This window comes from Patiria miniata, unplaced genomic scaffold, assembly GCF_015706575.1.
Source record: "Patiria miniata isolate m_02_andy unplaced genomic scaffold, ASM1570657v1 HiC_scaffold_21, whole genome shotgun sequence".
NCBI classification, from domain to species: domain Eukaryota; kingdom Metazoa; phylum Echinodermata; class Asteroidea; order Valvatida; family Asterinidae; genus Patiria; species Patiria miniata.
The window spans coordinates 3,207,548-3,279,636 of record NW_024037060.1 but is presented as its reverse complement, the minus strand read 5'-3'; the positions used below and the strand labels follow the sequence as shown (position 1 = coordinate 3,279,636).

The 72,089-nt window shown below is 39.8% G+C and overlaps 2 protein-coding genes across 2 annotated transcripts; both read right to left on the bottom strand.

The window, feature by feature from the left end:
- Positions 1-9,698: 9,698 nt before the first annotated feature.
- Positions 9,699-24,661, bottom strand: LOC119729472. The gene is made up of 3 exons (XM_038202038.1): positions 24,536-24,661; positions 23,186-23,419; positions 9,699-12,915 (listed from the first exon to the last, which is right to left on the bottom strand). Exons 1-3 carry the CDS (start codon positions 24,546-24,548, stop codon positions 12,818-12,820), a joined length of 345 nt encoding a protein of 114 aa, XP_038057966.1. The 5' UTR covers positions 24,549-24,661; the 3' UTR covers positions 9,699-12,817.
- Positions 24,662-39,819: 15,158 nt separating this feature from the next.
- Positions 39,820-62,389, bottom strand: LOC119729460. Its single transcript, XM_038202024.1, has 7 exons — positions 62,033-62,389; positions 58,104-58,206; positions 53,372-53,417; positions 47,078-47,179; positions 44,076-44,207; positions 43,078-43,173; positions 39,820-42,404 (listed from the first exon to the last, which is right to left on the bottom strand). The coding sequence occupies exons 2-7, from the start codon at positions 58,188-58,190 to the stop codon at positions 42,343-42,345; spliced, it is 525 nt and encodes a 174-aa protein (XP_038057952.1). The 5' UTR covers positions 58,191-58,206; positions 62,033-62,389; the 3' UTR covers positions 39,820-42,342.
- Between the last annotated feature and the right edge of the window lie 9,700 nt (positions 62,390-72,089).

Sequence of the window (72,089 nt, the reverse complement as noted above, 5' to 3'; positions counted from 1 at the left end):
CAAAATACCCCCCCCCCCAAAAAAAAGGGAAAAAAAGAAGACTTAACTCAATTAAGGAAATGTTAAATATGGCTTACATTAATCATGCCTGTCTCTGGGATAAAATCTTCAGGTAATTACTGGTTCATCGCGATGATTGAACGATCCTTATCCAATTAGTTTGCTACGAATCTTTGTTGTTTGTAATCAGGGTTGTGTATGGAATGGGGTCGGACTTCTCTGAGCTAAAACACTGACTTAATCTCATTACATGTACCGTTAGATAAAATGATTGAAAGGGGAAAAATATAACTTTGCGGCTTTTTGTTCTGCATGATCCCAGTCGACCCCAGCCTTTAATGACAAAGTCAAAGATAAATTGTTAATGAGTTATCAAGCTAAACGAGACTCGGGCAATGGCTGAATGTAATTGACGGTTGTAATCAGTCTACACCCACAGATGCATACAGTTATATTTTGTTTGCAAGTATATGCAACAAGCATAAACATAGTTAGGATACTTGCAATATTTCCTAATTTTTGTACGAACGAAGGCGCTGTATAATGACACACTTTTCAGGGTTCACACTAAAACAAACTCATGTTTTATTGTATAGCAATTCAGTATCTTTTCTTCAATCTAATTATTAAAACGGTAAAACTGAAAATAATATTTCAAATTGTAGCAACATGTCAATTAACACTGGATTTACGTCTGTTTATATACCCACAAAATTGTGTCCTTAAAGCGCCCTCTTACGCTTGTAAGTAGAACTTATCAGGTCCGTGGGAGAGAATCATAGAGGGCGCAGTAGCCATATCGGGAACAACAGTCACAAAATTATTTTCTCCCAAGTGTCCCCGCTGTCGTTCCTGATACTGCTTTGTTGAAGCTGCAAGAGGGCGCTTACATGCAGTAACACGATACCCGTTTGGCTTTGGGAAACCCTTTTCTCCACTGAAGGTTTCTTGATGGCGCTATATTATTCAGTCGGCGCGGTTTCTTCATCACAAAAGTCGTTACGGTGACGAAAGGAGTTATTATTCTGTCTAACCTTGCTCTTGCGGTTAAAACCATTTCATGCGCGATGAAGCTTTTTCAGTTTTGTTGTCATTGAAAGTTGTTTAACCAATAAAAAAAATATCATAAAGTACGTGTCATAAATTTAACAGTGCTAATTCTGTGTTGCTGTATGGTACTAAATTACAAGAACATTTAAATATCATATATATGCCAAATCCTTTTGGCTAGTCACGTGAGTCTCCAGCCAGCAATCTACTCTGATAAAAAAAAACACTGATTGGCCTTTTCCATCTGCAGGCGCGGATCCGGGGAGGGGGGTGGGGGGGGGGAGGGTGGGGGGTAGAAACCCCCCCCCCCCCACCCCACCCCAGGTCTGTCAAAAAAAATCACCCCCCCCCCGCTCTGACACCCAAAACAATTTTACTGATATTAATATACGCCTGTGCCCAAAATACGGACAGATCCTGCTGGGTTTCGGGGGTGTTGTACGTTATCCTGTACTTTAGTGTTAATAATCGTCGGATTTGAACAGCGCCCCCATTGAAGGTAGGGTACGCCCCCCCCCCCACCTTTTGATTTTGCGGAGCCAAGTGTCTGGACAAAAACAACTTTTCTACATCTCAACATTGATTTGCTGATGACACCCCCCCCCTGCAAAAATTCCTGGATCCGCCCCTGATCTGCATATCACTGCATTTTTTTCAAATGTTGACCAACGACAATTAAGACCTTTTATCAAGTACAGTTTGTATTATCTGTGTATACGATCTGTCTGGTGAAAGCATGGCAGTTTGTCTGTAATTGGCGGAAAATGCGATGTGTGTAGAGTCACCGGCATGTCCAACAACAAGCTTGTAGTGACTATAAAAAGGTCATCGACCGAAGAGTTTATGCACATGAAAAGGTTGTTCGCTCCTAGATTTGGAATTGAGACAATATCATCATCATTTTAAAAAGTGGTATAGGAAAAGGAACAAAAGCTAACAAATACCAAGTTTGATTTAATTGTTGCTTTTATTTCTTGTTTCGTGCATTTTTTTTTAATGCAATTTACATTTAAAATAAACAGCTAAGGACATAGATCTCAGTGCTTTAAGAAATTCCTCATCTGTGAACTTTTAAGGTAAACACAACACTAACAATTGGGAGAATATCATCACAAATACTATAGATATAAGTACATCATAAGAGTAATGAACATTGAACCAACCCATCAACCACGAAAATGTCCCAAACTGGCCCGTTGCTGGGGGGGGGGGGGGCGTGGCAAGCAATTCCCCTCCTCGCTCTGCGAAATCCATAAGCATCGAAATTACATGTATTTGTGTGTTCTTGTGGTGTGCCTCCTAGCTGCTACTGTGGCCCCCTAATACCCGGAGCCGGCCACGGGTTTGTCCCTGATCTGAAAATGTCAAAGAGCGACTGATCATTTCACATCAAGGGTAACCTTTTATGAATTTTTAAGTCACGTTAATAGATGACTTCTCAGCTGTATTTTGTAATGTCTTAGCAGATAAAAAAAAAAAGGTGTCATTTCTCCCTTGAGTTCACTTTCTTTCACTTGTTGAAGCTGGGTCGTTTGAATGTAACTTTACCCTATGATGAACTTTGAACATGAAACCACATTAGCTGTGGCCCGGCGGGATGAATTGTTCGAAAATACAAAAAACGCCCTCATTCGGCGGTGGGCGTACAATAGGACACTTGGCATCGCTATTGAATACATTATCTAATTAGAAACATTATCCTGGCGGGACGGTGTCCGGTTGCAAATGTCCCGACGGTCAGGTAATTCACAACCAGACAGCAAACAATAAAACTCTCGCATCCGGAAAAGGTGTCCTTTTGGCGAGTAATAATAAATACGGATGGATTTCAATCATTTCATGTTTGAAACTGCACGCCACGCCAGGCACGCCATGCGCGTAATTACCTGCATTCATCGGAGGAATATCCGTGGACGAAAGTCAAATGAAAAAATAATATTATTTGGATATGAGAGAAACTAATATCTGACAACGGCCAGAAGGAGATGAAAAATACCGGATTACTTAAAACCCGTGTTGACCAAAACTACAGAGACAAATAGAGAATTCATAGCGAAAATTGATGTAAATTAACAATTAAAGAAACATTATTTCCTCACTGTTTTGTAATCACTCGAATCATTCTGTGGTAAACCCAAGATGAAACAAGGGCGCCCTCTCCCATATAATACCCTTCAGCTCTAGAAATAACAATACGCCCAGTTCTTTTTGTTTAACTTAAGATTGTTTGAATAATATCCAATGAGTTATCATTTGAAAGCTTTCTGTCAAGTAAAACAATCAATTTCCAAGCTCAAGTTTTTCACTAGCCCGATAAAAAAGGCACGTAATGTGTCGCAGCTCAGAAAAGCGTACAGAGCATGCGTTTAACTCAATGCTTGGTCATGGACACAAAACGGAAAAGTCGAAACAAAAATGCACTCTCACGAACTGTAGATAAACTGAATCCAGGGATTTGACATTTTCGAACTTTGGCGAGGGTTCTTGCACGTCCCCCGCACAGCGTAACTGTATACGAGGTCTGATCGATGCGAACAAAAGAAGTGATTTGCAAAACTTGCGGGTAAGAGAAAAAGACGTCTTTTTTTTCTGTGACCCGTGAAGATTGACAATCAATGTGGTCATCATGAATCGATTCGTCGCCGAGGCTCGGTTACTCCACAATAGAACGATTATAACAATTACGACTAGACAAGTCTGGTTCCAGACCGATTGGTCAATGGGTGTATAGGTAAGTCATCTGAGTATCAATTTGGGCCAAGTCGAGGCTTAAGCAAGCCTTATTAACAAGTGGCAGTGAGTCACACAGTCAGTCGGTCAATCAGCATGTCATATCATGTCTGTGTGACAGGTAAATTTCGCAAATTTCAAAAAAGCCCAGTCCCCTTTTTTTATCGACATTTTAAATAATTAGATTGTCTCCCACTTATCCAAATGTACTCATAACTACTTCAGTGTGTGTATATATAAAGGCATTTATCGTTCTTATCGTTTTTGTCTTAAAGGTTTTAATATCCACTGTTTTATTTAATATATTCGCATTTTTTTTAATATAATGTTCATTGCATTTTTTGTTTATTGCATGTACCACACTTTAATTTGGCCTCAGGGCCACGATTGGTGTGAAAATAACTAAATCTAAATCTAAATCTAAAGAGTCTACACTCTGTGACAATTAAGTAAAACGCCGCATTGCATGATCCTATACATCTTCCTTAACACATTTGACGTTTTCGTAGCCATCGTCAACATAAGTAACATGTGACAGTCATGTGAGTCAGAACGTCAATCAGTCAAACATGTGGTCTATGGCAGTCATCTCAGTAAAAAGTTTTAGGCCAAGTCGAGGTTTAGCATATTTGACATTTTTGCAACCATTCTCATCGGGTGACTCGCTTCGTCGAGCAAAAAAAAACCCCAAAAAACAAACAAACCACACTTCCTTCGGCATGAAAAGTTATCAAAAGTTATCATTTTAGGGGCTGCGATTAATTTCAATTCTTTTGTGTTTCTTTGACTGTTATTTACATGACTGTCCGTCAGTGAGCAATCGTAACGTACAGTAACGCTGAGTTCCCCTTAAAATCTTATAATTTGCACAGAAAAAAAATTGTGGATGCCTAAACAACACTCACAGTGTTCCCTGTGCGTCACAAAATTACATCTAGATTGGAAACACAACCACCATGGTGAACTTTTCAAAGATAAGGCGGCAGAGATGACCCTCTTACATACATAAACACACTGGAATGGTGTCTAACAATTTAAACAATGCACCTTGTCCATTGAAGTTGTTTGTTTTTTGTGGTTTTCACATTCAAAATAACTAAATAACTATAAACGCAACTGCAATATTTGCTCGAAGTTTCCTGCTTAATGCGCGAGTTTCTTTTTGAGTGGTAAACGCAAATCAAGTTCATTCACCACTCAATCTTGGGCAGCTACCCCTATGCTTCGGCAACCATTGGGCAATACTATAGTGTGCTACGATTACGAACCAGCGATATACGATACCCCTTCCCTGCTTTGTTCAATATTGATTCACGCCACATACAATTATCTATGCTTAAAGCCAAGGCTATCATGTTATACTGCATTGTGACGACTCTTGTGAGGTTGGGTCGTGCCGCTGTCTCGGGTTTTGGCTGTTCTTTTGAACATTCGGAAGGAAACGATTTTTTTTAGACATGGACGCGCGGATTCTGCGGAACACGCAGTTTGAGTGTGAAAAGTCTAGGAAAAGTGATGAATGGTTTTGACCGGATTTGAAATGTGTTCAGCTTTTGCGAAAATGTACAGTTCCGTATACGTATTGTCCATAGACTCTTTATACACAACTTTACCTTCCGATGGTAAGAGTACAAGCCAGGATATTTTTGTGTGTGGAACATTGTAAGTGTAATTTTGAGATCAAGCGCCCTCCTCTGGCGTCACATATCACCAATGCCTTGATTTTGGAACCAAGGTAATACAAATATGCAGCCCCTGTTTTTTGGAGGGAAATTTCTTCCAGTCGGGAGATAAAAACACTAAGAAAAGTATCAAATATCATTGAAGATCCTCCGATTCGGAGCTCATGCGATACCATCACAAAATCCTGACAACATTTGTACCAAAGGATGTCAACATCTAACTATTTCTTAGTTTAAAAGGTAGTCAACTTTAAAAAAAAAAAAAAAAAAAAACCCAAAAAAAACCCCCAGTTGACTAAGGGAATAAATTGTGTGTTTCGGAGGTTTTAAACAATATGTTTAAGACCGGTTGGAGTCTGGATGCTGATAATTACCCAAGTCGAAGGTCAAAAAAAATATCAAAACCTTTCGGTCCAAAAGTCAAAACAAGTCAAAAATTATAAATGTTCACCAATTTTGATCAACAAAACACCCCGCTAGCTATACAATGGTAAGGCCCTCTATTAAATTAAACAACTCCTAATATGCAGATTGACGAGTAAGACAGACAACTGAAACAAAAACAACGTACCAAAAAATCTGGCTAGAAATAATGAGATTCGGAATCCCCCTGGATCAGGAGGGGTAAATGTTGTATGACGCCACTACAGGCAGAATCCCCTCAGAGTAATCGGAGACAACCCGGAGGCTAAATCTAGACAGGAGCATGAGCAAGATTTACGAGAGATATACCAAGTTGGACTTGGAGGCGAGGCAACTCTCACGAACCGACCGACACTACGAGGGAAAATAGGGTTCGACAATCCTAATTCCTGACCTGGTACATCTAGCTAGAAGCCCTTAAAGAAATCTTCAGAGGGGCAAGGATAGTGCAGTCGTTGACTGGAAAACCTTTTCCTCTTGGGCCGACAACGCAGGCGCCAGTTGAATCGGCTTTCGTGGGGAGATTAGGCTGATTTCCAAAGATGGCGAGATGTATTCTAATTCTGTGCGGTCTGCTCTCTTTTTCACTGGTTCCACGGTGCATTTAACGCAAAGCCATTTGCAGGCTACCAGGCAATTGACAAAGGTCCAACGCGTACACCGACTGATCTACTGTAGGTTAAATCTACCAGATTTTGATATCGCTTACTCTGTTGTTGTTTGTCTCCGTCTTATATAAATAAGAGAATATGACCGCGTCCGAATTACTTGGCTGTGCGGCCGGCGATAACACACACGTCTTTGTAGTAGTTAGCCGACTCTACGTACAGTCGCAAGTTTAAACAAGCCCTATGGGCCTTATGTACGAGTCAGCCATATTGAATTCAAAGTGAGGTAAAATCTTCATTTTTGGAACTTGCGAAGAGAAATGAAAGCAAGTAAATTACTAATTAATTCAAGTCTGCTTCGAGGAATAATTTAAATTTTGTAATGAAACGTTCCCTCATGTTTTGAGCCTGATTAAAAAAAATGACAGTAAAAAAGGCTGCATAAATAGTCTGGCGCCATCCCATTCAACAATTAACAACTATGAAATACATTCAGGGAACTCGACAAAAATGGCTAACTCGTGCATAAGGCCCATAGCAGTCTACAGCGCGTCCCAAAATACCCGCAACTTTTTGCGAGGCTCTAGCGTCGGCGCGAAAACACGTACCGCCATTATTTTTATACCATTTCAAAGCTTGGAATCTGAACTTTATCTCTGGCGAGTATTGGTTTGATATTTAAAAGAGTTTTAAAATTATTTGTGTTGAAATAAAGGCATCGAAAATCGATGATACATGCGGCACATCAGATGCAAACTCAAGTCACACTTTGAGCGCGCTTTTTGAATAGGTACATACTTGCACGTGAATTTCAAAATTGAACTTGAAACAAAGAACAATATTGTGAATTCATTTCAGGTGTATTCTACATGGATCGAAAAGAATAGAAAACACAGAGAGCAAAAAGCAACGAGATCGTCACATCATGAACATGATGAACCATTTCCACATTAGAAAAAATACGCAAGATTGATTTTCCTTGAAATCGGTTGAGTTTGTTTTTGACATGCCTTTTTTGAACACGAATTGTTTCCAAACCCTTTTGAAAATCAAACAATACTTAGCAGCGATAAAGTTAAGATGTCAAGCTTTAAATTGATATAAATATATTGGCGGTACGTGTTTCCGCAGCGACGCTAGAGCCTCGCGAAAAATGTTGCGGGTATTTTGAGATGCGCCTACATCGGACATTAGTCTGAATCAGGGAATATATTGTTTTCCTGGCGCTTTTCTTGCGTTTGTTGTATCAGAAACCACAGTCGTAAAACGAAATACATTTTCTGAAGGATGTGATCACGTTGAAAACATCTACAGTGACCGCGAGGATTCCAGCAATCAGAGAATACATTTCAGGGGGAGGGAAAAGCGTGGCTTGAAACAGCTAAACTTATTTCATTTACTCCGTTATAGTGTCCTTGATTGATTGGTAGATGGTATTGACTTTCCGCGTCCCAATCGGCGTGTTTCCCGCCATCTCGTAATCGAGCCCCCAGACGTGCTCTTGCTGATGTTTTGACGCTTTCCACACTCTTCCCGGACTAAAAAACAGACGCCCCAGCCCTGGTTGCGGTTCGGATGTGATGACGTCCCTAGCAGCTGATGTTATTGCAATGGTTCACGGCATGAACAGAACAAGGAGCGTGTTTTCTTATTTCCCTCCCCTTCACCGTCCTCCCCTAATCTCGGCATTGATTGCTCTTAATCCCACCAGGCGACGTGTAACACGACTCGTCTTTCTGCTGGGCGTATGTGTGTTGCTTGGTATGATCTGACTGATCACAGTTTAGACCAACTGTTGACACAATGTTTTTCGTAACGGGGCTACATTTTGATGTCTCCTTCATCCAATCCAATTTTGTTTGTAATCGGTGGGCTTTCTTTGCTTCCAAGTCTAAGCCTGTGTGCCATTTTTTTGCTGAAGGTTTAACGTATAGTGCAGGAACATGGAAGGGTCCGAAGGGATCACCTTTTTTTGCATGTGAACTACATCCGCTGCAAGAATAGGAAATAAGATGATCTGCCACCATAGTTGACTACCCGATTTGCGAAGGGGCTTTGTATTTCTGTCTTTGCTCTTCAGATACGTTTTTGACAATGTTTTCAGTTTTTATAGTTATATTTCAGTACATCACTATCAGTCTTACACTAAAGAAATTGCTGCAATTTTCTTTAAAGTTTCATGAAAAGGTGGAGAATCTTTACGTCAAAAATATTTCAATAAATCTGCTAATGCAAGTTGAACAAGGCTCGTTTGCGATATTGTCTCCAAACGTTTTATAGCCCATTGATATGTAAATCTCAGTGGTTGAATAACTTTAACAGCCACCCAATGGTCTACCACAGGTATACCTGTGTTTAAACGACAGACTGCAGGATGGCAGTTACTGCTTGTTTGCTTACGTTCATTTGCATATTTCTTATGCGCGTTTGTACCAACACGCAACAGTATCAACATCTTAAGACGAGCTAAGAACGTGACTGGTGGTAATACTGAATAATAAACTTATTTGGATTGCAAATAGTTGTTTACAAAAATGGCCAAAGTGCATGGTTGCATTTTCCAATTACGGAAATGCCTGAGGGCATGATAGCGATTGAAGAACCGGATGCAAAATACCTGAAAGAAAATCCACAGCGAGTAATTCTAGACCAGAAAACATTCAGCTTTTAATGAAACAACTACATTGAATACGCACAGGAATTTCCACCATAATACTGAACGGGTAAGTTCGGATACTGGACGTCAAATCAGCCGTTTCCGCCGCGCGAACGGCACAAATTGAAGGTCAGGAACGAGACCAATGCCACTGACGAAAATCTCATGACAGGCTGGTCGATGCGACTAGTACGCCCAAGGCGTTAGGAAATTGATTTGGTGGCGTCATTTGCATCATTTTGGTTAGGAGATGCGAAGTGATAGATTCGGTGATTCGATTTCGTCATACCGAAGCTGTTAGACATTCAGGGTGGAAAATTTATCACCCAAGTCCTGCGATTCTCCTCATCCCCCCCCAAAAAACCACGGGCTGTACAAAATGATTAGCTTGTCAATGCCATTCGCGATTTACAATGGCACTGCAAGTGATCGGGATGAATGATAAGTTATTTAAAACTGATGCCTCTTCTCTCCAATGGGAACATCGACAAATAAGACAGTTACACGTGGGCAATGAAGACGTATATTTGTTAAAACAGAATTGATTTATTACTCGAGCTAAAAACATCGGGTTTTCTCTTGAGAATATTTGTTAGCACTGAAGCAAGGAATGGCGTAAAGGAAAGTTTGTAATAATTTACAATTAACATTAATTTTGCACTTTTTTGTCTTCGTTGCTAAATTGTAAGCATCCAATTCAAGTAACTGGTAACAAAGTTTGATTAGTTTAAAAGGGACATGATGTAACTGTTATATTTAACCTAGTTCACAATGCTACTCTAAAATCTTAGTATAATTTACACAATTATTCTTGCACGCATAACAAACCCTGTCATCCATCGCATTAGATTATTTCACCAGAGCTACAGGCAATCAAGTAATTTCTGTTAGCACCTGTTGCTGTCTTTACTTGTTTGTATCTGGACTATGCTATAATTATCGTTAACTGTCGACAGGAATTGCTCATGAATTTTCAAACAAAATTGTAATATCCAAAAGAAGGTTTGTCCCTTAAGCACCTCAGATGCATTGGATTTGGGTTCACTGTTTCCTGTGATAGTGACTGTTTGCCCTGTGCCATTTACAAGCACTATTGCCACACTATGCAATGTTGTCATTTTCGTGTAAATGTAAATCTTCAACATTCTTTTCAATTTTTTTTCCCAAGAGGCCAGTCGCCCAGTAAGCTTTCTCACCATGGGTGAAAGAGAGATGTCTCGCAGTACGAAATGAATTTAAATTGTGCATTTTCTTTACCCTTTGGCAATGCCAAACATCAGCAGGGGCATACATTATGGAAAACTGGCACTCTCGTAGATATTTCCATTTAAATACGAACGTATACCTCAATGCATGCTGACGCAAGTTTCTTTTGCTTTGTTTTTAATGAAACACCATGAAATTTCTATATTGGAGCTTATATGTACAATGGTTCAATAGTGAACCTAACGAGTTAATTTTAACATCGCGTCTATTTATTTTGGTAGGGTATATTAACGTCAAGTTAACCGCTGAGGCTTCACGGTATATCAATAATGGTACAGCGTACCATCGTTGTTTGTTTAGGTCGGAAGTCGGCGTCACCTGACTGCAATATAAACAAAATGTCACATCTTCGATATAGTTCAGCTTTTAAACAACGGAGGAAAGATGAGGGGTTCGCTATCAATCTAGAGCAATTTGCAATTTATTGAGTTATTGATCAATGACATTTCGACCATCAATATCAATCGTGTGTAAAATATTGGGTTAATTTCGTCAATCTGGGATCTTCATCTTGCTTATTTTCGTCGAGTGTAGCATTACTCGACATCTGATTGGCATATTGTCTTTTCGGGTAACTTCATCAATCATATTTGCGATAAGGATTAGCAGTGTGGTTGCGGCATTCATGAAAACTTTTTTTTGGGTAGGCGGGGGAGGGGAAACATGCAAATGAAAATGTGTCTTCTTTTTTTTTTATCGCAGAACACCCCTAGAGAGTGGTTTTCAACTTTAGATACTCTCATTCCGTTTTTGCAAAGTTTGCACTGTTGGCAAGATTTCCAGCCCCTTTGAGTTATACACGCACGTTTCGATTTGAAGTGGATATCGCGGATGGCCGTTCAATATTTCACTCTTACTTTGTGTGACTGCATCAGCGGCAGTTCACCGGTCAGTGTTAGCTAGAGGAAGTGCTCGACGTTCAGGGCCTCCCAGCAATGAATATAGAGGGTACATTTACACGTCCCGAAGTTTGCCCTTCCGTGGACTAACAAGGTTACCGAGTCCATATAGCCGCACGCGAGTAATAATTTATTCCTGTTAGGCTGGTCAACCATTGCCATTCCCCCCCCCCCCACATCAATCCATCTATTCAATGTGGTTGTAGCCGTCCTAGATTAGAGGTTACACTGAGTAAGTTTCTCTTCCCTTTGATGCACTGATCAAAATACTCAGATATTATGTCCAACATTGTCATCCACTTTTCAGAATGAAGCGTGAAGGTGCGTAGGGGGCTGGGGTTGGTTTTGGCTTACGTTTACTTATTCCTTGATTATGCATGCAAAAGACACTATACAGCAAAGGCGCAAAAGTACGCGTTTCAAAGAAATTATTTTAAAAAAAATCATCACATTTTAAGTCTTCTAAAGAACTGTGTATGGACAAGTATGTAAACTGACAGAGAACCAAGCTAAATCTATGTGGTACATGTTAGTCTCTTTATACAACTGAAAACAGAGAAGCCTAGTCCAAGTTGAACAGCTTAAGTGATAAAACGACCTTTGTGACAATTGTTGGTATCAAGAGAATGAGTTAAAGTTAAGTAGAAGGTACAAAAGAGGTCCCCACAAGAAATAAATTCACCAAATAATTACTTGATTGTGTAAACAAATCATCAGAAAAAAAGGTATCTAGTAATTTACATCATTACGCACGAAATTGAAAAAAACACCTCTCTACTTAAATTTAACATTTTGTTTACCTTCCGTCGAGAAGACGGTATGACACATAATATCACAATAAAACAAGTTATTTTTACATACTTTTGAGCTGTTTTCCTTGCGACAAGGTCAAATTCATTCGTATATCCAAACTACTGAATTGTAAAAAGATACACAGATATTAATTGTTTTTAAGCGTCTTTTGGCAGATTGTGCGTTTGTGGCGCTTTAATATGACTGAATCTTAAGATTTTAGATCAAAATAAACACAAAACAGCCAAAAATTCTCTGATATTTAAATTTGGACAAAATGACATTACCCAAGGAGTGTGTGATTTGTTTGGTTATAAGAAAGCTATTTAATTAATTCAAAATCAGTTTTCTGTTAAGGTACCGTGACAATTTAGATTAATATGATATCATTGCTCTTTTTTTCCCCAGTACATCAACTCGACAAGAAAGAGAGGGATTCAGTCGTTAAAAAAAAAAAATAAAAAAAAAAAAATGGCGCACCTTTAAAGTTACACAGAGTGTAAAACGAATTTTTGTCGTTTGCAAATATAAACTTAAAGAAAACATGTTCGTACTTGTGGCATATCATTTTCCTCGAATCTCATTTGGTATGAGCAACAGACTGAAAACATCATGTTGTCTGCAAAAAAATTTAGAGCAGTGGACTCGTTTTAAACTTAAATCTATACCTTTTCCATTCTATGTTTTCGGGGGGAAACTCAAATCTCATCATCAGTTCCGGGGAAACTTTGGTCTTGTCATTCGTTGCCTCTGCGACCTCCAGAGGGAAAACGGGTCGAAATCAAAAGGCGTCTCAAAAAATCCTTCGTCTGCAAAAGAGAAATGAAACAGGTGAGATAAACTTACTGAAACGATTGGTTTAAATACAAGAGTACAGCGCAAGATCATTTGAAAAGCCTTTTTGGGGGAGGGGGCACAATAACTACTTCAATAATCAAGAACACTGCACTATAACGTCAACCTGAAGATACTTGCTTACGCATCAAATCACCTCAAATTAACGATTTTACGTCCGGGGAGGATGATTGATGGTACAATCTGCTTTGTGCTCCGAGTGTGACTATTTCGCATTGACCCTCATTGGGGCTTACAAACCGGGTCGAAGTATAAATGGGTAATTTCAATAAATGAGGTCCGCGGAGAGGGTATTGAAATTATTGTATATGTAAATAAAAAATTTGACACGATCGAGCTAAGCGTGTGGAGATAATTGGATGTAATTAAGTTTGGGGAAATCAGAAATTATAGTCATTCGATCCTTGTTAAAACCTTGGTAATTACTTTTTCAGAAAATGAGTTAAATAGCATACTTCACTTGCACAACAAGCACGTACTGCGGCCAGAATTCGAGGCGAAGGCGTTTCTTGTTATTTTCCCTAACTATTCTTGGTGGCAGACAGTCAGACAACGACTAATTCGATCACATTGGCACTCAATAATTGTTATCGATTGAATCATACTTCAATCGCAAGTCAGGTCAGAAGCAGTGAAGGATTTACACTGAGGAAAAATACAGAGGAATGCCTTCGTTTCAGATCATAAGTTTGACTATACAGCTTGTCAGTTTACTTGAGACTTGCTGACTAGAGATTGACTCTACATGTATAGTAGTTGACTCATAGTAACTGACTTGCGATTGACTTGGTTGCAACTATGACGCACCTCATGACGTTAAGAGTGAGCATCTTGACCCCCGTTGAGGAGGCGTGAGGTTGGATGGCGAGGTGGTGAGGTGGGATGTCCTCACCTCCACCTCACCTCCACCTCACCTCCACCTCACCTCCACCTCACCTCAACCTCACCATCCCATCTCACACCTCACCTCGATGCCACCTCAACGGGGGTCAAGATGCTCACCCTAAACTAATCATATCATATCACAATTATCTATACATCATTTTGACCGTACATTTTCGGCTTAATAATAGTATTTACATATCCGAAAATGCTATGTAAAAACAATAACACTGCATGAGATTGACTGAATTTGTCGAATATTTTGGATTTTTAAGGTTGATTATTGTGGTTTAAATGGGCAAATTTGTGGTTTGAATTTTTCAATCGCTCCCAAGGACGTACATGATTGTAAATCACAATAACTTACTTTCAACATTTTTTTTCTGAAGGACGTTTTTGTCGGATGTACGTTTGGGAAGACCGAAGTTGATTTTTTTAACCTAATCATCATCCCCCCTCCCCCAAAAAAATCCCTTAAAACTCACACTCAAGGTGTATAATAGTGGTGAAAAGGTACAAAGTAGTATTTTTTATAGAAACTTTTTTAGCTGAGCATTATTTTGCAGACTTTAGTGATGTTCTGGAGACTACAATACTCTTACAAACTTGGTTCAGAAACGAAAGTTCATCGTATGCAATTTAATGGAATATGATGGAAAGAATGTTTTGATTAAGACGTTTTAAAAATATTTTCTTCAATAACCAAACACTCTCAGCATGATAAAAGTTATAACGCACATCTTTTGGCAAATAGCACTGGACGGAAGTGAGTGTGTTGTTTAGGATGCGTGTCGTGTCCAGGCAGGTGACCGGATCAACCGCTTGAGTGGAGTCTAAACAGACTCTAAAAATCCGGCTGGAAAGATGCCGCAAAATTAAGCCAATTTCTACTCTCAACGTCTTTTTAAATGCTGCCGCAATTGGTCCAGATTTCCCGCCGCCCAGCCCGTAAAGAAGGTCTAATTCGTGACTTTTTTTGAGGGAATCGTGCCTTCTTTTGGTACACCCTTTGGGAATTGTGTTGCTTGCCTGAATGCTTTCGTTCACGCCAGAATGACCCTGCTCACGCCTTACCAGTACATGTTCTGAGTGTTATTCCTTCGGCTCAGGCTGAATCGACACGCACTTTGAGCTCGAGTGGACCATTTCAAAACACTGCGGTGGTTGCACTTTTTTTCAACCGTCCTGAGATGAAGTTCAATTATGAGCTCTGATCGGTGCCTGCTTTTCTATTTATGGACCATATATATAGAAATTTCAATGTGGCACTTGTTCTTGCATAGTGGCGTCATACCTTAGAGTTTGTCAGACCAGATACGGCCAAATGTGGCACTGGACACTGTTGAAACAAGTTAATTACATTGTCCCTCGAAACACATTGATTTCTTTCCTTTTACAATTAAATTATTTAAATTATACTCTTCCTAGAATTTTTCTTCTTTTTGTTATCAGTGATGTTCTTGAGGTCTATTTACATTCATTTGCATCATCTGCTGATGCTGGGGAGTTTACATTGGGCCTTAAGTCAAACAAAATTAGTCAATTTAGTGCATTCATCAGCTTGTTATATGCAAACGAAAAAGCATAATAATGCCATCATTCACGAGCGAATTCAAGGCCCTTTAATGTAGGCTAATTGGTTTTTGTGTTATCCCGCCTTTCAGTTTTATCCGTAGCGAAGTCTTGTCCTTTTTATACTGTAAGTCTAGTCTGTTTTGACACCTATGACACCACTGTTGACGGAGGTGCGTTCACTAACATTGGTGTAAGCACTCAGGTGTCTTTTCGATACACTTGCGCTTTTCTTAAGCCTCGGGATTCTTGTGGCTTGGGCTGGATCTGAGGAAACAGCAGGATTTGAGCATGGCTCAAGAAGGCTCTATCAATTTCAAATCCATTTGATAAACGACACAAGAAGTATACACGGTTTATCAGGGGCGGATCCGGGGGGGGGGTTAAAAAAATACCCAGCTCTGTCAAAAAAAAATGTCAAAGAAATATCTTTAAAATACTCCACCTCCCCTACTGTGACACCCCCAACATATTATACTGGTAATAATGTCCGATTGTTCACAAAATACGGACAGAGCCAGCTTGGTTAGGGGGTATTTTTTACACTATTCAGTGTAATGTTAAAAATCGTCGGATTTGAACAGCGCCCAATTGAAAGTACGGTACGAGCCCCCTCACCCACCCCCCTATTATTTGTCGGAGGCCAAGTGTCTGGAGAAAAAAACCTGTCTACATTTCAAATTTGTTTGCTGATGAAAACTCCCCACCCCCCCCCCCCCCCCCACCCCCGCGAAAATACCTATACCCGCCCCTGTGTATAAACAGAGTTGGGTAATTACTGCTGGGCAAAGTGATATACCTAACAGTAGTCTGAAATTACTTTAATCGTTGCTTAGTCGGGTAAAAATTATCAAATTTGGGTACAAATTTGCCCCATAGTGTAGGGAGTTGTTTTATTGGGTAAAATTGGGCAAAATACCAACCCATTTGACAAATGGTGTTTTTAAAAACGTATTTGAATGAAAACCTCCAAAGGCCCATGCAATGTAATTCACAATGCACCTTTGTGTCCCATACATGTATTCAACCTGAAAAGTTTCAATTTTTATTTTGCCATTTCCAAGGGTATTTTGGCGCCTTTTTGGTTGGTATGTTTTCCGAATTTTCATATTCATGAGTAAAAGGGTGATGTCATTTTAGGTAGAAACCTCCGTGTTAAAGCTATTTCAGCACAAAAAGTTACCAGAATTTTGGATATTTTGCTGTTGTAAATTTCTTTGGTGATTCGTTGTTGTGTCAGTACATGGCAGTAAGCCAATGAGCAAACTTTTCTCACAAAATGTTTTCAATGAGCAGATTTGGATTCATCTATGAGCAAAAAACCCCTAAACTGAACAGTGTCTTCCTGAAATGACATCACAGCAACAGCACCCTCAGTTGTCCGGAAAGGCGTGGACAAGTTGCACAAAATGTGTTCTTAAGAAAAATTCACTTCATGGACACTTTAAAGGCAACATTCTTTTCAACTCCGTTAAGAATGACATATTTACTAAGGATTCCTCTTTTTTGGATTAACAAGTTGACATAAACAAATTGCCATTGTCTCCACAAAAATTCATTAAAATAATGGATTAAAATGCAATTTTGAAGTGGCATCATAACCTTACACAAAATAATTGTCCATTAAACCTCATTTTGTAGAACAGCGTTTAGTAAGGATTTGTCTTTTTGGGGGGAATAACATGACATAAACAAATCGCCATTGTCTCGACACAGGTTCATTAAAATAATGGATTAAAATGCAATCTTGAAGTTGCGTCACAACCTTACACAAAAGAATTGCCCTTTAAACCTCGTTTTGTAGTATCAATATCTATTGATTCGGAAATAAGATGTACCCCTTTGATGAACGGAGAAGAGGTAGAAACCTCGGCATACTCCGGAATGAGGATTAAGCACACAGCTGGTAATGGGTTTCTCTGTTTACAGAACAACTCGTTGGTAATTCTTTCATCAATGCCACGTCCGCGCTCAATTCCTTTTCTCTTAATATAGGCTCTTTTGGGAAGACTGGAAGGATTTAGCATAATTATTTGGAAGGCTGAAACAGATTTCAGATTCGAGAAAAACTGGCGATGAACAGTCCGTCTAGGGAATTTGAGAGAGTGAAGTAATTCCCTACGTAATGGGAATTACGTTGTTGGTAGTCTCTTTCCAATTGCAATTCCTAAGCTGAAGGGCGCATTGTAATTCACTCGTTGCATGATGTATCACTGTATTGAATCGCACTTGCAAAACAAAGTCTCTTTCACGTTGTAACTATGTAGGTAGTGCGATTTATCCTCATGCATAACATGAGGTCTGCACTTTACAAGAAGAAGATGGTTGCAAAGCTTTTAATTCAGAATCCAACCAAAGCTTGCTCCTTTTTTCACACTAGTTGTGTAAAGGGCCAATACTATTGGTTTCCCTGTCATTTAAAACAAACGAGGTAATTTTTTTTCGCAAGATGTGCCAAATAGTGAGGCATAACGGAGGCACAGTGCTTGATGCTTCTTGTCATGTCCAACGTTGGTGCTTTATGTCGCTTTCACAAGTGGTTCGCAGGGGAGACCATTTTGAAAGTGAACGTTTGATTTAAAAATATTTTATTTTACTTGATTGCTCTACTTACAATTTTTGAAGTAAGATCATTTATTAAACTAGCTAGCATGATGCTTTTTTTTTTAAAGAGGTTCAAGCTCGTTTCAACAGGAGATATGTCAGTTTGACTGCTGGCAACATTAATTACTGGCTGTAATGATATGAGAACAACGCAATCGTCGAGGTAACAGAGCTGATTTTTGTGTGTGTGGATAATTATTGATTAGGTGGACGAGTGCCCAAACAAGGCACGGACTACCGACTTCCGCAGGCGCATAAATTATAATAACAGTGGTGAAAGGGCGAAGAAGGGGCAATTCCAGTACTAATTCGTGCGACTGGTCATTGTGGCCAAATGGCGGGAACTAGGTTGCATTATTTGGCGCCAATTGCAGCTGTCCTAGTGTCCAAGTGATGAATTACGGGCTAATGGCTTGTATGATGGTTAACTCTCCAATTAGCGTTCAAACTTGAAGTTCACATGTTCTCGGACAGGAAGCTGTAACCACAGGACTGGAATCAACTATCAAACGGCCATTGCAAATCAAGTGTTATTCAAATGTTCATTATTCTAAGCATTATTTCATATAAAAATGTACTGCCATCTTCAGTGAAGCATTTGGGGTTTTTTTTAACGATTTTATTTGTAATTTAAGTGAGCGTCTTTAAACAGGGGCGGATCCAGCTATGCCTGGGGGAGGTAGCAGGCATTGCTACATTTTTCTACATGATGTTCCTTTTTCTTCTTCTTTTTTCTTTTGGCCCAAAAGAGGGGGGGGGGGGGTAAGCTTAGACTTCCTACCCCCAGATCCGTCACTAATAAAGAATTTTCGAGTAAAAGCGGCCATTGTACAAAATGCGATTGGTGTGATTTCAGATACCTTAAACTTTCAAAAGCTAAAAGTCACCATTATATTACACCACAAAACACAGTTTGTTTAAATATTATATTTAATACAATTTTAATTTTTTTTTTTAACTTAAATGAATGTGTCTGTACATGCATCTTATCGGCCTCAGGGGGAATGTCCATGCACACGCATTACACAAGATGTTGCAACATAGGCACATGTCTGCAGTGCCCTTATCTAATTTATATTTTATCACCCCAGGGTTTCATAATCAGCGTACAATTCAATAATAAACTTACAGGATATCACTTCCCGTAAGTGAACAATCGATTATTTCGTCGGCTGCTAGCATGCAAAGTCCTGTATTCGGGTATGCATTAATTTGATTTGACACAACATTTTAATGTTCATGCGTGTCATTCAAATAAAGTGCTATTCTATTGAATATCCGCTTACACACGAGCGTCTATGATAGTCGCGCAGACTCGGAAATTAATTATGCAAAACAAGATGATTCTGACCAATCAGCGGGCGCCTTCTATATACCTTATTCATGAGGAGGTCATTTTTGGTCGGGTGCCCAGAATCTAACATATAAATTGTAAACTGCTGAGATTGAGTGCATCTGTCGTGCCAGACTACATGTATTTTATGATCATAATGCGTGCCAAGCCTCACTTTCATTTTTTTTTAATGTGATGGCTTAAAACATTGGGGTATGTTTAATTGCAAATTTTAAACGATTCATCAGAGCAGACTAGTATTAATTTGTAATGAACTTTTATTTCATAGCTTTTTGTACTCCAAGTTCCAAACATGAAGAGTTTACTTCGCTTTCAATTTAATATGGCCGACTCGTTAATAAAGTCCGTTGGGTCTTCCGTAACCCGATGTTGTATTACAAAAAAAAACATGGCAGCCAAATTGACCAATCAATAGCTTAGTCCACATTTCTGATAGAAATGACGTCACAGTTCTGAAGTCAAATCTGATTGGCTGCACGCGTGGTCTCATAGATTTTGCATGCTGGGATATATCAGACGTTCGTTGTGTGGCTCTACACAAGTGAATGTATGTGATACTCAGACTAATAAAGTGCAGGCAGTCGTCGCAATGTTTTCTTACAGAGCAATGATGCAATGATTGTTTTAATGAGAAGAAACAATTATATGAATTAATTAAAAAGATATAAAGCTACGATAGCACCAAGAGTATTATCCTAGGAATGTGTCCACTTTATATGTACATATTTTTTACTTCCACAATCTTCGTTTGCTCTATGAGTTTTTTCCCACACAGACGACTCTAAGCTCAGCCCGTCCAGTTTTATTCACAGTTCCTATATAAATTACATGCTTTGGCTTGCATGCGTGCCAATGTTCTCGCTATGGCACTCATCGGAATTTAATTTCGAGGACCCAGTTGAATTATGGATACTTTTGACTGTTATTCTTAGCTAACATGATTGTTCACTCGAGTGGGTTCGGGAGAAAAAAACCTGGGAATCGCGTCTATAACGGTACCGTGCTTGGAGAAGCAGCTGCGGGCGTTCATTACCATTGAAGGTAAGTGGTCGAAGAAACGAAACATGATTCCAACTCGAGAAAATATCCACAGGGATGGACCAAATGTGACGAGGATTGGCCATTTGTGTAATGACGTTTCTATAACGGTTAAATCTGGCGGCGGGATCGTTGTTAACACGCAAGTGTTAAAATAACCAATCAATAGCCCGTGTATGGGCAATTACAACGAAGAAAAGGGGAACAAGAGCAACCGTCGTTTTGATGTTGGTTGTTCAGTGAGCTTCAGGACATTAAATCATCGAACCAAAATGTGTTTTTCGTCTCACGGGTTTTGCTGACATACTCGTGGCTCCTTAAAAATGCCTCCCCTGTGTCCCCTGTTAAATCATCTGAAATGTAGAGGCTACATAATTTTCTCTATATCTTAAATGTGGAATTTTCATTGCATTTCTGAGGATGTATGTGTATATAATTTTAAACAAATCTGATGTTTTGTTTACATTCGCTTTATAATGCTTCTAATACCTGCGTATTTTTACTTTCCTTTAATGTCTGATTTAATTTTTTTTTAAATTGTTTTCGACTCTGCAGCGCCACAATCATCAAAAATTCTACTTTAGTTTGGCAATTAATTCGTGTCTTTCCGCGCCACCACTGTCATATTTAAGTTATGGATGAGAACGTCGATGTACTTAACTTGAGACACGCTTCACTTTTATAGGTCAGAAAAACGTCATCTCTGCTTTATGGGACCCAGTTGGTAATGTCCATAGAAATGCCGGGTTTTGTTTTTGCTATTAAGGATAAAACTGCTTCCGTAGGTTTCTTCCACGCGTATGGTTATTATATTGTTAACAGGGAGCTATACGAACATCTGTCATTTCGATGTCCATATGACGTGGTTTGAGTTCCCGAGAGATTTCAATTAATTAGGGAGCCTACGTCATCTCTATTGTCTCCGTTTTGGGATATTTGCTATAGAAACGACGTTTATTGTGGAGAGCGACGGCACATGGAATACAATCAAGAAATGCTGAAAAGGGAAATTCAAAGAAGCCGTCCCAGGCATGAGAGAAATTAATGGCTTTAATTCGCTTTCTATTGATACATCCTCATGTAATTTCATTGTACTTATCTAAATATTATATCTATTACTGCGATGCACGAAACATGCTATGGTAAATAATAATGAAATGCATGGAGATGGTTCGCATCATTGCTACACGTATGGTAGGTTTTGTGCATGGCAAAATCTGTTGTGTGAGTGATGTTCACGTTTTAACTTTTCATGTCAATCTTTGCAACATTACTTTCTCGAAATTCTCTCCTTTCGCAGTAGACATAATTACACACAGTAGAGCTATCAGTTGCACTATCAATCCTAAATTTCATGGCACCATACACAGAGTTGGACAAATACGAAATATGCTTATTTGACTCATGTGCGTCTTGAACTTTTGACTAGATTGCCACCATGTCCATGGTTGAATATTACAGAAAAAGCATCAGAAAGAAATGCATTTATCAGGGGAAGATACAGGTTAATTAACCAAAACATTTCAAAATGGATGCTACTCTTTGAACTTAAGTGTATCGGCGTGACGTTGTCAAGTGACTTCGAGCATGACTCACTCCCTACATGACATGTGTATGTTTATAGTTTATGACTGTATAGCGCACCAGGAGCAGAGTGGCAGATTTAGGAGACCACCACCACCACGAGGGGTGTATAACTCAATCGGTATACAACCGGAATATTGCTATAGAGATCACAGGTTCAGAATTTACACCTGCCAATTCCATATTTATCAAAAATGTTGATTTTTTGATAAATGCTGACTGTTGTGATGTGGGATATGACATTTTAACACCCGAGGGCCGCGCGCATAGCAGTGCATATACATTGTACTAATATACACTGCGTTGCATATATTAATACTGCAACGCAGTGTATATGAAGTAAACAGTTATTTTTTATAGACTGGACTGGACACGTGGACGTTCTAGACCAATGAAATTACAGTTTCAAGACGCGATAAATAATAACTTTTGATTACCAAAAAAAGAAGGGTGCTTGCAATGAAGGTCTTATTGTTAAATACAGTTCTTTCTATATACAAAAACAGAGAGGGGACACCTAAAATGTCTGGGAGATATATAGAGACAACTTTTGGCATTCGGATCTTGTGAGTGAAGAGGCTCATGAGATGGGGGGGGGGGAGGAAGGGTGGAGACAGTTGTTCTTAGCCACTGATAACAATTTTAAAACATCAAAAGAAAAACCAATTCAAGAGCCTCCCTCGGTGTCAAACACTGGCAGACTGGTGGAGATCAATGCATTAAGGATGAATAGATTATTTTGGTAAACCAACAGTGTGGTGTTTCAGAGGTTGTAAATTCCTATCCTTAGTTAAGTCACTTTTCCATGTTCCCCCTAATTATTGATTCGAATCACTGTTTGGTTAGTTTGCACTGTGAAAGTTACGAAGTCAAGTGGCAGGTAATAGAGTACCAGTGTGACATTCTGGAGGTCAAGGGTTCGACTCCAACCAAAGTTTTCTGTTCGTTCCAATGATATCTGACTTAATTTTCATTAGGTCATATACCCATTGTGAAAGTCATTAAGTCAAGAGATATGCGACATTATAGTCATAGCTCATTTGGTAGACCGCCAGTGTGGTATCCTGGAGTTTGCAGGTTCGAGTCCGACTTTAAACCTTTTTTTTTGTTCAGACAAACAAATAAGGTCAACTATGTAAGATGTCACGTCCACTTTATACAGGTATACAAAAAATAGCAACAATACTTACCATCAATAACAGGTTTGGCGGCGCCCGTCTCCTCTTCCCCAGGGTACTCGGGCGAGATGCCATTACTGTCCTGCAGGAGTACTTGGTTCCTTTTAGCGTAGAAGGATGGCTTGGGTAAGGCCCGCGGCCGGGCTGGGTAGGACTTGCCGTAGCGTATGATCAGATCTGGCTTCTGCCCGTAACACGTGTGCACTGCCACCAGTACCAGTAGCGCTAGAAGAACGCAATAAATTCCTGCGTTGGGAACCCCCGAAAAAAATCAATAACGAGAAAATTAAAAATCGAGTCATTGTTTTGACAGCTACGGCTTCTCTTATAGATGAGAGGCACACATTGAATAAAGCATGCTGCTTGAGACACTAACATCATCATTTATGTTCTATGGCTGTGGCACGCCATGTTGCAAACAACCATGATCCTTACTGACATCAATTTACCATTCCTTGGAGAGCTTTGTAAAGTCAGAAGTCACGAAGTGATCTTGACAGACCTGTTCTATATTTACCCTTGCGGCGTCCCACAAAATATTTGGTACTCTCACTACTTATGAGGTATATTAAAACAGGTCTCGATAATCAAAGGTTTATTTACAAAGGTACACATTAAGTACGGATAGTGTTGTGCCTTAATTATAGACCCATCGGATGTAAGAACTGCAGTGAAGACAAAATAAAGGTTTTGAAAATCAGCCAACGGAAAGTGTTACAAATGATAATTTTATGCACCTGAAAATTACTACAATTGTGTTTTAGTGCATTGATCAACTCGATAAATTGACCACCCAATGTCCAGTGGGTTGGTTGGTTGATGTGCGGTGATACATTAATTGTACAACACAAACAAATTTCATATTTGCAAAAAAAACAAAACAATATCGATATGATCAAGTATAAACGATTTCGTCGGTGAAAAAAGAACATCTTTGCGTCATGACCAACAAGGAAAGAGTTATATAGCATTAACATCAAATCCCTATATATGTTTCATTATAAGAACGCATTTATCTTAAACCAAAAATGCATTTTGACTACAAAATAAATTTGTTAACGGTTTGGTCAATTTAGAATAAGCACTTCCTTAACATTTCGAAAATAAATTTGGAAAGTGTAAAATAAACTGCACCTACAATTCAACAGATACTACAGTTGGCACTTCCGACATTTATATACAGCGAAGAAATGTAAATGTTGTTACACCGCTGTCCAGTGATTGGCAATACTTAACCGATGCGTGGTAAGTTGCCACGACGCTCCTTAACAAATAAACCCTAAGTGATGAAGAACCTATAGACCACTCCCGATGGGAGATGTTATTTTTGTTTCATGTTCTCAAGCACCGAGTCCACATTACCTGTCCGTTCCATGCCGACTCCGCCAAAAAAACGAAACACACTGCTGACTGAACAAACCAAGTAAAACCTCGACTTTCTGAAGAGCAGTTCTTGCCGGCCACTTATAAGCGTCCTCTTCAGGCTCGCACGTCTTTATGACAGCACCGGTGACTGGCTGGCGGTCTATATATGCTTTTCTTACCAGCACATGACTCAGTTTCCACGACTTTGGCCTGCGAGTCTAAAAACAGCTCGCCTCGTAGGATATAACGCGCGCGACGCTGCGTCTCAATCCGCCAATCTAATTGGTCGAATTGTTCCCCGTCTGTTTAGTTTTCTTGACATTTTTATTGCAACTTAGGAGGTGACGAGTTATTTTTTTGACTGATTATTATTTTGCTCCTTCAAGGAAATGAAAAACATCTGCCGTTTTATATCTTTCCTCACAATTTACGTCAGTTTGTAGGCCTGCGCTTGCTATTAGTCTTTGTTATAAGTTAAGGTGGGGCTGAACAAGATGAATCAATCATTCATGACCCATTTGTTTCATTGAAAGCAATTTCCAGTGAGTAGGGAGACTGGCAAATTGGAACTACATGTATTAAAAACACCCACAAGAATGCATCAAAAAAGTAAAAACAACGAAACAAAGTTAACAAAACAACAGCAACAACAACAACATCATCATCATCAACAAACAACAACAACAACAACAACAACAACAACAACAACAACAACAACATCATCATCATCAACAACAACAACAGCAACAACAGCAACAACAACAACAACAACAACAACAACAACAACAACAACAACAACAACAACAGCAGCAGCAGCAGCAGCAGCAGCAGCAGCAGCAACAACAACAACAACAGCAACAACAGCAACAACAACAACAACAACAACAACAACAACAGCATCAACAACAGCAGCAGCAGCAGCACGACAGCAACGACAGCAACGGCAGCAACGACGACAACAACAACAACAACAACCACCGAGAACAACCTTGGAAAACAATTTACGTCATCAACGGCAATGACGACAACAGTGGCAACAGCAATATCGATTATTTAGAATTCGATAATCGTCAGAAATGCTCATCATCGTAAACCGATAGTTAATATGTTAAATAGTCACAAATGACTGAGATATGTTTTCCTGGCACAATTAAATAAACATTTTCCAGTACAGCGGCAGCTTTGCAATATTAATCAAAGCCTAGATCTAACAAACTAGAACTGAGAAACAACAAAGATCAAAATTAAACGATTCACCTTCAATCGAATTACCCTTAATTACAATTGCCCTGCACAAACCAAATAAACTGGAATAGCTTGAGAATTCACGCAGCTTTTGTCGCGACCTTTTGAATTGCCGTGGTTTTTTTTTTTTTAAAGAGTAAGCGACAATCGTTTCAAAAAAGCGGTAAAAAAAAAATCATTCTTCATAAGTGATTCTACTTAGGAAACGTCGGTATATCATACAAAATATGTTTAATGAATGATGCTTCGTGGATGTTTGGTAAAAACAGATCAACTAGATCAACTTGGTTGTTACTGGATGAAGCTTGGGCCCCTCAAAGTTGGCAAAAAATACAACCTGTTGCTTTAAAAAAAAAAAGTAAGTTCTACTTTAAAATAGCACTTTTAACACTTAATGATTTACAAAACTACTTTTCCCGAGTGAGTCGACGTTCTGATGTTCCTGATTTTTTTCTTTAAAAGGCTCCAAAAATCATTATAAATAAACTTCGGAGTAAAAAGGCACAAAAATTGACACGGAACACATTTCAAGCTATATAAACTCACGCGATTGAGGAGTAGATGACGGTTTTATAGGCTCGACCCCCTCAAGCTATGAGCCAACGCAATGTCAATAACTTAAACCGCGTTGGTGCTGCGAGACGGGGGCATGTCGCACGGCGTTCCCCGTCCCCCTTCGGACCACCTTTGCAGGTGGTTGCATGTTTCCTTTTACTTTGGTCTGGTGGCTAAATGATGACCGCCATCAATAAAGCGAGGCTTGATTACCGTGGACGCGGCAGCTACGCCAGGGGGGTTAAATGTGGCGCGCGCGCCCGCGCAGGGCAGCCGCGCCGCGCGGTGCTTCGGTCTAGCTGAGCCATTACCGATAACCTGTTGCCTCGGGAGTAAAAGTCACTCTTTCCTTACAAAATTTGGATACGTTTCCTGTCTTTCCCCTCGGCATTTCTTGGGCAGTATACAGCAGCTAGTCAACATCTAATTTTCTTCGGTTGTGTTTCCTTGTATAGCATACATTAAACAGAAATAGGAAAAAAACTGTATCTTTGCATAATGCATAGCTTTGAACATTCGCACTTTCAATGCCATAACAGCTAAAAACAGCGTAAACGCTCGAAAAGTGGAGCCTCAAGCACGATTGCATTTATGTACAAACGCAATCAACGTCTTAAGCCCGGTTCATACTTCATGCGAAAGCGAAGCGAAGTTGACGTCATGAAACATTCGCTGCGAAATTCGTCCGAGTTGCCATGTCGTCACAAATTCGCGTTCGCTTTCGCTTTCGCGCCGAGTATGAACCGGGCTTTATTCCAGCAAAACCGAATAATTGGAAGGCTCCGCTAGCTGGAACGGCGCCCAAAGTTCCAAAAATGACCTTTGTAGTAACGTTTTCCATTTTCCGTTTTTATTTGAAAACAATTAACATTACACGATATTAAAGATGTTCTACAAATTGTATAATACAAATGGAGCCTTTTGTGAGGTATTGTCTTGATATTTAGAAGAGAAATGACAACACCATAACGCTGTCAAAAAGTGCGGTGCGTCTATTTTTACTCCGCACGGGATCAGTTTTACCAGGAATACAAGAAGCCCCCTCCGCGTCGATGAAATTTTATCGATTTTAGCTTGTTTCCCCCTATGACTGGACAAGTGTAGAGTTCTAAACATCCCCAGGCCAATAATTGACATGGATTCTAGCTGGAAATGGGTAACCAGTTTAGTTTGGACTTGATTGCTTTAAGTCAGAATGGCTTACAGCAAGACGAAGGCCCTATAGGTGAAGTAAATTGCAATTCAATTTCCAGTGGGAACTTGGATGCGAAGAAAAATGAAAAAGAAAAAAGGTAATAGAAAGGGCCTGTGGGAACCTAGCTAAGGTTTGTGCCAGTTAGCAAAAATTACTGATGCTATTGTAATCACACTTAAGTCTGGACGTAACACTGGAGTGATGTCAACACATCGAATTGTGAGCGTTGAGGTGTTTAGCCACCCCCATTATAAACAAAACAGTTCCATTCGAAAAGACGATGAAATACCATGCATGGCCATGGTGTGTATTTAGCTTTTTGAGCCTATAATTCTTGGTTGTCACCACAGTGTGACAACAAATGGCAGTTTTGTTTATAGCAAATGTCCAAGCTCTTTAGCTTATCGGAAAACAAACCCAAAAATATTAATCAAAAACGCATTCTGATGATGTTATTCTGATATAATTATCAGAGATATTTACTGAGGAATTCGAAGTGGTTCGGTAATAATGCTAAATGGTGATAACTTCTAGCCCTTTATACCAATGACTCAGATCGCATCTCAATAATAACCACGCGTTCATCAGCCCCTGGTAATACCATTTTTCTGGTGTCTTCTTGTTGCCACCATAAATTACATTCATTAATTTACAAGAAATTCCATCAGACAAGTATACCGGCGAATACGCAGGACAGGCATATAATTCAGTACAAAATGAAGGTGAATTTCAGTTGTGAATGGACGAGATCACATTATCTTCGGCAGGACTCAAACGATTATGCGAAAACTAAAATCAGTACCATCAGATAAAAAAATGTATATCATATTTTTTATTAAAGACGTAGCTGCGACTGTGCAGATAAATACATGATGCAGATCCAATGTTGTACACGAGCATGCATCGTGATGCATCGTGGGAGCATGCATATTATTCGTCTCCCGCCAATTTGAATGAACTTGGCAACGCGGGCTTGATGAGGTCATCCCACTCAGGACTTTTCATCGTATAATGAGCGCCATCATGCACGCGTCTTCGGAATTCCATCTTTTACCTTCTTGATTCAAAAATGGTGTTTGCTTGGCCCAGTAATACACAGTGCGGCTCATTATGCGGTTTTCGTGATAGCGACATATCCTGTTGTCTGTTTGCTTTGTCTTACGCTGCTGGCTAATGCATTTCTTTTGGTCGGACATAATTCGGTTTTTAGTGGCATTGAACGCCGGTCTGAGCAGAGCTAATGAAAAAAACCAGGTCATTGTAAGACAGGGTGCAATTAGAAGAAAAATTGTAGGCTTAAGAAAATAAGGACTTAATGTTTTCGACAGTTTTATAGATTACTATTTCAAGATCACTATCAATTTTAAAGATATAATAATTTTTTTTAACTTGAAATATAAAAGGGGGCTTTTCCTTTACTTTCTATGCGGCTCTCCTTGCGCACGTCTGCGATTCTCTGTGAGTCTTAAAGACTTTTATGTGTACTTAGTTTGCTAAACGACCATTATATATAGTCATGCAGCTGTAAAAATATAGACAATATAAACAACTAAACGAAATTGCAATTGTTTGCTTGAGATGACATTATACTGACCACTTTTGGAAATTTCACTAAGGTGAAACCATAGAGATCGCTTAATTAAAGCTTATTAAACACACTCGAGTTTGAAATAAAAAGGTCACAGTGTCAGGGAAAATTGTTCACGGGAGGGGTGGGCACACTGAATCAATTCCAACTAACTAAACAAGAATATTTTAATGGGACCCTTAAGATTCTCACCTTAACTGTGTTTTCTTTCTGTTGAAAGTTCAATCAATATTTCCTAAATCCATTTTCTTTTTTCAAGCAGTTCAACCAGCGTTTCCATTTTTTGATAATGATATCGCACCATTTTTCTAAACAAGCAAAACCGAAATTGCATTTGGTGTTATCTCGTGGGCCGAAAATCCAAAGGCATTTACCAATGCATGCATGGATTTGATACCAGAGTTAATACAGGCGTGATGTGCGAGGAAGGATCCACCGCTGTAGTGTTACATTTACACCATGGCGTGGTGGTTACTTTAACACTGCAGTGGTGAGCCAGTCTGAGACTAAATCAACGTTTCATGCAGACTGTTGTGGTGTTCTTCTCATGGGCGTCGCGGGGGGGGGACAAGGGGGGGGGGACGCTTGCCCCCTCCGGAAAAGAACTGAAAGAAAAAAAAGAAAAAAAAGAAAAGAAAAAGACGCGCAAAGTCATAGTGGTGTAAATTTAATGGGTTGGGGGAGGGGCAAAATGTCCCTGCCCCCTCTAAAACTGATAAATCGAGAATATGTCAAGAAATACAAGAATTTTTTGGGAAAAATATGTTTTGCCCCAATATGATTCTTACTTCTTGCGGCGCATCACGGTAAGCAAATATACCCCGAGTTGAAGATCGATCGAAGTGTGAAGATTATATTTCAAAGTACTTTTGATAAACCTTTGAAAAAATAAAAGCATGCACCCGGATTAGAAAGAAAAGGAAAAGAAACTGAATTTTTGATATTGTTCGAAAAAAAAACATTCTGTATTTACATAATTTGTTTCCGTTTCTCGCCCCCTTCCGGATTTTGTTGAAAATCAGCTACATAATTAAATTTCTCTCCTCTCAAAGATCCCAAATTCAAAAATTTAGAAGAACATTTTAAAATTTTTAAATTTTAAATTTTTTTAAAATGACTTCACTCTGGACCGAGTGACGTCATTGCTCTCAAGGACATATACACAACAAGTATGTTTTGTTTCATGCCAATTCAAAATAAGTTTTCATTCCCCAACTCATAAACAAAAATACATGAACTAGGAAGAAATGCCTCAGTATCTATACTCAAAAGAATCACCGTTTGTGACGGGCTTAAAGATGTCTTCCCCGTGTTTTTTTGTCGAGTTTCATCCGGATAAATAGATTCCTTTTCAAAATTGCTATTTTTCTAGCACTACAAAAGTTATTCACTTTTGATTGAGATACCGATCCAAAAAAATCTACCCACGTTTTGTTATTGAACGATTACTTTACAAATTTCGAATTATTGGCATCCAGACGATAATTCCGGACCGAGTGACGTCATTGCTCTCAAGGACATATACATAACAAATATGTTTTGTTTCATGCCAATTCAAAATAAGTTTTCATTCCCCAACTCATAAACAGAAATACACGAACTAGAAAGAAATACCTCAGTATCTATACTCAAAAGAATCACTGTTTGTAACGGGCTTTCCCCGTGTTTTTTGTCGAGTTTCATTCGGATAAATCTATTCCTTTTCAAAAGTGTTATTTTTCTAGCAATACAAAAGTTATTCTTTTTGATTGAGATACCAACCCCAAAAAATCTACCCACGATTTGTTATTGAATGATTACTTTACAAATTTCAAATTATTGTCTGCCAGACGATAATTCCATTCTCGCGTGTTAGGCTGGTTCCCACCCAACTATCAGTATCGATAATGTATACGGACTGGGAGCCAGTCTGACTCTGCTCGCAAGGCTGATCTGTTTGTGTCCAAAACCAAAAGGTTGCAGACGTCAAAAAAAAAGGGGGGGGAAGGGAGGTTTTTTGTTGGAATAAAACATACAAATTGAAAATTTATTAATAGGAAAACAAAATTGGAGAACACGGGGAACATAACTTTAACAGTAAGTAGTGTGAATTATTTTACTTATACGTGTACTTCTGTTCGCGTATTTGTGTTCAAGGTGACCGACCAAAGACGATAAAATGATGATGATGCAAGAAGGGTCTTCGAACTCAGAGCGATGAGGACAGGATTGAGACGAACGTGCCTGATCACAACCAACGTCGTTTGGGTGTTGGATAGCTTGCTTTCATGACCTTTATTTGATAAAATATCACTGGGTTCAATCACGCCTCGCGGCCCGTAGTTTTCACCGTATCGACGGCGCGTGTCAAGGTGAAGGGAAATTACGACTACAAGATGAGGATTAAGTCGGGAAAGCCAATCGGCAGTTGTAACTTACCTATAATCACCAAACAAAACAAGGCACGTCTAACTCGAGCTGGTCCAATAGCGTACAAGATTCTACATGTAGTTGATAAGGCTATACACTGGAAGTATCTGGTCTGTACAGTGGACATGAGTTCGTTCATTTATTGGCGGTACAGGGTAATCCTATACAATAGCACTGCCCAGATCTCGTCATCAATCTACAGTTAGTCTAAGAGACAAGTGAGGGTTACTGAGTTAGTCAGTCGGTACAAAAGGACAATAGGCTGACTCTCTGGGACCAGCAACAATTTACCCTTATGGAAAACATGGAACACATTTTACATTCTCTAATGTTTAACACATTATCGGTCTTTCAACTAAGTAACTGACGGATGCATGAGCACCTTTTATTGGGGGGGGGGGGTGATTTGACATTACTTAACACTAGGGGCGATCTTTCACCTGTTTTTAAAAATATTTTCTGTCTATATTTCACGAATCCGTATAGAGGGGAAAAGATAAGAAGATTACAGCATTTTTTTTAGGGTGGGGTGGAGGGGTGAGGGATGGAAGGCGTGACCCCCTGATCTGCCAGTGAAATCCGTAGCCTTGGAACTGTCCATTATCAGCGCAAAAGACTTAACTGCAGAAACCGGAAGTGTCCATAGACCCATCGGGGATCTTCATTTTACGTTGGCTGTGCACCGTCCTTGTTTTTCCCCGCCCAAATCTATTGCAGAACACCTTGTTTTTGGTCCGCTCGCTTAGCTTCCTGACCGCGTGCATTGATGTTAAATGATCGGTAACTTCCACGGCCGGCTATATGGAACGGACAGCTGTGTAAATGGTCGCCAAGGACTCGTGAAATATGCTTTCATATCACCCAGCCCACTATTTGATAAATTGCGGGCCGCAGGGGAATCTTGCGAAGTGCGTAGGAATTGATGATAAATCATAGCGTTCGGAATAAAAGCTTTCCAAAAACACAAAATGATTGAAAGTCGGTCATTTTTATCATGTGACCAAATGCGGCGACGCGGGACGAGTTATAAATCGCAGACTGAGTGAAAATATTCGACAGAGAATAATGACGCTTTTGGTTTTTAGACCTTTGCTGTTGAAGTACAGAAACACATTTTACTTTTTAAAACAGCATCTGTGTACAATTTTTAAAAAATCAATATTGCAACTGTGTTGTATTTCTTTATTGATTTTATATTTCAGGTGAAAGAAAAAATGGAATCTGTGAGACTTATTAAAGTTATTGCCATCCAGGATTTATTTACCTACTGGAAATGAAATTATCTGTAAACAAGTGAACAGCCTGGCTCTGTTTTAGAAAAAAACATGGTGCACAGGGTAACAAAACAGTTCTTTTCTACACGAAACACTCACTGGTATGTATCAGCTTTTCCCAACCTCGCGCCCACAATGGTATTGCAGTACGATTCAAGCTGAAAACGACTCTCTTCCTAATCTTGGATATTTGGACACCCAAATTCTTTTAAGGATATTAGGCCTTATGTGATGATCTTTTTTTTTATCAATAGCAATAATATCACATTTTGGATTTGTATTTCACCAAGGAAGCTACTTCAACTATTTATTCGTGACTTCTGACTTGTATGTGCATCGTTCAGGGGTTTTAATAAAATGAATGATTTAGAATTAAATAAAGCAGACACCTTAACGTTTGTTAGATGCGACGACACAAGTATAGATGGAAAATGTAAATAAACTAATAATTCCAAAATTTGGAAAAAGGTTTCGTGCGCGCCCTTACATTGTTTTTTTTTTCCTCAGCTAGTGCGCGAAACCACCACTTTGTTACCCTGCGCTTAAGATTACAGGCCAGTTAATAGGCCCGAATTTGCCAACGCCCTTAATTTGTTTTTGCTATTACAACATTTTGTGGGCCATGAACTTGAGCGTTTATAAAATAAAAAAGAAGGGTGGTAGTAGTGAACAGGACTGCGAGCTCGTATTTCTGTGAAATTCTGATGAAAATGGGCGCTAAACTTGCTTTATTTGCAATGGAGCACTGCGTAGGCATCATGTTTAAACATAGCGATTGGCTTCAGGGCTACTTTTAGGATGGAATTTCTCCCCCCCCCCCAAAAAAAAAACAAATAAAATAATGAACAGGAAATGAAAGATGATGAAATATGCTTGAATTTGATGTGTGTCTCAAACATCTTGGAGAGTGGTGAGTATTTTTCCTGAATTTGGGAAGTAGGCGTGTTTATCAATGGAGTTTATGGCAGTTTATTCAGTAGTCTACAACTTTGAGATGTTCTTAGTTTTTTTTTTTAATGTAGTATCACCCTTACTCAGTCGGTGAAACATTGCGGCACAGCCTGTTCCGCTCCTATTAAAGATTTTACGTGTATACGGGCTCAATATTTCTTTCATACTGATTATTTTATTTATCGACAGGGGAATACATTTCAGAAGTTTGTTTCTTTCGTTCACATGCTCTATCCTCAAAGGCAACTTTAATAACATTGTCAATAATATTACAGTCGTCTTATGCAACGTCTCCAATGAATACTATTCATATGCACTCAATAGAGGGCGCTGTGCAGCAAGTTTAGTTCTGACAAATTATTTCCCAGATGCAAAAAGATATATTTATATACTTTTTGATATTAATATATTTCACTTAAGGTGAAACTTAATCCCGTTGCAAATTCTCTGCAGCTTTTTTACTTCGATGATTGCTTCAGAAAAACTAAATCTAAGGTATAGTTTTTACACATTATAATGATACAATTGATATAGGCCTACTTTCGGTTTTGAATCTTGTTATGACTTTATTTGGGATGCCTGGCTATATGCAGGACACCATTGTAATAATTATCTTATAATTTAATTACCAAGACTATTATTCGTGTTTTAAAACATTAAGTTTTTGCCGAAAATGGTTTGAAGCATATCAAGAGGATCTTTTGTTTCTGTGATTGATAAATCCTCAATATGTTTGGCGTTGCCGAGGAACACTAATATATATTTTTCATAAGATTGTTTTCTTTCATCAAGTTGGTGTCTTTCCCCGACATTGGGTACCAGACAGGGTCATCAACTTGCTACCGAGGTTGGTAATTATATTACGATTACACCAACCTCGTCCCCAGTGCTTACTTTATTTCCAACCTCGTTTCCAATAGTAAGCCCTGGATAGAAAACTTTCTCCCTGTATCCTGATTCGATACCGTAATGGATTTATATCGTGTACTTGGTGTTGTTATTACGAGTTTTCACAATCATTGTACATTATAACGTCAACGCCTTCTCAAAAATACTCCTTTCCTTTCCAATTTGTTCATATTAATATGAAATGTGATACTGCATATTGGCGGGATAAGATTGTAACATTTTCACTTCGAAAACAATCGTGTTTTCGTAACTCACGGCGCGACGAATTGATGTTTTTGATGCTGTTTTTATCCCAGACACCGCATACAAAAACAAACGCTAATATAACGCATATGCAGGCACCAGACTAGTCCTCATTTGCATACGTGTTCAAAAATCTTGCACATGCAAATATCCAATACCAGGGTGAGAGAGCGGGTAGTGGTGGGCGCGTACTGCTTAACACCCTGGGGACGAGGTTGCGATTGCACGGATTGCTCGAAGCGGATGCCCAATCTCTGTCGAAAGGTGGCGGCAGACTTGTTAGTTGACCCGAACCGGCGAGAAGGAACTCTTACCGCAGCTGCCTGCTAATAGGTTAGGTATTGAACTATTTCTTTTGGATTTTGAGCGGTGTTAGGCCTATTATTCGAAAAGAACAAAATGCATAAAAAGCAGATATGATCCTATACGAATTGATGAGTTTTATACGGAATAAGATGGAAAGTAAAATGAAGAGACAGTTCAAACGGGGAACAAAGTAATTTTTCGATAAAGTGGATTTTTCTTGTTGACATTTAAACGATTATCTGTTTTAAAAACAGGGAAAGTGACGATTTTACTGTCATACAAAATATTATCTGATGTTTCATTTGGTATTGCATGTCATTTTCAGTCGAATCGGAAACTGCAATAGTATATACAGAAAAATAAATCTTTGAGAAATGTATAATACTACAAAAGGATTCGGATGATTATCAGAAATTACAAAACCCCAAATTAAAGTAGCAATCGCAAGTAAAGAAGAGAATGACCGCTGGTCACATCTCCTTTGTTAATTGAACACGCCCCATCTTGATCCCCCATAAAAAAAAATCATGACATTGCTCTCATCAGCATCAGCTACTTTCAGTAGATTTCAACTCCACATGATCCGTGGAGCTCACATCAGCTGGCCTAGATATCCAACAAAATTATTCAGCCATCCGTGGGATAATGTTCCATCATAAAAAAGTGAACGGTTAAAAAAAAAAACAATCGGCATCCTTGCCGTCACGACCCGGTATAGTCATATTCAAGTAAAAAGCTCACGCCGGATAATTCCATCGATCCGCCTTTACAAGATTACAAAAACAGTTCAGCGAAAGAAGGCAGGAAAAAAATCGCTAGGTAGCGGAAAAAGTGAGGAGAGTTATTGGAGCACGCTTCAAGGGGTCGTCTCGCCTACCGGTGAGCTGATATAGTAGGCCTACTCACTAGCAGCGCGATAACTAGTGTACAGCAGTCGAGCTTTTACGTCGCCGAGCACGGTACGGATGTAACAACGGTCGATTCCGAGAATGCGTGACCGAGTGAGCGCGCTCATCATAGTTACGTCATACGAACACGGCCTGTCCAAGGGCTGCTCCGGATAGGTCAATGTCATGCCAGCGTCATAATGACGTCACACGCTGTGGTTGAGCAGTAGTTTTACCAGCCTTGGGACCGTGCTGTTGCTATTCGAGGAAGGAATGAGTGACTGGTTGAGGAGCATCTCTAAAAAAAAAAATAAAAAAAAATAGGTTATCATCAAAAGATATCCGAAAATAGACCAACGACCTGAATGGTATATTTAGGATGAAAAGATCCGATTGACTATAACGCGGATATCACTAGAAACGTTTATTTTTGTAAGGAAATCGAATTGGCAAAAAGATCAAGAGCTTTGTTTTGATTCGAGTAAGTTTGTTTTTGAAGATTAATTTTTGTTCGTGCAATTATATGATAAACAATGTACCGGATCTACGTCTGTTTTTCTAAAACGATTAAATTTCGGTATTTTCGTCAGTTTTTTATTTATTGATTTTACCATTTTTTTTATTTAATGGTTTTACCATTTTGAGAATAGAGAACGGGAAAAGATAACTGTACTTCCTGTTTTATATTTGAAAGAAAAACACTTCAAATTTAAATCAATATTTTTTTGGCTCTGTCAATTATAATATATAAAACATAAGGAGATACATCAAGGAGGCACGCACCTGTCTTTGGATAAGTATGACGGAATCGAGCGCGGACATCGGTTGGTCGACCCCATTGTGAAGACGTTGTCACGTGCACATCGGGCAGATGCACTCCTCTTCTGACGTCATTTTTCCGGTCTCATAGGTTGTTTACTCAGGTGAAATGAAATTGGTTATTTAAAGGTTGGCAGTGATGCTCAAGACGTGTGACGTCATAACAGAGTGGGAACGTGATCGCTGTTATAACGAGAAAACACCTCAACGATAAACACGAACATGATGACGATGAACTGTATCATTTTACGCTGCAGTGCAGGGGCCTACTCGGCGGTTCAAGTTTCATATACGTGGACTGGATGGAGACATGACGTCATAATCATATACGTACCGGGCCACGCCCTCTCATGCTTCTCACACTTCATTGGTTGGCATGCGCCGTGACGATTCTTCCGTCCATGATGTTTAATTGGCCAATCCTCCACGAACGTGCTAGTGTGTGCGTGTGTAAGGTGCATTTAAGGTCATAAGAACACAAACGTGCGGGCCGTTCCGGGACTCTACATAAGACATTTCGGCAATGTTTGAAGTTTGACTCGTCACTAACATTTTAATAGTGCTCTGCTAACTGTGATAAACTAGAGGAGAAAAGACGTTAAATTCGTGTTCTCTTCCACCACAGATTTGTGAAATATGAACAGAAATGTGAGAACTTAGAGGAACTCTGATGTGATGCGGGTATTAACACCGAGGTTCTAGTAACACTTCGTGAAGAAAGTCAGAGGAAAAGACTTTGCATTGGTTTTGGGCGGGCCTCCCACAACCTCAATCCGGTGTCATATAAGGTTTGGACTAATATAAAATACCGTCTCGTTTACCTTTTATGGACTCTAACCCTCACACATGACCTGTCACTGTAAACTATCTCCACTTATTGGCATGCGCAATAATACTACTGGATTCGTATTTCATAGAGTCCAAATAGTCACTACACCGGCCCTGTTCTCTTGATATACCTTCAGTGTATCAATTTGTAGAGCTCCTTACAGCTGTAACGACTAGGGGTTTTCTATTCCAAATCGAGATACGAGTAACAGCGCCCTCTTCTGATGAACAAGGGAAAGAGTTCTTACGGACCGCGTCCGATCGACTTGGCTACGACTTGAAATTACACACGTATCAATGGGAAATGGCTTCACTGGATGCAGCCGCTTCCCATTGACCCGCATGTAATTTCAAGCCATATAGCCAAGTAATTCGGAAGAGGTTTTTGTCCTCGATTATGTCCTGTTACCTTTGCTCAGCATAACTCCTTTCCCTCGTTGACCCTGAAATTTCACGCGAGATTTTGTGCTTAGTTTTAACATTCACCACAGAAAACCGGCAAGAGCGGGAATGTTTTAAATCTGTAGATATCGCAGGTTTAAATCGCCCTTTTGTCATTTATTTTTGTTCGTTCAAAACAGAATGACTAATATTTAACTTAAGATTTGCTTGTAGATTATTTGATAATATGTAATTTCATTTCACAGATTTTTTTCAGGGAGGCCACCCACTCTTAGTCGACGAAGAGAAGCAAATTTGGAGGTGAATTTTGCGACAAGAAAATTCTCTGCTTTGTGAATGCCGCCCTCTATTGGTTGTTGGCGAGTTCTGATGATATACATCCGATGGACGAATTTCAAATTTGGCAGCCAAATCGAGGCTCTTAGTTTAAGCCACGTATGATATTCGGGATCTTCTTTCTTTCTTAATCCTCGCCAAAAGACAAAAGAGCACTAATGCCCCATGGGTTACAATACCAATTTGCAATGTCTGTAGTTACTCTCATAAACTCACGGATTCACAAGATGGATTCTGTCAGTTTGCTTACCCTCAAGCCTCTACCCCTTGCCACACTTTTTTATTGGTAAGAATGCGTCTTAAAAACAATTTTTATTTTCTTTATAGGCGTATAGCCTACATACTTCAAACCACTTTCATGCTATCGATCTATTTCCGAAGAGAATTTAATAGATAGCACTATGCATCATCATAAGCACGATCGCTCTTAGCATAACTTAAACTAAATCAACTGCAGCAGTACTCGGATTTGTTTTCCGAATTAGATTGTTGGATTTTCTTCCTGATACATCATCTTATCACAAACAAATATCGTTATCTCTTTATAAAACCCGTGACAGAGTGAGATATTTCTATCCTTAAAACCAACACAGAGTCGAGGCGATACATTTTCTTCCCCTCGCTTCAATCTATTAGCTGAAGCGAAGCCAAAGCAAACTGGACATCGAACTTATGTTAAGGCGGAGAAGTGACAACTTCATGAAAATGTGGACAGAAAAAGGTGGGGTGTGCTCTCATAGCCCGATGGCGATAATGATAAAATGAGGCGATAACAAGGATCGTAATGGATATTTCCCCACAAGAGTGACGTTGTATCAACAGCATAACGCGTTCGGTAGATACATGAGATACCCGAGAGTGTTTTCTTTCCCCGCCGTCCATGAGATTTTCTTTTCCTCATTTGTCCGGAGAGCAAGATCTGCAGTGGCTTAGAAGAATTTAATAGACTGAAGAAACTGAGAACTATGTGGCGAATTCAGCTTTTATATGACTAGTTATAATTAAATAGGGAAACAGCAGTTTACCTTTTGTGTTAAAAATCTTGAAAGATGCGGCCGCAATGCCAGACAATGGTAGCTAATGACCAGTATCTCAATTAGTTGACTAGGGTCGAATTATGGCCGTGAATTTGAGTCCACACAGCTCTTGTGGGTCCGTCCCCCAAAAGGAGACATTTCGTAACAAGAGAAAAAAATCGAGGACCTCGCATTTTTTTGTTCCAAATTTCAACATAGGTCGATTTTGACATATTTAACCAACCCAGCATGGGAACGAAGCCCATCTGAAAATAAAACCCAAACATTACTTGAGACAACAAACATTTGTTACAGTTTGTTGGATTTTGTTTTATTCTGTTCGTAAAAGAACGGCAATTTCAGAAGAAGTAGTACATCAACGAACAGAGCGTAGCAATCCATTTCATCTAAGATACACTACGAAGCCTTGAAACCTAAAACATTGCGGACCTGTATCTGACAAAGTTTCTTAAAATCTATTACTTGTTTTCATCGGGACCAAAATACAATCAGAAAACGACATGGAAAGGGATCCACAAGAACACTGAAGCCAAATGTTCAACAGCGAAAGAGGAAATCAAGTAATTCTTCCTCCAAGACACATCTGCAGTTGAAGAAATAATAATAAAAACTTGCAAGTAAATGGACAGGCCACAGGTGTTCAAATTTTTTTTCAATTTCATTTTTTTCCCGTCTGGAAAATAATATCAAGTCACCAGTAAGCTGCCCTGTCTCTCTGTACAGTCGCGACGTTGATATATAATTCAAGGCAACAATTTCCGCTGTGGATCTGTGTGGCGTTTATCCAAGCTATCTATTTTCGTCTATAGGTAACATAAATCTACAGTTAATTATGAGCGGTTGAATTGTGCATGAGGTATAGATTCCTTGAAGATTTTTCCATTTTCGGATAAAGTCATAAATATCAAATCTTGTATCCATTTTTATATACACTGCAGGAGTGTGAATTTTACTGTGGCCAAGATATCGACCCAGTAAACGTTATATAAACGTGGACATTGATTTGAAATACTTGTTAATGGTCTATCATGGAAATCTGTTTTAAAGCCAATGTATTTTTTTAAATCAAATTAACAGCATCTTCCAAGCATTTTGACATCATCATTTAAAACGCTACTGGTTTCTTATAAACACATGAATAGTTCCTTACTCAAAGTGAAGAATATAAAAGCAAAATCTCATCTGTAGGCTATGTCTGTTTTCTGAAAGTGCAAGTACGATATTTGGCAGTGAAAATGAAGTGTTCAATCGCTGTGGAAAGTCTTCTTGAGGTGTGTTGTAATAATATGCCCTGAAACAACTCTTATTGTGAAAATAATGGAATCATATACCAACTTAACTTATATTCCTAAAAGACCACGCATGTAAATCTACTGTATATAAAAAAAACCCAAAAGTTTTGAATTGGACTGTCGGAATATGAAACAGCAGAAACCCCCAAAACCAACCAATTGACTTTAAGGTGACAGCAAAAAGAGCAATACAAATTAGTTACATTCGATTGAGTGGAAAGTTTAATGCATAATTGGAAAAAAAATACATTAAAATAAATTTGGTATGTGCAATTTAAAAACAAAACAGTTATTGCAGAGAAATCGTAACCTATGTCCGTAAAACATTACTCCCTGTCAGTAGTACTAATCCAGTATTTTTTTTAATTGGATGTGGTTCAGAAATACAATTTTCATTTTAAGGAACAAAGGAGAAAGGAACAGCGAAAAAGACAACTTCGCCTGCTTGAAGGAGTTTTGGACTATAGAACTCAAAACACTGATGGGGAAATCAGTAACACTTGAAATGTTTTCACGTTTTTAATTATCTTGTGGTTTGCTCTTCGCATACACCTTGGGTTTTATCTTTGCCCATGTGTCAATTCTCGACATTTTGCCCTGGATATTCCTGTGACGATTATATATTATTTTTGTGTCAATTCTAGAATCTACAATATTGACAACCACAAAGCGTGGCACCTTTTATTTTTCCAAATACACTCACGACAGATAAAGTCAATGTCTTCGGCCTCAGGCGAAGCAGTATATTTGCAGTCGTGTCTTTGCATGGAAAGATGCTTATAACGTCAGTCGGGCCCCGTGTGGAAATGATAAAAAAAAACAGTTGGTTTTACCTGCGAAAGAATCTAAGAGAGTATCTTTCCAATTTCTTGAAAACACAACGCAGGTCAGGCCAGAATATTGTACTTTTTTCAAGAAGGAATTTCTTTTGTTTCATCGACGATGACAGGTATACATTTAGTAGGTTCATGTCAAAAGAATAAACTTAATAAATATCTCAAATGAAGAGAGATTCTATCGCCTTAATATAACAATGCGTTAAAATTCCCCAAGAACGTCTTATTCATGTTATACAGACCCTCATGTATTGCATTGACATTCCGTGACATGAAATTAATCTGATCAGAGCTAAACCTTGTTCCGAGACAAAACGAAACAGTCTTTAAGTTTATTACACTGTCAATTTTCATATATACAGACATTTCCCCCTTTTCTGCTGAATGCCTCAATGACAACGGAGTGACATTGCAGTGAAATTTAATTTTGAATGGAAAACATCCACCGTTTCACAGCTTTTAAAGGTTAAAAACTGGCCAGATGAAAGACGTCAGTTCTAAAGGAATGCGTTGAAAATCAACTGAAAAAAATTAGTGTCTACGCCAAAGAAAGTGTTCACTTAACAACCTGACTCAATACCCACCCCCCCCCCAAGTGACTGTCAATTAATTAAACTAGTCTGGAACTCCATGTGCAAGTGTTCGTGAACTGTTTTTGTTATTTTCGTCTTCTTTCGATGCTCGCAGACCAATCAGGATAGGCTACTCATTCGTCTGGCCAGCACGGCAACGTTTAGGCACGTGTTAAGAAGATCTGCAGAGGGAGAAAACGCAACAAAAGAAACAGCACTTGTGAGAATTACAATATTGTGTAGACAGATCATTTGGAAGAGACGTTCACATTACAGGACTGAAACGTACATTAAATATCGAAGTTAAGCTTGAATTTTTGTATACGATTAATCAGAATCGAATCTGCATTTAAGATACTTTACGAATCGTGTATATTTTTTGATGGACAGCATCCCTATCTCATACGGTTATTTGACTGTTTCCTAATCCGAAATCCGATGAGACAGGTATCACGTGACTGGATGAGGTCTAGGAGAGAGATTACAGCGCATGATCCAAAACCTCAATTTGGCTTAGAATAAAGAGATTTCAGAAAATGCCTGAACACAATAATTTGATTCACTATCAAGTGCTAGACTTGTCCCAGTCCGCCATCCATTATTTTAGACCTCTGAAGGTTTTTCAATCACCAGTCGGATATTTACAATTCACTAAGTGGCGTAACTGGGTTCGAATTTTGAGGGGTGGGGCATTTCGAGGCCTCATTTTATGCAGGGGCACTCAATTGCCATCCCCAAAATTATGAGCGAGAGCACAAGGGGAGTGGAGGTGCAGCCTCATCGGGGGGAGGGGGCGTGCCCCCACACGCCCTCCCCCGGCACTCCCACCCAAAAATAATTATGCCACTGACTCACCCTTTAGTTGACTGGCATCCCATGTCCCTTCGCTGTCCGTCACGTACTTGAGTGCGTGCGGGCAGGTCCGGAACACCTCGAACAATTGCGACACATCTGTAGAGAGAGTTTGACAGCAAGGTCGTTGAAATCAATGACAATGACGAAAACATTGTAATAAACCGCTGTCTCGAATCCAACTGAATTTTTGAGACTACAAGTAGGCCTGGATTGTTTAAAAGCCCATCATAATTTATAACCGTTCATCTATGAGAGAAATATGATATGGACGAGATCGTGTTTTGGACATCTTTAAAGTAATTCGTTTCAATGAACAAATATTAAATCCGTCCCAATTATGTTCGAAATTGCCCGTTCATGTCAGTCGTTTACGTCATAGCATACACGGAGTTGGTTGTGACGTGGTATTTAAGCACGAATATCGCCTGAAAGATCTACGAAAATGACATTAAATAGCCAATGACATTTCATAATGGACTTCAACCCTCACTGCTTAAAAAAAATCTGACACATTAATGACGTATTATGCTTCAAAGAGCAATTTTTTAAATGTTAAGTTAATATAGACATTTACAAGAAAAATGTCATTTACAAATTACTGCAGAACGAATTCTGAAAATTATGACCCATTTAATTTTGTTCATATTTTGTGCAGTTTCGGAATACAGACAAAGGCGACATTTCAATCCTGTCTTGCAAAATGATATACGAGGTTTGTCGGCCAAAGGTTCTTTAAAAAAAAATCACTCAGAATTGTTTTGTTATTTAATGCACAAGTCCAAATTATAATTAGATTATGGTTAGACATAAATGAAAAATAGTCCTTCTAATGCAACTTTATATCCACTCCGATGATATTATGCGATTTAGTGATTTGCCATCACACTGGAATCCTGCGATTCACAAAGAAATCATTATTGACCATTTTTTTACGCCTGAAATTGAAGAAAAAAACAAAGCTTTCACAGTTGAAGACAAACGGCCTTGGGGATTTTTACCGTTTGCAAACTTGTCGATACTGACAACGTTGACCTCGGCGGACGGGACGTTTGAGGAGCCCGTGTTTCGCTCCTCCTCCCCGCCGTCAGTTCTCTCGCCGCCTAGCTTCGACATCTCCTCCAAGAAGGCATCTTAAGAAAAAAGCAAAAAAGCATCTTAAAACAGAAGAAAAAAACACCTACTATGATTACGGAGTTAAGGATTTCCTCGTTCACTGATCACTCATTCGGACAATTATTAGAGTGGTTTGTCGTCATCAACGACGGCGGAAGTCAACTGGTGGTGCATTAGTCTCTACCATTTCCTCTATAATTTGTAGTGCAAGCTATTATCTTTGTTCCCTCCCTTCTGCAAATTGCAATTATCTTGTTAAAAGCCATCTTCGTTTCAATTCGACGAATGAGAAAAGCAAACATTGAATGCAACGGAAGAAAAATAATAAAGAGTAATGTAGTAACATTTTTCATCAATTTGTCATATTTTTTTTCATTGAGAAAGAAATCAAACCATGATAAAGTCGTGTTCATTGTCGATGATAAAGATACTAGAGCCGCAGCAGTTTGGAAAATCATTTTCTAAGAGTGAACTCGATTAAGTTACAATAATCCATGGTTCAGGGCCTACTCAGCAGGGTACAGAAAATATGTAAAATATAATGATCTTTAGAAGGAATGTCAGAGTGCTTGAAATACGCCTTTTATACGAATAAAATCAGTGATCAAATTGCACGAGAGGTCAGTGTCAATTAACACTACACTTTTTGAGCATCAATGTTGGAGTTCCCCCATGGAAAGGTCAAGCCGTGTTTTGCTAACTGACTGCTTTGTGCATTTAAAATGTTGGTATCCTTGTTAAGCAGTCGTTGTGTGCTCTGGCTTCAATTTTCACCGTCTTCCACTCATGGGGTCCTCAAAGCGCTCCTATCGCGTAACATAAAACCTGCGACGTGGACACGCCGCCGCGCCTCCGCGCGATAAAATAGGCCTGTTTTATTATCACGGCGCGTTATACAGACGGGTTCCTGTATATCACTCGTTTCATACATTATTCACTCGTGACTCCAACTCGCCGACCCAACGACGAAACCTCACACCGAATCTGATAGGACTTCTTGTGACACAGTTACATAAAACAAATACTTGAAGAGGTTTACCGACGGTGCATGTCGCCCGATTTTCAAGACTAGATCAAACAAAGCGAGTGTAAGGTTAAACGATGGCCTTTTAAAGTCTGAATAAAACCATCATTTAGCATCTTGGTCACGCAGATCATTTTCGAAACCTTTGAAATTGAAACACTCAACCCTGGCACCAAAAGTCTGTAACAACGACACCAGGATGCGCTCGGGGAGCTCTCCAGGGGGCCATTATTGGCAGACAATATCTTGCCAAGTATGTTATGCTCTTTGTGAGTCCACAAAATGTCAGACGACAATACTTCGACAAAATAAAACACGACATCACGACAGGCTTCTCATTCAAACGTCACAGTGAGTTCTGTGACTTCCATCTGGTTACGTCATGTGTCACGTTAGTGCCCAATTGAGGGCGCTTTTTAGTATTATTACGGGGTGCCACGTGCCCCATCGAGAACAGTTCAGGATTAAGAATGATCGTTTTTCAAATCATTTACTTAACTTACTGTCGAGTAGTCAAGTATACATTCTGATTCTGTATAGGAAGAATTCATGGTCGTATGCCGCTTTGTAAATTGTCTGTTTTGCTTTCAGATCATTGTGAACTCGGCAAACAAGGGCATGTTTTGATGACATTAACATAGCATCCGCCTATCGCTATCTGCATTACGTGCAATGCGATCTGTTGGTCTGACAGCAATATCCGTCCACACCGCCCAGTTATTGGATTCCAGTTCCACAGAGTGTTTGCAGAGACAATAAAATTCCGATTCTATCCTCAAATTGGTAAAAGAAAATCACGATGAATCTTGTCATTGATTTGTGTAGTGGGGGCGCGGGACTACATCTTGGCCGAAAGTCTCCTGCATATACGTTTCATACATATGACATTATAGGTGAAGTGTGAATTCTGGATTCCGATGAAGACAAGTTATAAACTCGTTGACGGTATTGCGCACGACTCAGTAAACGGCAGGTGAACTCACTGACGCGTGTGGGGCTGGGAGTCCATAAGGGAAAAGGGAATGGTTTGTTTTAGGAGTCAGAATTTCCTCGGACAGCGGTAAATGTCTACAAACCGAGACCCATAGCTTACCTTATAGTTATGGTAATTGACAGTTATTGTACCTGACAATTGACATTGAATCTCATGGATGACGTCAATGAAGAGCCATTACTGTTTACTGACGCAATCGGGGGCAACAGTGACCCCTTTTTTATCAAGAGGCCATGCAATTAAAAAACTTCTTGGGGAATCAGCAATTAGGCACTTAGATCACTCGATTACTTGAGTGAGTTATACGTAACAGAAATATGTTATCATAACTTATTTGCGTTTCCTAACTTTTTGTTTTACCAACAGTTTTAAGTCCGAGCCTCGGGAGTCAGCCTCTAGTTTCACTTGGCCTTGGAGAGGTCAACTTGCTGTTCGTCGAAGATTTGTATCATGAACATTATGGTTTCTTAGCTTTATTATCTGGAGGCAAATCGTGGACGAAGCTGAGGCTTAGAAAACGGCCCTGAGTAGGCCATATTAAACTGAAAGCGATATAAACTCTTCATTTTTAGAATTTGATAGTTTTCAAATGAAAGCAATGAAATCAAAGTTCAATACAAATAAATACCAGTCTGCTCTGATGAATAATTTAAAATTTGTGATTAAACATACCCTTATGTTTAAGCCACATTTAAAGAAAAACAACTTAATATGTGGATTGTAACGCACTCCGATCATAAAATAGTCTGGCACCATCCCACCCAACAGCTTACAATCTATAAAATAGATTCAGGGAACACGATCGAAAATGGCTTCCCCGAGATAAGGTCTATTAAAGTCGTTGAGCACAATCGAAGAGTGAGTCTTACCATGGGCGTCTCTCTTGCCGATACCAACGGTAGAATGCATCCGAGCCAGCCTCGCCACGGAATTGGGTGTTGGTTTGTCTCGCTTGTTTAAAACAAAGGCCTCTGAAGAAGAAAAAAAATCAAGACGATAAAAAAAATCAAGACATAAAACAGTCGTTGGATACGGATCACTCCCCGTGAATATCTTTACGAGGAATACCATTTGTCGGGTTTTCATTTTTATTAGCGAGTTGCCAGTTTCTGTTTGAGGATAGTCGAGATAATTCGAGATGATCTAATTCCATTTTCTTATCTATTTTCTTCTTTCAAGGTCAAACCTTCCTCGGGGAGAAGCAGGCTTCACGGATCACGTGAGCTAAAGTAGCCAATGGCGATAATCAACACTAATATATTCAAGAGCGGCAAATGTTTTTCATCTTTCATTATGGTTTAGTGCGTCTTGTATTTCCGCTTGACATTTTGTGTTAATGTCCAGTATTAAGGCCAAGGGGTTGGGATGTAAAGCGCGCCTACGCAATAACTCTGGTTTAGGGGCTAGCATCAGTCGCGTAAGCTAGGCGAAGATATAAATATGGTTGCAGTTATAACTGCCATTATTTGAGGTTTTTATCAATTATAAATATGCTTTTAGTGTATTTTTTTTATTGCCATCAAAAAGGTTTATTAGGGGAAAATGCAACAAATCATACAGACAACTGTACGAGATTGTAGTCTGGACCAAGTTGAGATTAAACAGTATTTCATCTACAAAAAATTGGTTACTATACGCTAGCCGGCTTTCAAACTGTGTAGATGAAACTTTACCTTTTCGTAGCCGAAGAGTCAGTTACCGAGAAAAAGAAAGAAAGTAGATCAACTAAATAAAATATGATCTACTCTTTAACAGTCAAATCGTTTTGAGACTAACTTTGACTCACTTACTTGTGAGTACAAAGCGGTCTCAAGATCGTGTTTTTGAAAATGTAATCACATCCTTAGACGAAATGGTTTATCGATTGTAAGCCTCATAAAAGCAACACGATATAGACTATATTTTTCTGGTTGCCATTTTGTCCTGTTTCTCATTTTCAGAAGAAAAAAAGGACTTCTTCCCTCAAGAGGAATGGGTATTTAGTAAGTCGTGACCTCCCTTGTTATGTTTGGTAACTGAACGACCAACTTAAGCAACCATCAAAACGTCTTGCCTCAATCACAGCGCCACGTATCGTACTCCCAGCCGATCGCGTTACGGTAACCGAGCACTTCAAGTTATAGGCCCGATATTGCAACATAGCCTAAGTAGCCAAATCGGATTAATTTCTAAACCGTCATTTGCCAGCTAAAGTGCCCGGCGCAAGAAACAGAAAGGACTGCAGAACGAAAAAAAAAAGTTTTGTAAATACCAAAATGCGACGACCTATATTTATCTGATGGCACATCCATTTAGGAGCTGATCTGCGAGATTTAATAAAATCACACCTACGGTGGGTTTTTGGTTGAAGGTGTACATCTTCAATTACGTGGACAGGCTTGGGGCTGTTTTACCCAAAGAAAAAGAATGTAGATTATTGATCGATTGTGGCTGTACTGAAAAGACTCAAAGCGAAAACACTATAGCATATTGAGCGGCAGAAACATCCTCGTGTTTTCGTGGAGGATGTCTCGATGCGCTACTATAATAATCATCATTTCTGCGGATGTTACAAAATAAATCCTCACTTGTATGTCATTATAATTTATGTATACCTTTTCCTATGCTGCTTAAAATTTTGAAGCGAAATGTATCTTATGATTTTTTTTTACCTAACGAAAATTTCAATGGTATGTTGAATGGTAAATTTAATGTAATTTTTCCTCGACTTTTCCCCCAAAGTGATCACACAACTTTTCTTCCTTAGTTCCCTGCCTTCGAAATTGTTGAGATCATGTTGTTGGTATTCAGTTGATTTTGTTTTCCAAAGAATCTCATAAATATGTTTGTGAATTACGGTACTGAAACACAAGAAGCTTTATTTATTGTAACTGCCTCTACAAGTCACAATTCAAGAACAAGTGTTTTGAGTACAAGTGAATATGCCTGAAAATGCAATCACATGAATCACAGACAGATCCTAGAATTTCGATACAGCTAAGTTGTTTTTTCCTCTTGACGTAGTTTGAGAGTGACCGCGGGATGTTTTTGTCTCGGGGTTTTAACATGCGCATCGTTAATATATATATAGAAAAAAAAATTGAATGAAAAAGAAATCACAACGCTTCACGTCTTTCGACATGCAATGCCTTTGGTAAGAATATAAATGAAAGTTGACTTGGAATTAGTTTGTGGTTTCCATCGTCATACCTTTCTTACCAGCCTACATAATTCCTTTAAACGGCGGTGGGCGCCCGTAGGCTGATCATTAAAACAGCTCAACGATTTTGGGGGCTCTTTTTCGAAGGCAAGTGTCTTCTAAGAATTTAAATAATGACAAAGTTGTAAACAAGGAGATGTGCGCGCGGGAAAGCTCTAATATATAATTGCTTGCTGCAGAATGTTTACGGGCACTTTAAAGAAAAAAAGAAGGACATTTACGATTTTGTAACATACGTTGGTTATTTTTAAACATAACTTTTGTGAATTTCCAATTACCGATTCAATGCTGCAGGGGGGGGGGTGTTAAAAAAGTATTTTAACTTCCTTTAAATGTATGGTAATGGACTCTGCTGTATATGCACTGAGATGAACCTCAGAAAGGAAGCTTTTTTTTCGAAACATACTCTTCGGAAAACACAAGTGAAAAAGGAAATGGTCCATTTTGAGTTAAGCCTGTGACTAGACTGCCGAAGAAACTTGTTTTCATCCACACATTTTCTTGTTGCAGAAGTTTGCCTGTTACACGAGTCACAAAATACGCACGCTTTCCGCGAACTGCTTACACCCACAGCCAGGACAAACAATAGATGATGACGTCATGAATGACGTAATGCACTTTTCCCTAGGCCCGTTGCGATTCCCGTGGATCGATCGTAAACGGTAGTCCCCACTTCGGGGTTTCATACAATCAGCGATGAGTATGTAATTATGGTCGCTGGGGACAAAATCTAGCGGTCACTTCTGATTTTGTCGATGGGGGAAGAGTCAAACATCAATCACCAAGGGGTCCAGGGAAGTCCTCGGAGGTCAAAGCCTACGGACGACCCGTGGTACTTCGTCCACTAACAACCACTTATATATGGTTGCTTGTTGAAAGTGTCCAAAACGTCAGTCGAGCGTTTCCGCGAGGGAGAGAATTGAACCGTTCCTCGGTCTGATGACAGCACCTCGCTATAGTCGAAACGTTGGGGGTATCACTCAGTTCCACTGCTTGACGTTTCTATTACATTCTGAGGCGCTTTTTACATACTAGAATTACTCCAAGATGGGCAAAGAAGGAATATTGTTTGACTTTATTGCTCAAGCAAAAGCACTCCTCAAATCTGTAGTCCCAGAAACATAGTAGCGTTAGCAAGGGATTCGACTATATACTCATAACAACGCGTCATCGCAATAATGCACTTATAGTGAACATGTACCTAAATCAAACCCAGCCCCCAAATATTACACCACCTGATGTCGTTACACTGTGACTGTATATACTCGAGTACAGCTCAGGGAACCCTGGTTGACCATCCAGTGGAAATTCTAAACTCCACGAGCGACTCTTTTGAACCATTTCGTGACCGGTCCAGGGCGGTTGTACAGCGATAGACTCGGGTGTTTTACACCCTCAAGACAATAATATCCCCCAAAAACTCAAAAGCAGGTTAACGAGTTGTTACGACAAGTGGAGTATTACTTATATAATAGTTATGAACACGTCTCACTCAACATTTAAGCATTGAACTTGGTTATCGTTTAGTACTGGCGCGCACTGGATATCGGCGTACTCTATATATGCACCGCTGTCAATCGCTTTAACAACGAACACTTATGAGAAGAACACACGAATAATTTCTTCCTATGACAGGTAACACTCTCATAAGTCTTCAGAAAAATAAAGATCTAAAATAATCTCAAACAACATCGTAATATTAAATACTTGATTTTTTCCTTCACGGACTTAATTTTGTAAAGTACACATAGTGTATGTTCGGTGCTTTTTAGTCGCTCTTCAGCGTATAGGCTCTAGTGCGGGATTCATATGATTCTACGAACTCCTGCCAACAATAGTACAGAAATGTTGCCACTTACCAATTTTGTTTTTTTTAAATTTAGGAAAACTACGAGCATAAGTTCACACCATTTAAGTCGTTGAAAGGGAAAACGAAATATTGACGTCTGTTCAAGCCTAAGCTATGGCGCCTAATAAATCTCAGCATAAATCTGATCATGATTTCAGTTTTTCTAAAAAGAAAAATCAAGCTTTCATTAGGCTCCCTTAGAAATCTCTTGGTATAGCGACATCAGGCGCATGGATGTAACTTTATAGACCACTTATTGTTTTTGCATATGTCTCCATTGGCCACGCTGTCTCAACGCTCGGTTTGGGTCACGAATGACTGGATTTCAGCCCCATAATGATCGGGAATAGAAAACGGAAGAAATATTGGCGTCCCTTTCACCAAGCGAACTATTCCCACGTGAGGTGCATCATATAATTTGTCTTTAGGATTAGTTTCCTGTTTCATGCTCAAACTCGTGATTGTCGAGAGGTTGGTGATGATTCCTTGACTTGTGTCCTCCGGGACGCAGCAATACCACGCCACAAGCGTGCTAAATGGTGTCAGAAGTGGCAATAAATCCTCCCCGGTTGACACAACCAAACGACCTGATGTTGCAGCTCATGTTGCATTGAAAATCACATGAAATTGATGGAGCTACTGCACTGCGAGAGTAATGGAAAGTGTCGATTACCTTCACGGGTTGAAAAACTTATTCACAAATTGACTGCCATTATTTTGATTCAGGGTTATTTTTTTCTTTTTTTGTGTAAGAAAGCCCGCTGGATTTCCTTGTTCTTGTGAGTTTGCAATGATTTTATTCGCAGTTCAGTAAAATGAGGAGTGTTGTTCATACATTGAAAAGAAACAAAAAGTGTTCATAAATGAAAGAAGGATCGTACGACAAAAAAGTGAGGTGTCGGGGAAAAAATCATCGCAATTTGACCTCAAGAATTACCAAAAAGTGGACGGTTTTAAAGAATTTCTCAAACATAAAGAAAGTGAGAAACAAAAGATGGTAACAATAAGAGCAGTATGTTGGATTTCCTGACGCGTTCTCGATTTTAAACGAGGCATTCCGTAACCTTACTTCATAATGAGTCGAAATTTTCTCCAATTTATTCTGGATAAGAGAAGCTTACTATAAAGCGGTATTTCGCCAATTCACTTTCAAATTTATTTCAATTTAATTGGATTAGGAAAGTTACTCCCACATCATGAAACGTCATTTCCGTGGGCATAACAATTTTGTCTTTTATTCACAGTGCCCAATAGTTAAAAAACAGTCGTAAATCCCACTTTCATAATTGTTTAATAGTGGCAAATCTGCCGAATCGGAGGTCGAGGTTTTGAGATAGCGAGAGAGAGGAAGGGGGATTTGAATACTTATGGGCCAGTCTCCCACGGAAAATCCTTGAAGGGCCACCGCACATCACTGTACAACAAATACAAGGAGGAAAAGTTGACGATACGGTTTCATTGTTTATGATCCACGGACAAACAAAAGACCAATTTTTATTCCCCTGTCTTTTCGGCCCGCCCTCGACTGCCCTCAGTTCGCCCCCGCAAACCGTGTCAGATTTCTTAGCAGGTGAACCGCGGGCAACGGTGCTCTATACTCCCCACCCCCCAATCTCCACAGCGATTGGTTAACTTTATATGCCGATGGAGACAAACTCGCCCGATTGGACGCATGCTGGTCACGTGACAACGTTCGTGGGAAGACAGAGATACGCGTGAGGAAGGGTTTGAAGAAACAGACGATGATATGGGATGAAGCTTATTTTCATTCGGGAAACGGAAATTGAATAAAATATGAGGCACAGTGCGCCACGTTTCATTTAGGCGTCAGATTGATATGTCTGAGAAGGATGAACGTATATTTGTTACCCGTTGCGCCAAGCATTATTAAATGTACACACTCAGGTTTTTTTTATAGAGTTCACATTACTTAATTCATGGAATGATATCTGAAAACCAAACAACAAAAACAACCAGGAGAAAGGACCAATTAAAATCAGATTACAACGTCAGCAACTCTAAGGCTATTTAGAAGCGCTGAATTAGAAGGTATTTGAAGAATGAGACAAACACGGATTATTTTTACGGAACAAAAACACGGTAATTGAAACTGACCTTCTCGAAATAGTCCCCTCGAATCCTGATCGTCACTGTAATTTTCCTGCAAAGTTCAAACACAAAGAGGATATAATGAGTTGTCTTGCCGTTATGCATACAATGTACTGCAATTAACTGACTTCTTTTCAGTTGAAATTTCAGCATTTTTCCCTTCAAAATGCACTCGCCTTGTTATAGATTAGATCAAGTCTGATTGACAGTGCGTCATAAGTCTAATTCATTTTTCTCCAATCGTGCGCTGTTTTAAAATGGAGCGAAATAACAAACAAAAAACAGATGAAAGGACAGACTGATGGACAGACATTCTATAGGCGCCAGAGTTTAAAAAAAAAGCATCAGAATGACATCAAAACAACTTCAAATTAATTATTTGTAAACGTGTGAAGCATTGGCAATCTTTCACTTTACGACGGATTTTGTGACTTTATTATTATGTTGAAATACACAGAGACAAATCAAATCGCAACAAATTTAAAAGCCGAGTGATAAACGTCGTCGGCTTTAATTTGATTTCGGCTCGGTCGTTTAACAAATTTAAGTGGTTTTCTCACGAACGATAATGGCTGAAATCACTCTCATTTAGGTTCGGGAAAACACATGCGTCATTCGGCTAAATACCCCCACCCTCCCACTTAATGGCTTCAAATTAATTTATCGTTCACACAGTCCGTCTTCATAAAACACGTCCGGGTACACCCCGAGAACAAAAGACGATGTCACCGTGGTTTCTTATCGATTCCGCCTGATGGGGCATTCATGGGACTGGCGGATGGTACTTTTCAGTCATTGTTGCTGAACGCGCCAGGATATTTGTAATTCGTTTTGAACGAGAGGCTAGAGCCACGAGGCAGCTGCGAAGGGCAGTTGTACCACCTGCACTGTAATCACATTCCAAGCCGTTGAACAAAATTATTCCACCTGTCTCGCGATAATTAATGACCCGTTCAAAATTACAAGGGATAGGCGTGTAGATATGAAAATTATTACCAATTCGGAAAAAAATGACACATCATCGTTGACGGCTGTAGATGGACAAGCCCATAATACTTTCTGAATTCTCTCCCATGAGTAAACTTCTTACAGTTTTTCATTCTTTTCAAAAAGAAACAGCTCTTCAAACGCGTTCATCAAATGATTTTTTTTGTACTGATGCCCTTAAGGTGACTATATTTGAAAAACAGTCAATATAACCACTAGTGTCGAGTGGTTCTTCAAAAACCTAAAGTTGTATGAAAATGATGGAAGACAATGGTTGTGTCAATGTCGTACTTTTGTGCCCTTTACTGAGTGCGGCTTTGGGTAAATTGGGCTGAAGTTTATACGCACTGTGATACCTTTGGGAGGACAATGCCATCAGATGTCCCCAGCCCAAAAATTATTGGGGGACATGTTCCCCACCCCCCCCCCCCCCCCTAGATCGCCGCAAGGTACATTGGGCAAAAGAATGAAGAAATCACCTAGTTGACATTTTTCTTAAAAACCTTTTAAAAAAATATCTGTTGTTATCGAACACAAATTATGTGCGTTGCTTTTCCCTTTAATAACCTATCGGTTGTGTATTCCCCCGACTTTCCTCATCTTCCACAAGAATACATTACAACACCGCACACATTGCCCAAATCAAACACTGTGGCCACCTCCTTATTTGCGGGGGAAACAGAATTTACTCGGCATTTGCAAGGATTCAGTGAGTTCCGTTGAAGAAACAGAAGAAAGAAACGAGTTCTGTCGTCTTCCCGCCCCGGGTGTCAAAAGGCATAAATGTTTGAGTTTGCCCGATTACCGCAACGGCGCAACCCCACACTAATTCAATCGGCATCAAGAACTCCATTACCGCCCGCGCGCTCGGCTGAGAAAAAGGGTTGGCCACATAGCTGCGCTGGGATGTATCGTCGGCGCGTAAAACATACCAGCCCACCGGTTTTTCCTCTCAGGGAACGAGTAGGGAGAAGTTCGCTTCAGTTCATCCCAACACAATTCATTCCACATCTTGCCTTCAATTTTGGAATGTATCTTTTTTACTGCTCCTCGCAGGAGCTCGAGCGAAGTATACCGAACCTTGGATGAACATTGCTTGCGTACGACATCCCCCCCCCAAAAAAAAAGAAGCAACATATATCATTCGCGCTCTTTACTCTTTCATTTTTTTTCCAAATATAGTAAGTGTTTTTACGTCATTCTCCGGTGAAGGGTTCAAGTTCAATGCACCAGTTTCCTTTTCCCGAAATCTTGCTTCGTCTCTGGGCTTCGGCTTTAATCTCTGGTTTCAGAAGCAGTGAGGAAGTCTTTACTGTCCAAGCCAATTAGTGCTTTTCAAAACTTTTGTCTGATATGACGTAATTTAAGGGTCCAGAAACAGAGAATGCACGGACCAGTATTGAGTCCAAAAAAGTCAGTGCCAAAATTTTTCCTCACGCTGTTGTGGGTGGTAACTTAAATAACATACCTGTGTGGTATTAACTTAAATGGAACGGATTTTTTTAACGGTTCAATCAGTTTCGGCCGCATGGTGTGTTTTTGGAATTGATTATGTACACATGACATTAACAGTACTACGAGATTTCCGTTTCGAGTGCATCAATTCTCGATGTAGCAAAAACATCGCTCGATCTCTTACTGCACTTTCAATTGACAGAAAAAAAAATTGCCGCAAGGCAGAGAGAGAGAGAGAAAGAGAGAGGGGGAGAGAGTTTCAAGGACTCCATTGAGGAAGGCATTCCATTTGCCCTTGCAATTCTATCGGGAAATTACAAAAATGGGGCCTCAATCCACCTGTCCCAAAACATTTACTTTAGTGTTCCAGTGAAAATAGCGGGGAGATTTCCAGCAGTGTTTGATATTCCTCTGTGCCGTAAACCCCACGGATTCGTAAGTGTGAATGTTGTCGTTTGATGTATTTTTCCCTCTACGTGAAGTTGGACTTTTTTTTAAATTCACAAAAATAACAATAATTACCCTATCACGGGGACAAAACCCGCGTTTTTATTTGAAGTAGGACTCGAGCCCGGACACCCCAAGCTCTAGTTCTAAATGTTGGCGCGTGTCGAAGAGTTGGTCGGAGCTACAGACAAAAACTTGAGACTGTCAGGTTTGTATATACCTACACGGAGGTTCCAGCGTGGTAGAAGGCGAGTTATGCGAGGATAAACTGGTAATGGAGGGTAAACTATGGGCCAAGTCAACGAAGTTCCTACTTAATTTGCACTGAGCTTTGAAACAACACAATGACACTGCTCAGGGATGAGACACGCGTGAACAATTATTCTGTATAACGGCCTACGAAGCCGACCATAATAATTTTTGGAATTATCTTGTTCGGTTTTACGTATAGCACGAGTATAGACATCGGCCTTCTTATCATATTCCGGTTCTAGTTCACATCCAATTGACACGGTTTTCCCCCATCTCAGATTGGATATACCATAATTCCAAGCCGGCCTGCCAAATTCAATCACGAACACGACTCAATCGAATTGTCGGGCGAAATGGAAACCGTTCCCCCTCGACGACTTTCAGCACTGACCCGCATCAAAGGTAGCGCCGTCCGAGGGCTTAGAACATGGGTAGACCGTGTGCGTTCAGCAGCCATCTTAAAGATGCTTAATGCCATTTGATTTGGTAACAATGAATGCACAAGATGTCTGCTCGTGTACATCCCTGGCCCCCTGGAACAAAAGCAGGCAACTGGGAAAGCAAGATGGCTGCAATGCGAAGGATCCTCACCTCGGATGAGCACGTGTTCAATATGCCGAATCAGGTGGTACCATTTAATCACGTGAATGATATACAAACAATATCATGACTTCATGCCTGTATAGTATACTGACAGCATTTGAATTTCCCCCAGCAGCAAGTGTCAACTGTTTATATCTCGTCAGGTATGGTGACTGTACCCCGGTGCTTGAACCCAAAATTAAAATGTGAGCTCGCCCCTGAATACATGGTGTGCCTTTCCAAGTCTTGTTCGGGTATATTTCAGTCAAACTAAACGCTAGATTCAATTGGCACGAGTTGGTGTAAATATATAAAAGAGGAACACAAATCGCATTTGTATCTGCATCTTGAAACATTAATAGAAAGTGTCTCGCGTCTGAGACCAATTTGCAGCTCAATATCTTTGTTAAAAACCCACAGAAATAGAAAAAAATCTTTGTCAAAAGATCCCATTTTTCAAATCTTATTTCTATCCCAAAACTTGAGATATAAAGCTATCATTGTATCTTTATGGTAATGCTTGTTGTTTGATATGTGTAATTTGTACACCTCAAGGGCATAACTTCCTGGGGTACAACTTCCATAAAGCGTCCAGCGAAAGCGTCGAAAAGAGACAGATTCTCGAATGGGTTAAGCTGTTGTGGAACTATTACCTTGAATACTTTCTACAGAATAAAATAAGTTGGGTAAAGCACCGTTTTGCAATGTTATTTACCCAATATTAGTATCATGAAATAACCTCATTTCGGGTTATGACCAAGTTTTGGGAAGAATCGTAGGCAGTTGGCCATTGTTTACCAAATTTGGGTAACATACCGACCTATTTATGCCACCTTTATTCCAGTGTTTGAATCTTTCAAAAAGAAAATAACCGTCCTTTTTGTTTTACATTAAAAAAAATATGTCCAATTTGTACGTTTTGACATACACTGAACCAATTGGATTTACAATAAAATCCATCGATTCTCGAATGGCATTAACTCTTACAAGACCCCTTGCTTCTTTAAATACTTACCATGAATCGTCCATAGGGTGACGCCATTGCAGTGGCTGCCAGAACACACAGTAAGATCCACCAGCTTTTTAGCACACAAGTGTTCATGGTCACGCCCGAAACACTGTGGAAAGAAAATCGAAAATGCCAACATTTTGTCAAACACAATAATCATCACTACAGAAACATCATGTTGTCATTGATTCAACCCCATCACGTGATACATTGACACCTTGCCTGAATATTTCGCTCTGACAATTGCTCTGACAATTTTTTTGATATCAGAAACATCGTGTCATTGATTCAACCTAATCACGGAGGCATTGACACCTTGCCTTGAATACCAGTACATGTAATATCCGCTTTGACTCTTTCTACGTCCGCACCAGACTGAGAAAAAGAGGGAATTAATCGAAAACGTCAAAATTTTGTCAAACACCATCCACTAAAAGAAACATCATCTCATTGATTCAACCAGCGTCTTGCAATAATAAATAAGGCGTGCGATATATTTGTTCTGACGCTGTGAACGACCACACCAGTTAAAGAAAAGGTATTCAAAATAACTTGAGTTCGTGACAAAAATAGCAAAAGCAAATCTCTTATTGCTGCAAATTTGAACTCTTTTTTCGACACTTGCCAAGCTCAAATCAAAAGTGGATTGCCTCTTTTGGGCTTGGACCTTAACTTACTTTCCCCCCCCCCCCCCTCCTTGTGTTATAAGGGTTTTACGTCTATTGAACCAAGACTCCTTAAAAGAAGGCCTACAAATGAAACCTTCTCGTGAAATTTCAGTAGGGCCGAAACGGAACACAAGTGGTACCATTCATGAAATAATATGGGAATAAACCGGGTTATTAAAATGCCCCCTTTTGGGGGTTTTATTTGTACGGCAGTGTGACTCGAGTGGTTGTGGTTTATTGCACGGGATCCACGCCGCCTAATGATGTGGGGGATAAGTTGTGGCCGCGGCGCTCAATTTTGACAATCGTTGTCATTACGTCCCCGTCATAAATTGAGTGGCCGGACGTTTAGACGAAAACAATAAACCCATAATTATGTAGGTCAGGAGACCCATAATTATGTAGGTGGGGAAATTTCTTGTTACATCAATTCGACAAACCCTGAACATGCTTATTGTAGGCAACTATAATACACAGTTACTTTGTTGACAGGAATGTATTTGTAATGGCAAAATGTTGAGAGACAGCTGGGGGGGGGGGGGGGGGGGGCCGAACTCCCCCTAAAAAAAGTGTCGGCCCACTGGAAATTTGGCAGCTTGAGAAAAAGCCCAATCCTAAAAGTTACCATGATAAGCCGGTTTAACATAAAGTGCCTTGTTTTCACGTTTGTTATGTATTGTTCATTTTAAACCGTGTTTTTCGCGATTGGCTGTTTATTTGAAAGTTCCGTGCAAAGCGATAAGCGCCACCTATTGTCTGACATTGACCATGATGTCGGTTTTGAACAGCACCACCATGGAAAGAAGGTGTCCAGTCCCCCCCCCCCCCCCCCCCCCACCCGCACCACTTTTTTTATTGTACGGAGGCCGGGTGTCTGGTAAAAACAAACATGTCTACTTTTCAGCACGGATGAAATTGGGCGCCCCTCCACTGGCCGGATGAGAACCCTGGCTACGCCGCTGTTGAGAGATTGGAAATGTAACGTCTCTTGGGAAAACACTGGGAAAATAATGCAAACAGTACTGGGACAGCGCATTGTAAAACCGAAGAAATCACATTATTTCTGGACCAATTTCTTCATCTGTGAGATTGGGTGGAATGTATCGCCAAAAGAAATGGTTTTTTTTTTGAATCAGCAGAAATTTTTTGGCCTTTGTTGCCTCAATCGTAATTACCTCAGCATCTCGTCTGCCGAATCGCACACAATAATGTAATCGAACCATAGAAACATTTGCGTTTATCACGAGAGTATCATGGGATTATCCTCGGGACGGGGGAGCAGGGGAGACAGTTGAAATGACAACCTTGATATATATTTCGTCCAGAGCTCACAATTCAAAATGATTTTGTTGGAATGAATGTATTTTCTTTAACGGCAAAATGTGGACAGAGATTGGAAATTCAGAGGCTCTTCCTCTTGGGAAACCACTTGGCTAGGATCACATCCCAAGAAATCGACTGCATGGACTCAATGCTAATTTCATCATCTTTAGTGTCGGGCGGAACGTATGGCTAATATAAATTTGATTTGAATGAGAATGTTCTTGCATTTTGGTGCCTTATTGCGTCTTTGTTGCTTTCTCCGTAATTACTTCACCATGAAACCCATTCTGCTGTATCGCAATATGTAATCAAACCCCGTAAAAACATTCGTGTGTATCGCTCAAACGTAATACGTGGCTGATTACCAACGACATCTTTGATACATTTCACCCGGAGCCGAGACACTTAAGCGTCCAATCACAAGGGTATCGTGGAACTATACCCTGGGGTGGAGCAGAGGAGGGGACGAGTTAAACTAAGCTCCAGGCTTCCAAACCCCTGCATACACTATACAATATGTAGGGCTGATTTGGAGCAAAGTGTCGGACGGTTTAGCCGCTTGTGGCCGAAGTTTCATGATAAATGCCACAGGTGGACAGAGCGTGTGGCGTTTTGCCAACTGTGTCACACTAAGTCATAGGGGTCGGTAAAATCACTCCAAGCATCACAGGTTGCATAAGTATAAATGCCTGAAATTGAGCCGTGTGATCTTAACTCTGATTAATTTGCGTAACCAGTGGCTCATTATCAGTGATATGAACTAAAGTATTATGAAATGTGAACTGTCATGCAATCCTGTGATCTGTTTCATCATTACCGTTATAATTAAAAACCGCGTCATGGCATCTGATCATGATTATCATCTCATATCTTTCCGTTACATTCGCGTAGTAAACACGAATGTTAATTCAATCAACGCCGCAGAACGATAAGGGAGGCAATCAAATAATGCATAACGTGCATTCTGAAGTTTGAATAAAGTCGACGTCATTGAACATTCAGTTCACGTGTTGGCCACGTGAAATGATCAGAGTGAATTTTGTTTCTCATAAAAATGCTTCTTCGAATAATAAGACGACTGGATATCTTGTTTTGTCTCCTGCACATTGCAATAAAAACACTGCCTGACCAAAGTTATTAATATAAGATCCAACGATGATGTTTTCTCCAACTTACGACGAATGAATAAGCAATTATTGGTCAGCGGGCGAGGAGTTATCGCCGGCCGAACCATCGCCGACCGCCCCGTAATCCCTGACTCCCCAATGCAATTTTGTTCAATTTGATCACTGAAGACTCTCCTCAGCAAATGTCACTGTTTTACAAAGCAAGGTATTTCGCTATAATCTGACCAAGATAAGTCCCTTTTTTAACTGGGCTATGCAGCCCTTTTAAAGCGAAATTCAGATCAGGTAAATAACTTGTTGCCACTATAATATAAGGTGTCTTAATCATTTTTCGTTTCCAATCATTCTTCTTTTCCAAAATGATATTGAAATAAAATACGAGTTACGCACTACGATTTCTCACACGGAAGCGTAAAAAAAAGGAAGCAATTGTGAACAGAATATTACATCAGCATTTTTTCACGCTATGTTAATATTTAAAACCTAACTTTACGGTCACTGAATCGAAAACAACAAAATTGGAGGAAGGAAGGAAGAGTGGCATATATAACTACGAGCCAGCAGAACATTTTTGGACAGTTATGATTGAACCCCTCCACCTTAAATGCCGCAATTCCCCATACAGAGCAACAACCAATTACTGAAAAATCGTGTTTTCACTGAAATGATGTATTTTTATTTTAATATTTTATTTTCCTTTGAATGAAAACGTGAACAACACTGCCAGTGAGGTTCTCGTGTTTTGTCGAACAAGTGCGTATACAAAAAATACAAAACGATAAAATACAACTGCGATAGGAAAAGGTGTCACACTTACAGTACTGAGACAATCAGATCCACGACTGTTTGAAGAACAGCAAAATTCAAAACGGTAACTTGAAGTCAGTGATGAGGATGAACGAACGCCGCCAACTGTTATAGGAACTCCCTCAGTACAGCTGCTTTGACGCCTAAATGTTTGCTCGCTAATTTCATCTGCCAGCTAATACGACGTAATGGCATTAGAGTCGACACTTAAGACCGCACAGCTGGGCTATACATCCCTCCCACCACACGGCATATTATTTTGTAGTGATGCGACGCGGACGCGGAACTTTTTTGCCTTTCTACACTTGTCGGTTCACTCCCAAGTACTGGCGTATCCTGCAACCACCACTGCTTTGTACTAATAACGGACACAGTCAGTCCAACGTGCGGCCGGATAGACCGCCGGTTGCAGTAATTGCGCAGGCGTACGTGCCTACAATCACGCCTATTTGCTGTCCGATCTCCGCGTCACACTGTCGGAGTTTGCAACAAAACAGAAAGGACACATTTCTCAAAGAAAGGGAGAAAAGATCGCGAGAAGGTGTCGTCATCTTGAGCTTGTCTTGCCGTCACATCTCGTTTAGACGCGACACCAGCGTATTTTTAGAGTTCAGATTGTACGCGCACTCGCTGGCTCATGTTGTGTAATTTTATATTTTAAAAGAAGAATGTGACTGAACTAATTTCATTTGTGGGTGTACGATGGCGGGCGACTGGGACCCATGGACGCTACCTCCCTCTCCAAAAAGTCCGTCTCACCCCAAATTATTTTTGTATGTCCTCTGTCTCAATTCATGCGCTGTCTCTTACTAAACACACTGCGTGTAGGCCTTTTACAGTCATCAAGAAAATCATATTTTCATCAAGTAAGGGTAAAGATTTTGAAAGAAAGAACAAAGGAAATAGTCCTTTTTCTGATCAAAACCTCTTGGTAGAAAAAAATAAAAGCTAAAAGTAATATGATAAGCAATTCAAACAAAATATCCAATAATTTCTTACATTTCAACATGTTTGACGTGCAACCGACAAAAAAATTCATGTACGTATTATGAAATTTAAGAAAGACTAGATGACATATTGAGAGTGGTTAACGTTCAGACACAAGTGTAAAGTAGATATATAAGTTACATGCACTTTTGGGCGACAGCAGATCGAAAATGAATACTGACCCACATGTACATGTATACAGTGCGGACGATTGGGAAACATTACATGTCCCAAATCAAACTCTGATGATGTTCAAGGTATTGATCAGAATGAGTAAAAAATAAATTAAAAACCTTACCAATAGTTTTGCAAAATTACCAAATGTTTCCTTGACAATGAGCATCTATACTGATGACGTCACACTGTGTTTACATGTGTGCTTTTCTACGGGGCTACGAAACCGTCGTCCCCACCAGGCTCCCATAAGAAAGCACACATGTTAATAAAGTGTGACGTCATCAGTTCAGGGCTTATTATGAGGGAAAGGGACGGCCATAGTTATACTTGGGCTAATTTCACTTAACGCAGATAGTTCCATTTTCATTAAAAATACATTGGTGAAGGGCAAAACCCAATGCTGATTTGAACATCTTCCTGAGGGACAGTCCATCCTATAAATAGTTTCGATGCCTAAACAGGTTACCAGTTGAAATGTAACACCATGCTTGTGACCGAACTTAATCTATTTTGGCTTATTAAGTGGTCTACCTAGCGACTCAATGAAATTGGGTGCCGACCTCTTCGTCATTGAATATGAGCATACGCAGGATTGCTTAATTGAGAACAGTGGGAGACCAGTCTATCTGCTGCCACCAAGAGTTCCAAATGGGCCATCTATGCACCCCATACGTTTTGCAGTCCTTTACCTCCATGCATCGAAAACATAAAAGTAGACGGTTAGTTCTACAAGCGACCAAGCGGCAATAATGATACATTGTGCAACATTTGCCACGTCTTAGAGGGCTCTGACCTAAGACTAAATTAATGTAAATCTGTAGCAAGTGTCGAACATTAATAACATAGATATCTCTCTCTCTCTCTATAAAAACGTACACTCTAAAAATCACGGTCCTATGGGTCCTGAAACTTTTCCGGGTCAAAATGACACTTTTCCGGGTCAAAAAGCCACTTTTCCGGGTCAAAAATGCCACTTTACCGGTTCAAAATGACACTTCTTTTACTCATTTTCCGGGTACTTTTGACCCCGAAAAGTGTATTTGACCCGGAAAAGTTTCAGGCCCCATAGGCTTCCGGGTCAAATCTGCCCAGGATTTTGTTAGAGTGTAACTTATGTAGCGATCAGACTTCAGACAAGTCTAACTTTGTTTGGACTCGTCACGCAGACTTGTAGTGTCCATACTCACATTTCATAGTTCCGAGATGTACTGAATTTCTGTCATTTGAATTACTGAGTACATTCTCGCGGTTAATCATCATCTTAGTTATCATGTATAAATATTCATATTATTAGAGTTATGAGACAGCGTTTGTAGACTGTTGTAATACACCGAACGTTGGGCCAGTTTTGTAAGCTTACCCACCCATTACTAAGAGCCCATATGCATAAGCCCCTTACCATTTATTATAAGTACTGATAGCTTATTATATTGCTTATTGTGGTAGCTCATTCTTATATCAGCCATTGTAGCAACCCATTACTATATCAGCCATTACTTAGAGCTCATTCCCATAAGCCAGTACCATCAGCCCACCATAAGCTCATTACCATTTAGTAAAAGTAGCCCATTACCAGTAGCCTATTAATATTGCTAACTGTGGTAGCTCATTGTGATATCAGCCATTGTACAAGCTCTTTATTATAATTATCAGCCATTGTGTTGCCCTGATAACTCCTTATATTATTAGCCCAGTATTGGATTCCAGTCTGTGATATATCGTCGGGCGCACCACGAACCGGCGTATCTCGATTTTTTGCCAAATTGAGTTTTTGTCATTAACGTTATTATTTCATCAAAGTGCTCATTCTCAGAAAGTTTTATTCCGGTCGGAGTTCTAATTAACTAAGAACGCTAATTAGACTGTGTGGCGTATCTCTAAAAAATGAAAAATGCTGCACCACGAAGTGGCGTATCCCGATACGCCACTTTACACGCTAATTCTCATAGTGCTATGACGTCACAAAGGAGCGTCGACATGAAAAATTGGAATTTAGCGTTTCACGAACCGACGTATCTGCGCATCTGGCACACGGCCACTATTACGCGCGTTGTATAACATAGGAAAAACATGATAAAAATCGGTTTCACGAAGTGACGAATAACTGGAACTGAATTTCCCAAAACTAAGCAACTCAGATGCACACGGATTGCATACAATAAAGTTCAATCTATATTTTAATAGCAAAAACGAAACAGCGTGAATTCTTACACACGGAGTATGGAATGAGCCTACAAAATAATGACCAACTTTAAATCGGTTTTTCTCGAAACACAAAAAATGCGATACGTCGGTTTGTGGTGCAACCGACGATATGCCAGGCTTACACATCGTTTTGAACCGCAACTTCCTGGCGTAGAAGACATCAACTCCTTTAATTTGCTAATTAGATATACATAATTCAAATCTAATTCTTGAGGTTGATTCTTGCTTATTTCCAAAGATTCCCTTCTCATTAATTTGCCAAAGAGGTTGAAAATTACTAGTCAAGTGGACTCACCACCTAGGGTTACACCACGCTAGTATAACCGTGACATCACTCATAGATATAGGGAATGGTCCTATGCCACAGGGGTTAAATTAAACACCGCTTTGTTTTATAGCAATGTAACATTCAAAAAAAAATTGTCGGAGCATTGCTTGAGCTATATCTGAAGCAAAATCTTGGGTTATATCTGATTAGTTTTAAAATAATTTCATTGATGATTACAATAAATGGACTACATAAAGACCTTATCCTCGGTTGCTGTGTACTCTCTTTTCGTCGCTTTGGACAACTGTGATGGTTCTTTATTGCGATTGAAAATGCTTTGTACAGCTGTATATAGTGCAGCATTCAGAACAATTCGGATCTACCCGTGATTAGTGTTTGGCGCAATTGGCCCGAAAAGCTGACTTGGCGCGTGATCCGTTTGACCTAATTGCAATTTTCACGGACCCAATTTTTACGGTCCTGCTGGTTTGTTTGATAGCACCAAGGCAACAATTGGCCAATATAAAGGTCGTGAAGTTTGTCAGCCCACTTGAATGTTATTATCTAAGGGAAGTTTCATTAATTAATAACACATTGGGGTTGCATCAATTCGTTAATTGTTTTAATATGTGTGTCGGATAAACTGGGATTTGGTTATAATAATTTGCTGAGCTTTTTTGTTAAAGCTTAACTATATATGCTTATTTGTTGGAGTTATTACGAATAGGTGTTCACTTCATTTGCGAATAAATTCAAAAGATAAAGTGGGATGCCGCCATAAACTCATACTTAGATCTATCGTTGAAGGAGGATGTATCCAGAATTTGAACTAAAAAGAGTGCTTGCTTTAGGCCTACTCATCACTTTAGAATAAACTTCAAATGTAATGCACGTGTGTGACGGAGCGCAATTCATGCGTTATCGTGCGAAATTGCTCCCGTCGGTTTGATTGCAAGTACATAGGTGGTGTTGCCCGCCTTGATGTTCTCCCTCCAGCCCGCACGATTATGCAGGTCTCGCGCGCGGTAGGCAAACGGTTTACGAATTCCAAGTTGATGCAATTTTCCCTGGAGACTACAGAGCGGAAAAAAGACCCGCTCCTAGAAGATGTCATGGAACCGACTCGAGTTTCCCACCGCGAATATGATACTAAGCTGTAATGGACGAACATATCGCGTAACTTTTTTCATTGATTTTTCTTTTGTTGCAAACATTGCGTCGCTTTTTCAATTCCTGGATATTGTACTGGATATGGATTTAATTACGTACCTCTGCTCATTTTGATTCCATTCATATATTTTTTTTTGGATGAGGTAGAATCAAAGGTGCAGGTTTAGATATCAAAGAAACTCATAGATGGACAATGACAAACGCAATGACTTCAAACGATGTATGACGAAATAGGAATCGCCGTCCGTGCCAAGTTCCTCGGTGTTCCGTCTTGTGTGGAGGCGAAGATTACAAAAGAATGAGAGGTCTTCAATGTCATACAATATTTGTAGCTTATGACTGCAAGCGTTGGCCTTAACCCTAAAAGGGCCGGGAATCCGCCCCCTCCCCCTCAACTTTTTCCGCGATAGCCTCTAGAAAACAAAAATTCCGCAACCCGAGCTGGTATGACTTTTTAGCCTCGAGCCTTGCGCATCTTTTGATACCAAAAACATAAAAATCGGACCAAATTTTTATTCCGGCGCTACGCGCCGTGAAAACTGAATTTCCCCATATACGTCGTGTACAAGAGCAGAATTACCATTCGTACATATTAATAATTAATTAGCCATAATTCCAAAACCCTTTGACCTATAGTCATGAAATTTCTTGGGTATGCTCATGATGACTTTTTTGTCACTCGATGGCCGAGATCTTATGGGGGGGGGGCGGAATCCGCCCCCCCCCCCGGCTGAGAGATGGTCAAAATAACCCGGCCTTTTTAGGGTTAATGCCGATTTGAATATTCGTCAATACACTATTCCGGGCACGTTGCCACTGTAGATATCGCAGAGGCCCCCTTCAATGGCGAATGCACTGTACCAGACACTGTACAAAGCAAATGCCTCGTGACGGATTATCTGAACAATAGCTAGCACAATAATGTTTCGCCATTAAAGGGGCCGTTGTGATTGTAAAGACCATGGACGATGTAACATTTGTTTACAAAACTTGTGATGTGGTCTCATGATGCCGACGATACTCTGCACCTCGTCGATATCTATCCAAATATATTTTTATTTTTACTTTGTAGAATTAGAAAAATAGCATGAGAGAGATGCTGGAGTGGCTGTAAGGCCCGTCGGCAACAGACTGATAGGCATGACGACACAGGTGACGTGATTTATAAGAAGCACAACCTATAAGTTGGTCTCAAAATAACAGGTTCAAGTGACCTAATTCTACTATAGTTTTGTTGTACCGCTAATTCCTACTATTACTCTTGTAATTTGAACAACTATGCTTGAGAGCTGAGATCGGATGCAGATCGACGCGAAATGCCATTGAGAACGATACCTCTCAGCAAGTTACACTCTTTGAATCCCTGAGATTCTAACCGAATCCGGGTCAGAAATGACACTTCTCTGATCTCTTTTCCGGGCCATTTGACACAAAAGATATCATTACATTTGTCCCCTCAAAAAGTCCTTTTGACCTAGGAGATTGTCAGGTCAAATCTGACCCAGATTCTTGGTCGAATCTACCCCGGTCTGTTAAGAGTATAAAGCTTGTTTACGTCAAAATCACGTTTCCCTAGTAATTATCCAAGTAAATTGCAAACAGTAAGAACCTGTTGGACTGACCGTTATGATAGAACCTCTGACACATTCGTTAATTGTGGATTTCATGAAATAAATGTTCACATCGGTCCGGCCTAAAACGGTCCCGCCTCCACATCATGACTGTAAGCCCAGCCTGTTTCATTCCTGCGCACTGTCTTGATCCATACAAGAGAAGATGTCCGATGTACTTTTTTTTCTTTGCCCGCAAAGCCTTGGAGCGCGGTACAGTAACCGAAAACCCTTCGCCCATCTGATAATGAGGATTGCGATGAGTTTACTCGGACCGATAAAAATCAGAGTCGACCAAAAAGAGTCTCCTCTCTGACTGGATACTAGCCTCCAACTCGTCTAAGTGCCGGCTGGGGAATAGGTCTGGATCCTGATATACAAAAAACACACGACACCCGCTTAACCTAGATTTAGGCTAGCTGTCGGGGGACTCGGAATCGATCAAATAATCGTTCTTGCTAATAACTGGTGATGTAAGTGCTTTTTGATGCGAGCCCTTGGTGTATAGTTGATGACAGTTTTGATACCATTCCCGATGATTCCTGGTAGTATCAGAAATAGGGCAACGCAAACCTTGAATTTCTCCTGAGCCTTATCCAGCTACTGATGCAGCTATTCATAAGATGGAATGATGCAGCTACTATTAGTGTTGTATGTAGTGCTCGTACTCGTATACTCTCTGAATTCCAAAGAGTGAAAATTCACTCCATACGAGTGAAGATTCACTCTCGCAGTCGGAAACTAGGGACTAAACGTTTTAGAGAGAAATTCCTTCAATCGTAAAGAACGAGTTTTCACTCGAGCTTCGACTGAAGTGGGTTTTTTTTCCAGACTATTTCAATCGAAAATGAGAGTGGTTTTCACTCTAAAACGTCTAGTCCCTAATTTAATTCTTTGGAAGTTAAAGAGTACACATACTCGTATTCCAATCCGTACTCGTACTCGTACTCGAGTAAAATTGTTTGGCACTCGCACTCGCACATGAAAAGACTTTTTAACTAGTGAAAAGCTGTTCTGAATCCATTGATTAGAAATCTGTGGGCTCTCGGATCAGTTTTCTACGTTTGTCTTGAAATGACTGACGCGGCTGGCAAGGAAGTATCTTCAAAAAAATTTGGGAGGAGGAAAATGGAGTACGGACCTGGACTACGATAGAAAGACACACGTTTAAAACTACTGACGGAAATGTCGGGAGAAGAAACGCTCACGAGTTAACGATTAAAATACAAAAGGTTACAGAGGATAAGAGGAGTTGTCCTTTAAATGTCATAGGATCATTTGGTTTTTTTGTGTGCAATTTAGTTATTTGAAGCAAAAAAATTGCTCAAAATCTTAAGAAGGGTCCTTGGCATCTCATTTGTTGAAGTTTCAGCTCAGTGGACGCTCTACATTTCGATAAAGCAGAGAAATCGTGTACTGTGCGCAATTTTGGGGTCTCGTAACTGGATCCAGTTGCTGGCGCAGCCCGCGAGCACACTTTTTTAAGCTTCCTTTAATGATTGTTTTCTTCTGAATGATGCCATTTGAGGCGGAATAATTTCACAGGGTATTTGATATCAGTCCTATCTTCACTTCGAGCAAGGATGTTCTCGTTCAATGGGTATGTAAATTCCCGGGTAATTGCAAATGTCCCTATGTGCCTTTAAAAGGGCATACCTGTACACAGTGAGCAGTGAAGAGAAGACGAAAGGGGATATCCGGCCTCCTATAGGAGCAATTGACAAGAAATGAATGGAAAGTGAGAGGAAAAGTGGAAAGAGAAGTCCTACGCAATTGGAATTGAAATGGGAATTATTAATAAATTCAATTGAAGGGAATGGGACCCCGGCACCAGATGTGCACCTGCAATCATTTTCTCCCACTCACAACCATTGAAAAAATTAATGACAGTCTAGCCTTCCCATACAGCAAGAAATATCATCTAATATCAAGTTATTCATTCCAATCGCCAAAAATAGAAATGCTACACTTTTCACCCACAATAATTGCTTTAGCGCCTGCGGCATTATTGCTGGTTGTCATGGCAACGCATTTTATGACCAAGACGGGCACGCTTTGTCACATGGTCTTCCAATTCCTTATTGTTTTGGTATCATAAGGCTGCTCTAAAGGAAATGTTGAAAACTACCCGCCGAAGAAGATGTTGCTCAGTCACCGATACAAGAATTTGAAACGGTGATTCCAAAATCAACATCAACTATTCCGAATGTCGCTTACGCTCCCACAATATTCCCCTTTTCCACCTAAAATGTCAATCTGAAGTTTGGACGTACGACACAAAATCGATACTGTTTATTTTCGTTTTACCGCAAACGCCTACGACGCTTTAGGAGGAAAAGGCGGATCTTCAGCAGCGAGTGCACAGTTGTTTTTATCTCAAAAGTGTGTCGATTTTTTTTATACACAACTGCAAAAATCTTCGGAATCGATAATATTGAGTCGCTTGCTTTCCGCTGAGGTGGTTTCGTAACGCGCAAAATGACAGTTTCTTGCTACATCGTTCCAGATTTTCAGCGGCTCGATTGACCCAACCGTTGGTAGAATGGACGATATTTTAGGACAAAAACTGACATTTCGTAAGAAAGCCTACAAAGAGGGTACAGCAATTGAAGTTGATTTGCATTTTCTACAAATGCATCGTAGGGTCTACATCTTTAAGATCCGACACAGAAATGTGAATTTGTTTCATCAAATTTAATTTCACTCTATTTACTCTTCATGATATTGTTATTGTTGAGCAACGATCTTTTGATTTTGATATTTTTGAAAAATGATGATAGTTCAGTTGAAATTCTGTGTGTCGGGTGCCTCCATTTCACTCATGCCTGCATTAAGCCGAACACAAAAACAGAACAAAAATTACCTTGTAATAATGACTTCCTTAAATTATGTCTCAAATGACATAATCAGAAATCGAGGATTTAACTAGACCTCCTACTACTTTCATTGTCTTGGTAGTTATGCGGCATGGTGTTTATCAGCTAAATACTGTCATTTTCGACTCATGTTGTCAGAATGATGAATATTCTTCTGCGTTATCGGAACAGTACATTCTTCTTTTAGCACAGAAAGTTGGATGAAAGTTCACCTATAACCTCGACAAAAAAAGTCATTCGTAATTATTCATGTTTTTATTTGGAGTTATATGTTACGATGGGTACATTCAGAGTAAAACAAAATGACCGACTGTAAAGAACTATGAGTCACTACTCAATTCAAAGGGTTATTTGGAGAAGCTATACGAATTTCACTGAAGGTAACAGTCAACTTAATTTTCTCCGAAAATTAGCCACCACCAGGGTGAAACATCTTTCCCGGTTCGCCAATGCGATACGGCTCCACGTTGACGAGCGCTTCCAGCAAGTGTTTCCAAAACACTCATATGCAAGAATCAAACGTAAAGGGAACTATAGAGGGGAGGAATATGAAGGGAAACGCACCCACGTGGTTCGTACCGGACCAATTATTATTCAAGTGTCGGCGCAGCTGCGACCGATGTGTAATGAAGGGAGAAGACACTTTCCCCACCAAATCAAGGTGGTTAGGGTACCGAAAGGCGGCTACCCCGAGGGGTAAAAAAAAGGGGGGAATAAGGAGTGAGAGAGATAGGGGAAGGGAGGCAAGAAGGAATGGGGAAAGATGAAAATTAA

Coding starts and splice junctions, on each gene's coding strand:
- LOC119729472 (XM_038202038.1), bottom strand. Junction 12,916..23,185: donor CGCCAAACCTGTTATTGATG/GTAAGTATTGTT, acceptor TCTCTTTTGCAG/ACGAAGGATTTTTTGAGACG.
- LOC119729460 (XM_038202024.1), bottom strand. CDS start 58,190: ATGAACACTTGTGTGCTAAAAAGCTGGTGGATCTTACTGTGTGTTCTG. Junction 47,180..53,371: donor GAGGGGACTATTTCGAGAAG/GTCAGTTTCAAT, acceptor TTTCTTCTTCAG/AGGCCTTTGTTTTAAACAAG. Junction 43,174..44,075: donor TATCGACAAGTTTGCAAACG/GTAAAAATCCCC, acceptor CTCTCTCTACAG/ATGTGTCGCAATTGTTCGAG.